Source organism: Acartia tonsa, chromosome 9 (genome assembly GCF_053477335.1).
Source record: "Acartia tonsa isolate MP-2025a chromosome 9, ASM5347733v1, whole genome shotgun sequence".
In the NCBI taxonomy this organism is placed as follows: domain Eukaryota; kingdom Metazoa; phylum Arthropoda; class Copepoda; order Calanoida; family Acartiidae; genus Acartia; species Acartia tonsa.
In genome coordinates this window covers 18,802,526-18,866,859 of record NC_137268.1, presented here as the reverse complement: position 1 = coordinate 18,866,859, position 64,334 = coordinate 18,802,526, and the positions used below count along the sequence as shown (strand labels likewise).

The window sequence follows — 64,334 nt, the reverse complement described above, 5'->3', positions numbered from 1 at the left end:
TAACGTGGACAAGATATCATATAGTTTTCTTTCTTTTCTTTTAACTATGATATTTTTTACATCTTTGCACAGTGGGTCCAACATGGACAAAATATCATATTTTTCCTGTTATCCAAACTATCACATTTTATACATTAATCACAGTGGCTCCAACTTGGTCAAAATATCTTAATTTTTCTTACCTCTTTTCCAATATATCACATATGCTACATCTTTCCACAGTGGTTCCAATGTGAACAAAATATCATATTCTTTCCTGTTATCCAAACTATCAAATTTGTTACATCTTTCCACAATGGGTCCAATATGAACAAAATATCAAAATAATCTTTCCTTTTATCCAAACTATCACAGTTTTTATATCTTTCCACATTGGGTCCAACATTATTTACTTTTCTTTTACTTTATTCTGACTATTAGTTTTAAAATCTGTTTATAGTTGGTTCATGGTGGACGAAATGTCATGTTTTCTGTGTTTTAAACTACAATATTCTTGAAATTTTTCCACAGTGGGTTCAAAAAGGAATATTTTGTACCATGTTCAACTTTTTCTTATTATCAGACTTATTTACAGTGTGTCCAAAATGAGAAAATTGGAATTTTCGTAGCGCCATAATCAGTGACTTGCACCAAAATTCACCAGGGGTGTGTAAAAACAGAAAGGGATGAAAAAGTGTTGACACACCCCTACAACATGCAACTGATCCCAACAAGAAGATTATCTATTTATACCTAATTCAGTCATTTATAGGGATGAAAATATAAATTGAAATATTTGGAAATTCTTTTTAAGACCACAACAAAAGTAATGCACATATTGTATGCCAGTGCCTACACAAAGTAGGATAATTTATGATCTTAGTTTTACAGTTATGCACGTATTGTATGACAGTGTAGCTACACAAAGTCAGGATATGTATAACATTATCCTAGCTTTATAATTATGCACATATTTTATACCAGTGTGGCTACACAAAGTGGGTATAATATCATATTATCTTTACAGTTTTGCACATATTGTTTACCAGTGTAGCTACACAAAGTGGGGATATATAAAATTATCTAAGCTTTACAGTTATGCATGTATTGTATACCAGTGTGGCTACACAAAGTGGGGATATATAGTATTATCCTAGCTTTATATTTATGCATGTATTGTATACCAGTGTGGTTACACAAAGTGGGGATATATAGTATTATCCTAGCTTTATATTTATGCAGGTATTGTATACCAGGGTGGCTACACAAAGTAAGGATACATAATATTATCCTAGCTATATATTTATGCATGTATTGTATACCAGTGTGGTTACACAAAGTGGGGATATATAGTATTATCCTAGCTTTATATTTATGCAGGTATTGTATACCAGTGTGGTTACACAAAGTGAGTATAATATCATATTATCTTTACAGTTATGCACATATTGTATACCAGTGTGGCTACACAAAATGGGGATATATAATATTATCCTAGATTTACAGGAACATATACAAAATCCAGGTTATTATCTTCACTTGCCACAATTTTTTATACTCGTTTTACAAGATTTACTTTTTATAACAATATGTGGTGTGTGAGTGGGTTACAGGGTGACTTTTTATGGTGAAAAAAATAATTCTTTGAAATGAAAAAAATTAATGATTTAAACCTGTAAGGATTTATGCTGATTTTTAGAAATCTATAATAACATCAATACTTAAAAAATAATATTATATTATTCACATTGCATACAATTTTGAATTTCAACTTAAAATATTGTTTATTTTAATATACTTTTTTAAGTTGATCTATAAAAACCAAGCATACCAAAGTAAAGCGTAATATACAAGCCATTCCAGCTAATTTCCAAACTTTAGTTGGAGTTTTTGACACATTAAATCCGCTCCGTTTGAAAATGTATTGTATAACTTTGTAAAGCTCGATTTTTTGACCAATATGTCTAAACAATACGTCCTGACAAATTCATTTGGACACCCTTTAATTTTTTTTGATATGTTACATATTACTAACTAATTTCATAATACGTTAGAAGTATTAAATCAACGTTTTACCCTTTAAAATTCTTTGAAATGAAGAATTTGGTCTAGAATGTATTACGATTACTTTGTCAGATTTGTTTGGGCCCCCTGTAAAAATGTGTAAATATATAAAGATATTGTGTTATAGTATATTCATGTTATTTTGGATATTTTAACAAATTACTTGCGCATAAAGTGTGGATTCTGGAGCATTTAGCAGGTTTTAAACATATTTTTTATCTCTTATTTTACAATATTATATATATAGCAAATTAAACTGTAAAATGATCTGAAACCCAAAGTTTTATAACCATATTCTCTTTTTAGTTGGCTTAAAAACTTTGGGTACTTTTATTTGATTTGGATTGGTTGGTTAAAAACTAGTAGTGTACTTTGAGGGGGCCAGAAACATTTTAAGGATGTGAAAATTACGACGGGTTCTGTGGTACAACTGTCGGTTGGAGGGAATATTCAATAGGTATCGTAATAATATACAAATCATAATAGAAACATAAGATTGATATTACTGCTAATATGATCAAATTAGAGTAAAGGTTTATGTTATACCCTTATTTTACTTTCAATCATACTTATTCAAAGCGAAGCTTTAATTTGATAAGGGCGAGTCTTCTCTACGTCTGTACATCCGCAACGTAAGGCTTTTGTCGTTATCTAAAAAATGATGATTTTTGTAATAGTTAGGTAAAATTTAAAAATCGTAGCAACAATTATAAAAAATGAGATAAACCTGAAAATTAATATTTTTAAAACCCTGCCTCTAGTTGGCGGAGCTGTATAGTCAAGTATTTTATGTTCAAACATTTCAACAAATATTTGGCGGGAATTGCAGGAGAGATATATTTCTAACTAGGATGACAACAACCATAAAAGCAAAGCTCTAAAATCAGACAGTACTATAAACGAATATCATAACTCTTAATATACAGAATATAGGTTTAAAAGTATCAACAAAATTTGAGTAATTTTGTTGCAGGTTACTTAGGGCTATGCCTACATTTTTAGGATTTCATTATAGAGATGCTTCACTTATTAGAGTTTATCATATTGTCACAAGAATCCTTCTTCCAAAATTCAGATGAATAGGATAATCATATCATAAAACAATTTGTTTTTAGATAGAAAATAAATCAACATGTTTAAAATGGACCTACTGACTTTTGGTAATGATTATAGAGTTCTTACGCTTTCTAAACCGAATCTTACTGTCTTGAATCTATCTATTCTTGTCCAGGGAGGAAGGGGATATTGAGCTGTTTATTTCAATAGTTCCCAAAGTCTTACAATAACATTTTCATATTGGTTGGCTCAACAACCTTGGATACCCTTATTGACTCTTGATTAGTTGGTTCTGTAATCTATAGAAGGAGTAATTTTGTGTATCATCATTGGGGATGATTCAATTTATCGACCATTGTCTTATCCCTTTAGATCCCTGATTCTTGTAAACTTTTTTCCTGGCAGTTTTGTTTGGACACCATCCCTAAAATATTCCTGCCACAATTTCAATGCAAATCTAGAAGATTCTATCTCTATCAATATCTTCTACCAGCGGCCATATTATGGGGAATAGATAGATAGATGGATTGATGGATAGATAGATTGATGGATGGATAAATAGATGGATTAATGGATGAATGGATGGATGGATGAATAGATAGATAGATAGATAGAAAGATAAATGCAAATCTAGAAGATTCTATCTCTATAATTATCTTCTTCCTGCGGCCATATGATGGGGAATAGATACAATGACCCTCGAAAAAGTATTTTTAAGCATCTGCAGCCCTTATTTCTCAATGAATTATTAAAAAATGCATATGTCCTTGTTCTCCATAGTATTCCACGTAAGTAGATATAAAAATATTTTTTTTACCTCCTTTAACACCGGAGATTTTTAGTGCTAAAGTTTTGAAAAAGTGACTGAGGAAAAAGTAACTTTTAACATGAAACGACTTTTTTAGCAAAATTAAGCTAGAAATCCTTTTAATTTTGTTACTAGCAGAAACTTTATACAAAAATGAAATAAAAAATTTAGTTTTTGAGTAAAAAGCATTTTTTTACACATATTTTTTGAGTCTTTTTAGTTTAATAATATTTTGAAAAACTTACTTATTAGGCAAAATTGTTTTAGATTAAAAAACCAAATAAATCTCTATGAATATAGCAGGAAAATTGTTTTTGTTTCACAATCCTAACTTTAATAACAAAAAAGTTATAAAGAAAATAAAAATAAAACATAATGATTTTTTAGTCTAAAAAGCTTAATTTACCCCCTATTAAATAATTGAGATGTCAGAAAAGTAGGCGGAGCAACTGTCATAATTAATCCTTTACTATAAATAAGGGTTAATAAATAACCTAAAATTTGCAAATAATCAATTCATTCAGTAGTAATTTTTGCCATTAACAAGGATGACAACATCCATAAAAGCGAAGCACTGAAACGGTAGGACAAACGGACATTAATACTTGTATAGTGTCTGAACTGAATAATCAGAATATAAAAGTATAAGATTCGAAGCAAAATTGTAAGTAAATTTGTTGAAAAACTGCTTGATACAGGATAATGTTTATGGACATACTTACATCTTTAGGGCTTGATTATAGAGTTGCTTCGCTTAAAATATTGTACTTTGTTGTCCCAGGAATCAATATACCAAATATCAGATCAAACGGATAATTAGATCATATAAAGATTCGTTGTTAAAAAAGTAGAAAAATCAACATGTTTAAAATGGACGTACGGACATTCTGGTAATTATTATAGAGTTGCTACGCTTTCTAAATCGTACCCAACTATTACAGGAATTACCATGCAAAATTTGAAATCGATAGGACAATTCTAACATGCTTAATTTAACGAATAAAAGCTATTTAAAAAAGTAAAAAAATCAACATGTTTAAAATGGACGTACGGACATTTGGGTAATGATTATAGAGTTGCTACGCTTTCTAAATCGTACCTAACTACTACAGAAATCACCATGCAAAGTTTGAAATCGATAGGACAATTCTAACATGCTTAAATTAACGAATAAAAGCTAACTATCTCGGACGGACGGACGTACGGACGGACGGACGGACGGACGGACGTACGGACGGACGGACGGACCGACCCTAATTATAGAAAAGCTTCGCTTTTAAAAATTTATATATTTTGGTGGAATAAAAAAGAAAAATTTAGTTAACTTGTTTTTCTTTGTGTCTCATTATTCAGTTGCCAGAAAAACATAATATAACAATCCAAAAAATAAGAGAAACAAAAAAAAATTCTTTTTCTCAGTCACTTTTTCAAAACTTTAGCTCTAAAAATCTCCGGTGTTAATGGAGGTAAAAAAAATATTTTTATATCTACTTACGTGGAATACTATGGAGAACAAGGACATATGCATTTTTTAATAATTCATTGAGAAATAAGGGCTGCAGATGCTTAAAAATACTTTTTCGAGGGTCATACTGTAGATAGATGGATTGATGGATAGATAGATGAATTGATGGATGGATAGATAGATAGATGGATGGATGGATGGATGGATGGATGGATGGATGGATGGATGGATGGATGGATGGATGGATGGATGGATGGATGGATGAATGGATGGATGGATGTATGTATGTATGGATGGATGGATGGATGGATGGATGGATGGATGGATGGATGGATGGATGGATGGATGGATGGATGGATGGATGGATGGATGGATGGATGGATGGATGGATGGATGGATGGATGGATGGATGGATGGATGGATGGATGGATGGATGGATGGATGGATGGATGGATGGATGGATGGATGGATGGATAGCTGGATGGAGAGATAAATATAAAGATAAATAGATAAGTGAATTAATTGATAAATTGATGATTAAATAAATTATTGAGATAGATAGATGAATAGATAGCTGGATAGATAATAGATAATATAAATATAAATATAGATAATATAAATGGATAAGTGGATAAAAGGAAATGGCTAGATAGATGGAATGAAAGCTAGATAGATGGAATGATAGCTAGATAGATGGAATGATAGCTAGATAGTTGGCTAGATAGCTGGATATATAGATGGCAAAATAGATAGATAGATGAATAGATAGCTAGAAAGATGGTAGATAGCAGGATAGATGGTAGATAACAGGATAGATAGCTAGATAAATCTAAATAATTACTTAACCGATCGGGTTCTCTAGTTTAGGTAAGCTTTATATAGACACTGTGATGGTTTTAGGCTAATTTATTTTTAAATTTTAATCTTTTGATCGTTATAAGCCATTTTTCTATCCTCTGGATGCATAGCCGCTAGTAAAAAATTTAGAAAGACATTTAGATAGACAGCTAATAAGATTTACTCATAGATTGATATAAGATAAGACTCTAGTGGGCTAGGTGTCGCTTCGGGTACTAGACCTCTCCACGCACCTTGGAACATACATACAATACTTATGATTGCGGTGTAAAGCGTCCATTCACCCATCAGACAACTAACTCTCTGAGATGCACGATCTTTGTCTGAGAAGTCCCAACTGTGCATGGTAGCGAGTTGCGCCTGTTTTGGGCCAAGGCATTCCCCCCACCCTAACTATTTACGTCGTGCATCTGACATAGTAGCAGTAGGAACCATTTTTAACGTCTTTAGTTATGACGCGGTGTCGGACCGAGATTCGAACCTATCACCTTCCCGACGACGAGCGGATGCGCTACGTGTTGAGCCACGGTCGCGGGTAAGGATTGATATACAGACAGATATATATATATATATACAGATAGATAGATAATATATTGATGAGTGGTAAAGTTTGACTAAGTAACATTAATTTAGTAAATCCTAGGACATTTGTCCAGGGTAGGCTGACAGAATATTAAACAGGGGAAATATTAAAGTGGTTATAATAATTCCAATTTATTAAAAAGTTTAAATACTATATAGTAAAGTATTTTTTGGAGGGGGGGGGGGGGGTACTCCTGTATCCTTTTTTAGGTAGACAAAAAACATGTTTTGGAGGTGAATTTTCTTAAATTCTCCAGATTTATTTATTTTTTTTGGGGCGGGGGGTGGTGTAATCACATCTTGTACACCCTTCCCTTCCCTAAAATTTCTCCCAAACGATTTATGGAAGGACAGACAGGCAAAGTGAATTAAAAAGTTTCTGCGCCACTGATAAAAAAGGTATGTAAGGTAATAAGAATAAATTAAGAAATTTTTATTTCAATAAAAATTTTTATTAAAAGCATGAGAATTGAGTGAAAAAGTGAAAATTGCATCAAGGTTTTCTAAGCAACGCTTTTCTTCATCTAGGGTCTGTATGTGCACTTGTAAATAATTATATAGCTATGTTGGAATTGTTTTAGTGATTTAAATCCTTTGTGACTATTATTGGTCTAAGATTTTTTCCTAAGATATTAGATTTCTTTGACATGAAATTGTTACATGATATAGAATTTTAAGTGTTAAAAGCTTTGCTTCACAATCAGGTTTATTACTATTTAGGGTACAACCTCCCTTTCAAGATAAATCGCCCATAGCAAAAAGTTAACCCTCCCCAACCCTCCCCTCAATTTTCTTTTTCTAAAAATGGGGGGATGTTTACATTCAAATAATACTTTTGAACATGAAAAAGTTTGTAGTAGCTGTGTAACTTGTAAAAACATACACAAATATATATGAAAAATAAGGAACAAGTAGGATTATTCTAAAAATTAATACGCCAAATACTATAAGTTTATTTAGGCTTGCCGAGTAGAGGTTATTTAGCCGTACATACGTAGATTTAAAGGAATATTATATGTAAGACTTTACAAATCTTAACTCTTAAGATAGTCTAAGAAATTTTATAACGTAATTAATTCGAAAAAAAATTCGTAATTTTAGCTGATTTTTTTTAGGCTAACTCAATAAATACTAAGGTTTTTTTGTTTTTAATAATTTATTTCCAAGAAACAAATTAAACATGATTAATATTTGATATAATTATCATAATATGATAATACAATAGCAATATAATATCTAATTAATACGAAAAATTTGTACATTATTTTTACTAAGCAATATAAATTCAACAAATTTATCAATGAAGTTACAATCAATTCCTGTGTTAGTAAGCATTTTTGACGCAAATTGTGCAATAAATAGTGTTTGAGCAAAACAATTAAAATCATCATATTTCAATAAATGTTCATCCTTGCTTATTTTTAATGCCCTATCTTTGGCTACAAGTGTTAACATGCTAATTTGAATATACTCGTCATTTTGGTATACAGGAAAATGTATATTAAACAGATAGAAGTTTTCTTTCAAAAAAATAAAATCTGGCTTGCCATCATTGTAATAATGGTCTAGAAATAGAGCAAGACAATGCATAAAATATCTAGGGAAGTAGCATTCCATAATTGAGTGATCAGTATCTGCTTTTTTATTACATTTTAAACAAAGATTATTATCCAATAGATTCATTTCATACAGTTTATTTCTACTTATAAGAGTACGATTCAATTGCTCAAACAGGAAACTTTTATAATATAATACAATAGGTAGCGACAGAATTTTATTAAAGCTGTTTTTGAAAACCTCAAAGTCGGGATTGTATTTTTTATCCATTTTTCTAGTTTTAAATGATGGGGGAACAAATTGATCTTGCAATAATTCTTTGTTTGTTTTTTTAAAATGAAAGGTATATATGCTAGGAGAATTTTCAAAAAGCTTTATGATGGGCTTCAAAACAAACTTTTGTTTTGATTCAGTTAAACAAATTAAGTTATTAAATTCAAAACCACTATACATGTTTTCTACCACTTTTTGTAGTTTTAATAAAACTGGTTTCTCAGTAAGATTTTCTTTAATGGCAGAATTTAACAATGGCCGATATAGAACTTTGTGCTGTATTTTGATGAAATCAAGAATTGATGCAATGGTGTTTAGTCCATGCTCTTTTAGTTCCATTATATCAACACTGTTAAATTTGACATTTTTTGCCCAAACAGATGAAGTAATATTTGAATGAAGAAAGGTTTCTCTATGCTTTTCTAGAAGTACTAAAAATCCTTTTGCTTTTCTAAACATTAGTCCACTTTCTAATGGATAAAAGGTTCTAAAATTTTTAATATATTTATGAAAGATTTCAGATCCAAGGTTATCAAAAATACTACTTATTGGTACATGTTTGTGAGACAAAAGTCTTGCGATATTTGAGTTTGGGAAAAGATGGGCGTGCTTTAATAAATTTAAGAAAGCATTAAACCAAATAATAAATGATTGTTGAGATGGTAACAACATATTTAGCCCACCATGAGAAAAATCCATCTCTATTCTATTTTTTGCAACCTTGTATCTATAAGAATTTTTTCCTTCTATGCTTTTAGAGGGCCAAAGAAATTTTGCTGTTACTTTCCAAATTTTTAATTTGCTTTTGATTAGGAGCATAAATTCTAAATATATGAAAAGCCATAGTGTTCATTAAGGAGAAAGTTATATTTCTACGTTTAAAAACATTATCACTGCTAAAAAATGCAAATTTTTTAGACTTTATATCAAGTTTTTCAAACAATTGTTCGTATGTAACATCTGCTGCTTGGGTCAAATTAAAAGATATATAAATGCCTAGATGCTTTACTATATCACATTTATTCCCTAGTAATGAAATGTTAGGCGGACACTCCCCATGCGTAAGAATTTTAGTTTTTTGAAAGTTTATTTTGATATTTACTGTTGATTCTAACTTTTGAAGTGAGTTGGAAATCAATTGTATATCTTGATTCGTTTTTAATTGGAAGGCACTAAAGCCATCATCAGCAAAAAATATTGGATCAAATGGTTTTCCATCCAACTTCAAAGTTAGGTTCTTAATCTTAGGACTAGTTAAACAACAATAAAATATGTGGTTGTAAATATCAAATAAGCTTCCACTTGAAGGTGCCCCTTGAGAGAAACCAATTTTATTTTTATATTTTCTAGACGAATTCCCTTTAACAACAACTTTGAAACTTCCGCCATTTGTAAGAGAAATCCAAGATTTCGCAAAATTACCCTCTGGAAAAATATGTTTAATAATAATATTGGACACACAATGTAATGCTTTGTCATATGCACGTTGTAAATCAAAAAAAATTAGTTGGCTATTATAGTTGTGTGTTTTGATATGATTTATTATGCTTACTATAGATAGACTGGCATTGGACATATGACGTTTAGGTATAAAGCCATATTGGTCAGAATGACAAATTTTAGAAAGCAAAGGAGTAACTTTTTTATTGATTGCTTTATCAAGAATTTTTAAAACATTTTCCATTTGTGCAATAGGGCGGCGATTTCCAGGTATTGATGGATCTAGTCCTGGTTTAGGAATATATGTAATATTTCTTTCCTTAACAAATGATAAACTAGAATTATCCAAATCGATATCATACATATTATTAAAAGCTTTTGTAGTGAATTTAGGTAAATTATCAAGCAAGAAAGCAAATAATTGTGTTGGTTGAGATGTAGGGCCTGGCATGCTATTTGCTTTCATGCTCTTTATAACTTTTCTGAATTCACTCACTGTTGAATATGGGTTTGTTAAATGCTTAAAAATCAGCTAGAATATTTAAAAAAAAATAATATTCCCCCCTCCCAGTGTGTGTATATAATGTTTTAATGTCTAAAATCACTGCCTTACACACTTTTCACCTAATTGCAAAATTTAGCATGTTCTACAGCATTGCCAACATTTTTTTAACTCTTAAATTTTCAAGATTATTGATTGGGGTTTATTTTAATCTGGGATGAAGGGGACATTAGGCTGTTATTTATACTTATCCTTAAAGTCTTACGATAACGTTTTCTTATTCGTTGGCTTAACAACCTTTGGGACTTTTATTAAATTTTAATTGGTTGGTTTACTTAGTTGAGTGTAAAAACATTTCATCCACTTATTGTAACCAACGAAGGGGTAATTTTGTGTATCATCATTGGAGATGTATATCAATTTATTGGTCATTGTCTTAACTCTTAAGATCCCTAGTTTAAAGATAGGACCACAAAGAAATATTTTTTTCTTACAGTTTAAAAAAATTAAGTTCGTATATTTCAAGAGGTGCAAGGATCAAATCTTAGCCTAACACCGTGTCATAAGTAAATGCGTTGAAATGGTTCCTACTGCTGCTATGTCAGGTGTGCGTCATAAATAGTTAGAGTAGGGGGAATGCCTTGGCGCAACTCATAACCATGCACAGTTGGGACTTCCAGATAAAGGTCGTACAATCAAAGAGTTAGTTGTTTGTTGGGTGTTACCTAGCCTAATAACCCCGGATGTTTCAACAGAGAAGGGAAGAATTGGCTCCCCTTAATTAACCTTGGTTGTTTGATCTCACGCTAGAGTATCATGGACAGCAACCTCGCTCGTAAGGCGTAATTAATAGGTAAATTAATGTAAAGACAAACCTTTGATTCTAGCAACCTTGAGAAGATTCATTTCTTTAGGAAACATTTTGATTTTGTGTTATTACTTTGTATGAGTATGTTTTGAAAAGCATATTTAATGGGGATGGTGTTTACGGAATTAGGCGGCTTCTTTGTGTCAAGATAGGGACACATTTAAACAAAAGCAAATAGCAATGATTTAGACAATAAATGTATAAGTATAGATTATAACCCAGACAACTACCTGGATACAGTCCTAGGGACCTTTTCCGTATGCTAGCAAATTGCAATCTGCTCTTTTGTAGTGACTTGGCTGATATTCAAAGACCTAATTGAAAGTCGGCACAGGGTTCACGTGGTGGGGACTTACAGCTATTTAACACCTTCCCCCTCTATTGTTTTACTATGATATTGAGACGTACAGACACCATATCAGGAACAGATTTAGTCATCCAGTTGATCAGGGCACGGCAGCTGCTTGTAAGCCTCAGTGAAATCGTCATGTTATAACTTCAAATTCTTCTGGATGTTTAAACTTGTTCCTAAACAGACATTCAATCTTTTTGGAGTTTTCTTTTATTTACACAAGCGGGTTTAAAATTGATGATTATGCCCGGCTGAGGCGCGGCTGCCGAGCCCTGGTTTATTTACATGTGTATTGTGTGAGCATAAAAAATTAGCAAAATAAACTTTTTTTCTCATTTAATTCAAGGACAGCCAAGAAATTATTTATAACAAACAAATTAAAGAAAGGAAGGGATATTTCACCTATAGAAAAAACTTTTCAGGCCATCACAAATAATCATTATCAAGGCTTTACTGACAATATTGATGGCGGCTTTGGCTGCTGCATAGCATGAATACAGGCGGCTGGATCTAAAATCATATTTATCAGTTGTTTTGCAATAGAAAAAGATAGAGAGGGGGGGGGGGGGTGAGTGTATTCAACCCCTCACTTGGTATAAAATATGAATAAAAAAGGTTTTTTTTCAGGGTTGATTTCTTTTGGGTTGTGGAGGAAACCTTCCCAAAATATTTACAAACATTTCCTTGACCCTTAAGAAGCTTCATTGCAGGTAAAATTTTATTCTGTTACTTTAATATAAGAATTGGCGGTTGCAGCTAAATGAATGCAGCCGCCGAGCCCCTCAATAAACTTAAAACTTATTTCTCTGTTCCACATTTTAGCTTGCATGATTTCATAGTTTTCTTTTTTATATTGTTTTTTTTTTCATACATATAACTTAATTTCATTTCAGAAACAAATTAAAATCTAATTCATTTTAGAAATGTTAAATTTTCTGCTTATGATTTTATAAAGATTGTTATAAAAGGTTTTATTAAAATATTAAACAAAAATTTAAATAGACAGTTTACAATTTGATAGAGTATCTAAATAATGTTTTTGGGCAGGTTTTAGTCTGCTATTCAGATCGTGCTAAATTCATGCTAAAAAATTAGGGAGGTTTGTCGAGTTATTCTGAAAAACTTATCTAACTTAAAAACTTTACAGGTCCACAATAAAAAGATTTCTAAAATAATAAACACAATCTTTCTAATATTTTTTGTTATATTTTTTGCTACATATGCAAAAAAATTGAACTGCAGTTATATGATGCAAGAAAAACTTGCAGTCAACAAATGAAAAATCACGAAACCTAGCACAAAAACTATATGTGTGCAAAAAAATAGAAATTTGAATGCTATTGAATGTGCGTGTTAGAGTGTGTATGTGTGTGTAAAGAATGTATGACCCGAGATCCTAGTTTACAAACATAAACAGAATGACAGCGGGAGCAAGATACCCCAACTAGCCATCACATTCCCGCCACTCCTATTGGATATTTCCCGCCGTTTTCCGCACACACCACTCCTAAGCCAATTTTAAATATCATATTTGCAAAAATACTGACTATAACAGTTTTATATTCTTATGTTTCATAAAATACAAAATTTTCTTAACAGTTTATTAATAAAATTTGTAAAAAAATTTATGTTTTTGGCGTTTTCCTGTTACAAAATTTTTTATCAATTTGAAAATTTGAGTACCCCCCCCCCCCGACAGTCTGGATAGTCTGCGGGAGGAGGAAAAGATTTGGACACAGGAAAAAGGCAAGCTTCAATTTAATTCAATAACGTGTCCGTGCTGTGTGGGGAAGCCGAGCGAAGCGAGGCTTCTCCACAGCACGGACACGTTATTGAATTAAATTGAAGCTTGCCTTTTTCCTGTGTCCACAACTTGATGTCGGGGTACTCTAATTTTCTAAATTTCAAAAACTATTTTAGGTTAGGTTAGGTTAGGTTATAGGCTAGGGAGCCGAGCGCTGCGGCCACGGATGTTCGTTGTCTGGGGTACTTTAATTTTCTAAATTTCAAAAAACTATTTTAGGTTAGGTTAGGTTAGGTTATAGGCTAGGGAGCCGAGCGCTGCGGCCACGGATGTTCGTTGTCTGGGGTACTTTAATTTTCTAAATTTCAAAAAACTATTTTAGGTTAGGTTAGGTTAGGTTATAGGCTAGGGAGCCGAGCGCTGCGGCCACGGATGTTCGTTGTCTGGGGTACTTTAATTTTCTAAATTTCAAAAAACTATTTTAGGTTAGGTTAGGTTAGGTTATAGGCTAGGGAGCCGAGCGCTGCGGCCACAGATGTTCGTTGTCGGCTATTTCTTTTAAATATTGCTACGCAACCCACAAATAAAATTGTTCTTGCTAAAAAAACGCGGACGAGAGGGAGAACATAAAGGGGACTGGGAAAAGGGGGTTGTTGGTCAGATGGGAGAGGAAAGGGGTAAACAATACAGTAAAAAAACGCGGACACGTAGCGGACGAGAGGGAGAACATAAAGGGGGCGGGGATAAGGGGGTTGTTGGTCAGATGGGAGAGGAAAGGGGTAAACAATACAGTAAAAAAACGCGGACACGTAGCGGACGAGAGGGAGAACATAAAGGGGGCGGGGATAAGGGGGTTGTATATAAATAGACTGAAAGCTTGAAGCTGTTTGCTAGTCGACTGCCTTGTAGCGAGGGACTGCGATCCTAGACTGGTTGGCATGGTTGACTATGGAGGCAAGGCAAGGCTCGTGTCTCGCCTTATATACCCTCCCTCCCTTCCTCCTGTCCAACCTAATAATAGTTTACTTAAATTATTATTTTGTTGTCGGGGGGGGGGGGGGGGGTACTCAAATTTTCGAAATCGCTAAAAATAATACTAAGAGGAATCTACCATGTTTTTTTATAATTCAATAAAAACAATTTGACATAAGCAAAGTATTTGATGAAAACTTTAATTAGCAGTTTTGAATAAGCCAAAAGAAAAACAAAGTGTGTAAAAGCAAATTTGCTATGGAAGAATATTTTTGGAATTTCTAAACTAATCTGGGAAGTAGTGTGATTGTTTCATTGGTTCACAATCGTATTTTCCTCCATTCTCATTGGTTGATTCAAACTTATACCAAGTCTTCTCATTGGTCGAGAGAATCAGAGTTTAGAGGATTTTCTAAGAATGGGAAGATGTTCGTTTTTCAAGAGATTTCTTTTGCATGTGAGAGGGGGGCTTACAAATTCGTAGTGAAAAGTGAGAAAGAAAGAAACAGGAAAAAAAGAGAGTGTGAGAGAAATAGGGAGAGTGTAGAGAACTTGGGTTTTATATTCTGTTATTTGAGCAATTTTGTCTGTTTGTTTAGCCATAGTGTCTGTTCGTGCTGTAGATATCTATATGGTAAATATACATATATAATACACATATATTCATATTGTCAGAAAGAGAGAGAGAGAGAGAGAGAGAGTAGAGGAGATGTTAATGGTTTAGAGAGGGGGGGCATATTAGGGTATTTTGACTTTTCACTTGGGTAGAACTACAATATTATATATCATATATATTATATACCTAGAGAGAAGACTATATAGTATATACCCAGAAAAGATATATCAAAACTCAGTTACAACTAAGTAGGTGTGTGTGTACATTGCTAAAGAACCAAAAAAGTTGTGCTTTACAACTTATATTTATTACCACTACTAAACACAGAAAAAGAAAAGTTTGAGGAATATTGAGAAAATTTTGCAAATGTCACTTTTGGGTGACTTTGGGGACTTTTTGGAAAGTCATTGGTAATATAAAAGTTTTGCCATAAAAGTAAACCAGGTCATTTAAACTTGTAATAACTTAAAAATAGAATTTTAATGGCCTTAAAAAATTTAAATGTCATCTTAGTAAAATTTAAATTTCTATATTATAAAATTATGTACATTTACAGAAAGAAAATTTAAATTATGAAAAAATTACTCAATATTGTTAGGGATAGAAAAAAAAATAAAAAGTGACAAATTTATTTAATCAAAAAAACAATGAAACGCTGTGCTTCATAATAAACCTGTGAATCTTTTAAGTGATTAATTGATTGTTGTTTGATTGATTGATTGATTATGACCATGGTTGACGGAGCTCCCCTATCTCAACTGCTGTACCGCCATGCTCAAAGTACACAGGAGTTTAATAATAGAATAGGTAGGCAAAACTTGCAGCGCGGCATTGAGTAATTTATGCGCTTATTATAAGTATATAATTATTATTATTTTAGGCTTTTTATTACCATGCTTATAAAAAAATATGGTTTCATTGTAAAATGTAATTAAATTCTATATATGTAAGTTATCCTTATAATAAAGTAACAGGAAGTTTGTCTGTCTATTTTGTTTGTATGTTTGTTTGTCTGTCTATTTGTCTGTCTGTTTGCTCGCTAACCGCTGAACTGACATGGTTCTGACAGAGTAGCTTCTGATAGGTTCCGCGTAGGTTTACTATTTTTGGGGAGGACACCACCACCCTTTCGAAAGAAATCGCCCCTAGAAAAAATCCAGCCCCCCCCAAAAAATTAAAAAAAATAATATAAAAAAATGTGTTATCGAATTCAATTTTCTCCTTCTCAAATGCCCCTGGAGTCCTCTAGGGACATAAGATAAGACTCTAGGGGGCTAGGTGTCGCTTCGGGTACTAGACCTCTTCTCCACGCACCTTGAAACATACTCCGCTTATGATTGCAGTGTAAAGCGTCCATTCACCCATCAGACAACCAACTCTCTGAGATGCACGACCTTTGTCTGAGAAGTCCCAACTGTGCATGGTAACGAGTTGCGCCTGTTTTGGGCCAAGGCATTCCCCCCACTCTAACTATTTACGTCGCGCATCTGACATAGTAGCAGTGGGAACCATTTTTAACGTCTTTAGTTATGACGCGGTGTCGGACCGAGATTAGAACCTATCACCTTCCTGACGACGAGCGGATGCGCTACATGTTGAGCCACGGTCGCGGGTTTCCTCTAGGGACATAGCCGCTAGTTTAAAAATAAATAAAAAAATTTTAAAAAGGATAAAAGTTGTTGGCATTACAGTTATTCTTCTAGTGCCATATCCCCCGACTTGTGTACAATCTAGAGTCAATTAATAGAACACAGTAATAGTGTCTGACTGATTATGACGTAACAAAAAAAAATTAGCCAATGAGAGGCCGTTATTGACCAATGGTAAAATTTATAGTGGCCTCTCATTGGCTAGTTTTTTTGTTACGTCATAATCAGTCAGACACTATTACTGTGTTCCAATTAATATATTAAATTTTGACAGTCATTGCAATTCTTAATTTGTTTAAAAACAAGGAAAATTAATATCTTCATTAGCGAAGCATAATAAATAAGTGAATCAAATATAAATGTATAAATTAATCTGGTGTAGATTGTGTAACTACTAGCGGCTGCGTCCCTAGTAATTAGATATATTCGAAGGGATATGAAAGGGCAGAAAAATAGAAAAAACCATACAATGACATAAAAAAATAAAACATCCTAAAACAATCCCTGGACCTTTAGGTTCAGCGGTTAGCGAGATCCTACGCTACAGACAAAAAAGCTTACTACTTTATAAAGTAGGATGACTCAATAGGTATGCCTATCTAATAACCTGTTTAATTATTATACAAAATGTAATATGTATGTAAAACTATCTATGTAATTGAACTATTGCCCTCTTCATGAAGTTAGGAAAATATAATTGAAAATAATTTTATAATATTTATTAATGCAATCTTTTGGGAAAGCTTCACATAAGTCCTCTAGGATGTTTTAAGACTTTTTTTTTGTATTTTTACATAAATAAAAAAAAGTTTTGAAATATAAAGTTTTTAAGAAAGGAAAAAGATGCATTAGCTTAAAGGATTTAAAGTACAAGGGTCCACAGAGGATAAATTCTGCCTTATGTAGCGACGAAATATGTATCAAGATTTTAAGTAAAAACCTGTTATTAATAATTTTAGGTAGAAGATTAATTTGTATTCTTTCCCTCAAAGAGCCTATCGAGCATTGAAACCCCCTCTCCCTTAATTCTAAAAAAAACGAAATAAAGGTTTTTTTTTCTTTTTTCTTTTTTATACCCATGATTTTCAAATCGGTAGATATAAATAGTATTCAGATGGCTAGTGGCATCTTCCCTAGACCCAAGAGGCATAATACGCAGGGATCTAAAAGGATAAGACAATGGTCGACTAATTGATGTACTTATCCAATGTTAATACACAAAATAACCCCTTCGTTAGATTACAATCAGTGGTTGAAACGTATGGACACTAAATTTAATAAACCAACCAAATAAATTCATTATTCAACGAATAAGAAAACGTTACTATAAAAATTTGGGTACTTGTGAAATAAATAAACAGCCCATTATCCCCTCTCTCTCTCTCTGTATAATACATACATCCAACTACTTTAGTACCTAGTAATATATAGAGCTGCCTTGCTGCCATGCTTACAATTATGATAAGAATGAAATGGTTAATCTGAGTTTATGAATAAAATTAATCTGACAAAATGACTCAAGGGTTTAATACAATTTAATTCTACGGGGCATTTTCCCATATAAACTTACTTGGCCAAATAATCCCTCTCCCAAAATTCTACACTTATAAAAAGCGAAACTTTTCTGCCGTTAAGATTGATATGCACGTCCGTACCGGATAGCTCTTATCGTTAATTAAGGAACGTTATTTTAAACCTATCATAGTGATTTCTCTAACAGTTAGATATGATCTTAGAAAGCGTAGTAACTCTGTAATTGTTACCAGAAAGTCCTTATGTCCATTTAAAACATATTGATTTCAACACAAACACAAATCAGTCCCAACCATTTTAATTTTTCGTTTGATATATGCTAGATTTTTTTTATAAGCAGTAGTTGATATATAATTACTTCAATTTTGCATCAGATTTTCATGTACTCTAATTAAGTGATACTCACATCTGTCTAAAATAACGAAACCCCCAATTAACCCCTTTTACAAGACCCTCCTCTCGAACTGGATGAACGAACTGACCAATAAATGAGGTCCATAATGCAACCTAAATTGATGACGATTATTTGAGAGGGGTTAATTCCCTATTTTAAAACTTTCATTGTGTTTTTACCCCTGTCCCTCATTAGACGTCCCTGAAACTTAAAGATGAAAATGAGCCTAATTTTATAATTTCAGGACGGCCAACACCAAGGTTACCATTTCCCTTGCCGTTACCTTCAGGTAAAATAATTTATATCTTTTTAACAAACAAGGATGGAGCTCTTTATTGTGCCTGTATATATGTCATACTGGCCTAACTCTGGCCAGTTAAAATGTATACTGGAATGCCATTGGTAATATAGTCTGTGTATTGGCCTATCATTGGTATCATAAAGAGCTTTACAAGGATGCTTGTGTCCTGTAGAAGCACTAAAACAGCACGCTGATTATATTTTGGTGATAGAAGAACAGTAAAACTTAATACATAAAAAAACTTTTTTTTTGATTTTCTGTTGAGACTGTTGAATCAATGGATTTTTAAGAGGACGCACACAAGATAATTATTTTGTTAATTTTTAGGCCTTTTTCCACGTCTACCTCTGGGCTTCCCGCCAGATCTACCTCCCGGCAATCCAGGCCGGCACCTTCCCCCCGGGTTCATCCATCCACTGGCCGCTCAGTTCCAGCAGCATGCAGCTGCGGCTGCCGCTGGCAGGCATCCGTTTCCTTTCCCCGGCGGTCTGCCGCCCCATCCGGCCTTTATGCATCATCTGAAACATGATAGAGATAATGAAGGTAAGTTTGAAATTTTTTTAGGGTTTAATGTACTTTTTAAAAGAAACTAGCGGATACGCCCCTAGAGGCCTCTAGTGGCACTTGAGGTGATGGAGACTATAGACAAAATAGCTATAAACCTTCCAAGGATCTATGAGAGGCTACACTATAAAGAAGAACAGTATCGGCTGAATGGTTAGCGAGATCCTTCGCTATAGACAAAAATTGTTTATTACAGATTATTAAAATCAAAATTCCAGATTGTAAAAATTTATGGTTGAATTACTTCATCTTCTAATGCAACATCCCCTGCCATTTCTTTAATACATATTGTTGAATATATAGTTTGATTAAACACAATTTAAAAATAAACATTTGACATAAATTATAACAGTAAACAGTAAATAAATCTACAACTTTTCATTCCCCAATATACTTGCTTCTTAAAAAAAGAAAATTTTCAAACAAAAGAATTTTATTTATTTTTTGTATATTGTCTATTATTTCTTTTATTAGGGTAACCTCTAAATCTATGTTAAAGTAATTTTTACCCATTATTTTTATTTTTTCACACATTATACTATAGGATGATTACATTTAAGTTTCAAGTTAATTGCCCCCTAAAACTGTAAGCTGACACTAAATTTTCTATTGACACCTTAATTTTAGAGCTGCGGTCAATTTTTTACATTGATTTAAATTCTCAGTTTCACTTTTACTGCGCCATTTATTGCCAAACCGCTTTAGCTTAAAGGGACTCTACGCTCTTTGTAAATTTACAAAGTGTCTCAAAAATCAGCCATGTGACGTCATAAAAATGAGGGATTAGCCATCTCTTTTTAGGGGTTTACTTTCCCACTTCTCTCTCATTTTTATGACGTCAAATGGCTGATTTTTGAGACACTTTGTAAAGTTACCGCTCTTTTTACTTTTTTCCAAAAAAAACATTAAGACATGCTATCTTAGGATGTATCCTTATACTAAAGTAACAGGGTGTTTGTGTGTCTCGCTAACCACTGAACCGATCGGGTTCTCCTTAACAGGGTAGCTTCTCTTAGGTCCCGGGAAGGTTTATAACTATTTTCTTTGGGGGTGGGACACCCCCAACCCTCCCCAAAAATGAAAAATCCCCCCCCCCCTAAAAAAATTAATTTTTTGACTAAAATTAAAAATTAGGGGGGGGGGGGGCAGGCACCCCCTCAACCCCCCCCAAAAAAATCTTTTAAAATCTAAAATAAGAAATTAGGTTATCAAATTCCACTCTCCTCTCCTCAAGTGCCCCTAGAGGCCTCTAGGGGCGTACCCGCTAGTTATACAGTGTGTTTTTTTTATGAGCACTTTTTTTAAAAGCAATTTTACCCCACTTATAGTTATCAGAATTTAATGATTAATGGCTTATTTTCTTCGTTTTTTTAAGGGAAATTATGAAACAACAAAAAAAATTACAGTTTTTGTTGAAAAAGTACAGTAAAGTTGAAAATTAAAAACTTAGGTGTCAACATCTAAAAATGGTTTTAGCGCATTTTTCTTATGCTCAAATAATCAACCTTTTGCAAGAATGGCTGCTAAACACTTCAAAGTTGAGATATAGAGCTAAAAATGTATACAGATACTATCAGGGACATGTACTAGAACATATCAAAGTTTGAAGGTCATATCTCAACCAGGGAGGGAGTACTGGCCCCCCAAAGTCGACTACAGAAAATCCATTTTTTAAAGAAAAATGCGCTAGAACCATTTTTATATGTTGACACCTAAGTTTTTAATTTTCAACTTTACTGTACTTTTTCAACAAAAACTGTAATTTTTTTTGTTGTTTCATAATTTCCCTTAAAAAACGAAGAAAATAGGCCATTAATCATTAAATTCTGATAACTATAAGTGGGGTAAAATTGCTTTCAAAAAAGTGCTCATAAAAAAAAACACACTGTATATTAAAGAATGTGCATGGTAATATTTGTTCCTGTATTATATGGAAAGGCATTCCCCCTGTAATCATTTCAATCAATATTAACCACTGGCGCCTGACATAACAGCAATAGGAACCATTTAGCAATAGTTATAACAAGGTTTTATTACATTCCTTATGCAATAGTTAACATTCAATAAAATTTATTTCAAAACTTAAAACTATTTTAAATTTACTTCGCCCCTAGCTTGTTGGGGAGATTTTGGGAGGCCAGGAAATCAGCCTTAAACCACCATTAGACATTGAAAAAGCTTTCCAGAAGAGAGCAACCTATTCTTTCCTGTTTTTTTTCTGATTTCTTAAGCTTTAATGAAAACACCATAATCCCTTAATTAGGGATAGCAAAAGAAATTTGCAGACAATATCTGTCAGTTATGTTTTATTTTAATAAGGGCTCTTTGGGTATAACACAGTATACAAAAATTAATGTTCACCCCAATTATTTAGAACAAAACTACCCCTTCTTTAGATGGTTGAAAAAACCGCTGTTTTAAATCATTTTATTAGGACAATGTCCACGCCACCTTGGTTTTCATTAATCTATTGTAAGCTTGTTGTTGGTGTGCTTCTTTGAGATTGTATTTATACCAGCGGTTACGCCCCTAGAGACCACTAATGGCACTTGAAGTGAGGGTGGAATTCGACCCATCCGATTTTCATTTCTGTTTTAAAAAGTAAAATTTAAATAAACTTTTTTGGGGGGATTGATATTTTTTTTCATTGAAGGGATAAGTTTTTTCTTGAGAAAGTGGTGGTACCATCACCGAAAATTGTAATAAACCTTACCAGTACCTATGAGAAGCTACATTGTAAAGGATAAGCATATCGGTTCAGCGGTTAGCGAGATTCTTTGGTAGAGACAGATACAGCATGACCCTCAAAAAAGTATTTTTAAGCATCTGCAGCCCTTATTTCTCAATGAATTATAAAAAAATGCTTATGTCCTTGTTCTCCATAGTATTCCACATAAGTAGATATAAAAATATTTTTTTTACCTCCATTAACACCGGAGATTTTTAGATTTTTAGATTTTAATTAATAGCAAATTCTTTTTTTCTGGACTCTATATGTCTAAATAAAGGAGCTTTAATTAAGATTTTATTATTGAATTAAAGCTCCTTGCTTTTTAAATTTAAATTTAAGAGAGCCTTTTAAAATAAATCTAATATATTAAAATAGTTAAAGTAATTGTAACATGCCACAAAACAAAAGGATGGTACCAGAACGTTTTTAATCCAGTTAAAAAAGGCTGTCTCAGATAAAAATTTTGCTGTAACTTGATGTCAAGAAATAACTTTAAAACCCAGTAGATGTAAACCAATGATGATAATTTTAAAACTATTGTTACAATTACCCCACTTGAAGAAAAAAATTATCATATAGACAGTTTTCTGTGGATATTAAAATAAGGAATTAAAGGTTAAAACCAGTTTTTTAGTCCCGAGGGCCGAAGGCTCGGTCTTACAAAACTGGTAATAATTTTATGATATTATTTTAATATACGAGGCAAATTGTCTGAAATACTAATACATGATTTTTCAGTTTGGATATGAACCGGTTATAATCCAGCGTATATTAATCGGTTCCAGGCCATACTGGAAAACTAATCATTAATCAATTTTGATAGATTAAAATATACCCTTCTAAAACATAAGTAATCTTAGAAGATAGGGATACCAATTTTTTATTTTACTTTAACACACAAAAAAATCTTCCAACATTTTGTGAAAAGTGTAGCAACTTTTTTTAAAACAATAAATAAATAAAGTGTAATAATGAACAAGGAAATACATGTTAATAACTACATTTTAAATAGAATTAGAACAATAAACTGTTATACAGAAATAATATAATGTATTAATATCTAAAGGCATGTTAAAAATATGTATTGGTAACAAAAATTTAACCAAGAAAAGGCAAATTTTATTCTTATAGCTTAAGTGAGTTTATAACACTCTAAATGTCAGATGTATGTACACAAACATACACTAGTGGTAAAGAGTAGCTGCGCTACTAATAAATGTATCGACCTTGGCGTGAGAATTAATAGCATGAAACCTGATACAAATTAAAACGAATTAATTTTTAGTTATCTCAGCCAACTTTAGTTTCACTAGATTTAATTTTTGTATGGAAAAGAGTTTTTTTTTATGATTTTAATGTAAATGATTGGACTTCTTTTTTGGGGGTATTGGATTTTAAACCATCATAAAGAGGTGTTTTTTGAAGACTTTTAGATCTAGGGGACTTGGATACTGGTAAACGAAACCCACGGCCGTGGTTTAACAAGTAGCGCATCTGCTCATTGTCGGAGAGTTGATGGGTTCGAATCTTGACGCAAAACAGGCGCAACTTATTACCATGATTCCAGACAAAAGTCTTTCAATCAAAGAGTTGTTCGTTTGTTGGGTGTTACTTAACCTAATACACCTGAGGTAGATTCTTTAAAAAATTTGCCCCACTAATTGGGGCAAAATTGTTTTCGTGAAAAATCCCCCAAAATCACATTGAAAATCTACAAAAATTAAACAAAATCATAGAAGGGTTATTAACATAAGATTTTATTTAATTAATTTTTGTAAATTTTTTATGTGATTTTGGAGGATTTTTCACGAAAACAATTTTGCCCCACTATGCGATTAGTGGGGAAATTTTTTTTTAAGAATCCACCTCTGGTGTTTGGACAGAAAAGGACAGTTTACCTCTCCTTTGTTTTTCATGGTTGTTGGACCTGACGTTAAAGCATAGAGAAAAAAATAAAAGAAAGGAATCGAAGCAACTAGAAGACGGAAATAGGCAGTGGGCCCAGGGGCCTAATTAGCGCTGTTGCCGCGCTAAATTTTATTGCTATTCCACCACTTTTCAAATGGAAGGATTACAAAATTAATATGTAAAGTTTTAATAATTAGAATATAATATTTAAATTAAAAACGAAAAGAAAATTTTGTTATAAAATATAAAAAAATACTAAAATAACAACATCTTAAAATTTTTTTTTTACTTTTTACTTTTAGATATTGTCGTTTTAATGTTTTACTTAAAAATGACAAAGAATTTATTTTTATTTAAAAAAATTTGTGCATGAAAGATAAATCCTTTCATTTCTAAAAAGGGGGAAATTTTTTTCATAATAAACATTCAGCTGATTCTGACCGCCCACGGCTGTTTGCTAAATATTGCTTTTCTTTTTATTCACATTATTATTTATGATTGACTGACAAAAAGCCCTGGGCGGCTTTTGATTTTCGTCTGCTAGTTTTTTCTTTAAAAATTTAGGGATGGGGAAGTAGTATTTTACCATGAAAAGGGGGTGAGTATTCATCCTCTTATCCTTTTTCCTTATGCGTTAAAGTGTCATGGACAACAACCTCGCCTCATACCAACTTACCTTTAGTCACATCCCAAAATTATTTTTACGCCCACTTTCCCAAAGGAACCTTGAGAGATAAGACAATAGTAGTAAATTAATGTACATTCCCTATGATGATAAACAAAGTTACCCCTTCTGTAGATTAAAATTATTGATTAAAAAGTTTGGACACTGCTTGATTGAGCAAACTAATGAAGTTATAATAAAAGTACCCAAAGTTTTAAGTCAGCGAAGGAGAGAGCGTGATTATAAAATTTTGGATACCAAAGACTTTCCACCGACGAAACATCCCTATTTTACCAATTTCAAGATGAATTAAATTGCTGGATCACGACCGCTTGTTTAATGCTATAAAATCTTTTTATAAATCATATTTCTGTAAGAAATGTAAGTAGTCTTTAAAGATCTGTTAAGCCACTAAGAATTATTACCAATATGTTAGAACCTATAAATTATCTTTACATTTGGGCCAAACAGATATGGAAAGCCTATAGAATAATTCTACCTAAAATAGTTGGGCCGCTGATAAAACCTTTCTTTACTTGAGAGGAAATTTGTAACTTCTTTTCTATCTTCAACAAATTATTTTAAGCCCATAAAAGCAGTTTTCGCTATCAATAATTGTTATTTGTACTGTATGCCGTCATTTTTTATAGGCACAATGAAGAGCTTTAGAATAACGTTTTATCTGCCAGACTGAAGAAAGGTGTAACATCTCTAGTTGAAGTTGTAGTCAGGGAGTGAGGGGACATTTGGCCATACACTGGTACCCAAAGTTTTAAAAAAATATTTTCTCGTATTCATTCGAATCCAGAGGATAGGAACCGGTTCTCATCCATACGAAAAAACTATGTCTAGCATCGTATTTTATCCAGCTTTCTACGAATATAAAAATGTACAATCATAAGATTAAAACCAGTTTTTTAGCCAGTGCTTTCGGCACTTTGGGGCTAAAAAAAACTAGTTTTAATCTTATGATTGTACATTCTATATCCGCGGAAAACCGTTTATAATACGATGCGAGAAATAACTATTCTTATTCGTTGGCTTAACGACTTTTACAACAGCTAATTGTTATCTATAAAAGTTGCAATTTTGTGTAATCATAATTGAGGATTCACATCAATTTCTCGGCCATTGTCTTATCCCTTTATATCTCTGAGTTGTAGTACACAGGCTTTGGGGATTTGTGTGCTTGTCTATATAGAGATTACAACCATTGAAACAGAATATAAATGTTAGAGAGATCATATACCAGAACTTCATTTTATTTTTGGAAGGTGCCTGTTTGGGATATTTCTCATCCCCTTGAAAATAGAAGAACATTTATTTGGCGCATTGTATAACAGGCATTGAGATTAAACATTATAAGATTATATGATTTTCATTTTAATATAAGTAGAAAATTGTCTGTAACACAATGATATACATGCTTTGTCTGTGTGACTGAAAATCAGTTCTAATCCAGCGGATATTAATCGGTTTCGAAGCCATACTGCAAAATATAATCTTTTTATAAAGATAAGTTTTTAAAATATTGTCAAATACCGAACTAGGTGATTAAACTTTAAGACTATTAAGTTGTACAATACATATTTTTCTATCAAATATAAAGAAAATTTGTATTACAAAAATTGAGACTCATTTAAACATTATAAACATAAATACACTATAAGGATTTTTCTATAGTTATTTGTTTAGAAAATGTTATTATTTACTGTATAACAGTATACTGCTCCTTTATAATCCATTTATTAGGCTACTTAAATTTTTGAAAATCATATTATATAAAGTAGTAACCCGCGACCGTGGCTCAACATGTAGCGCATCCGCTCATCGTCGGGAAGGTGATAGGTTCGAATCTCGGGCCGACACCGCGTCATAACTAAAGACGTTAAAAATGGTTCCTACTGCTGCTATGTCAGATGCGCGACATAAATAGTTAGAGTAGGGGGAATGCCTTGGCCCAAAACAGGCGCAACTCGTTACCATGCACAGTTGGGACTTCTCAGATAAAGGTCGTGCATCACAGAGAGTTGGTTGTCTGTTGGATGTTACTTAACCTAATATCCTTGGGTGTTTGGACAGAGAAGGGTGCGTTACAGTCATCCTTAGTTCTCCTGGATTGCTGGACCAGGATCTAGACAGTACATCAAGTCTAAATGGTCCTGGACTGTAATCCCGCCCGTATGAGGTAAATAGGTAAATATAAAGTAGTAAGTTTTTTTTTGTCTGTAGTGAAGGATCTCGCTAACCTCTGAACCTGTATGGTTCTCCTTCACAGTGAAGATTCTTATATGTCCAAGTAAGGTTTGTATCTACTTTGGGGGAGGGTATCTCCATCCTCCCAAGAGAAATCACTTATAGAAAACAATTAACCCCTTCAAAAAAATTTTCTTTTTCTTTTAAAAGTAATATTAAAATTTACCTTAACTGCCCCTAGAGCCTTCCAGGGGGTGTAGCCGTTAGAATGAAAATATATTACTAAAATTTCCCTGTAGCAAAGGGCTTGCAGTGGTATATGGTATTTGTAACTCTCCATATGTATGTGCAATACATTACACTCAATAAATCATACCACCAACAACCTTTAACCCTCCCCCCCCCCAGAAAAAAATAGACGGGGTATACCCTTCCATTCCCCCTTGCAGCATCTTTATGTTATACATTTTCTCTTGATCAATTTATTTTCCCCAATATGAGTAGGGAATCTATACTATACTACTAGCGGCTGCGCCCCTAGCTTCTAGGGCTCTATATATTAACCACGTGCCGGCTATACAAATGTAAACTGTATTACTATTTACTGTTTTTTTAAAAGTTTTATGTAAATCAGTAAGTTGAAGAAAAATTAGAAACACCATAATTTTTGTTGGATTATTGACAATTTTCAGTTTTTATTTAAGATGTTGCCTATAGTTATATTATGTTAAATTGATATATTTGAAAACTAAATTGTTATTAGAGCCTTTTCGGCTATATATTAAATTAATGAAAAGCACATTTTTTCACTCCTTTTTAGATTACAATTTTTATGTTTGTGTTGTGTGAGTGTGTGTGTGTGTGTGTGTGTGTTTATGCTATGATTTACTGATGGTATGTGGTATTATAGACAAGCTTCGAATGGTATTTATCGCTGTTTTTGCACAACTGTAAAAAAAACATTTGAAAATTTTTTTTGAATAGAGTTCTTATAAAAATTCATACATATATAATTTTGACGTGTAATCTTATTGAGAGGACCAATACAACGCCAAAGCATTGCCAACCATTAGATAAAGAGACAGACAAATGCAAAAAAAAACTTTGCTGAATAAAACAATAAATTTTGACGTAATCAAACAAACACTAAATTCTGCCAATATATACTAATTGTAAACTCTTTTTCCAAACTTTTGTTTCATTATAGTTCTTATTAAGTAGGTTATCTATATATATACCCAGGGATCTAAAGGGATAAGACAATGGCCGATAAATTGATGTAAATCCCCAATGATGATACACCTTTGTCTTTGCTGCGCTAATTTTGGACACAAATATCCTTGTTTTAACTGGTAACATATGGAGTAAAGATTAACTGATAGATTTTGGTATTTACAATTACTACAATAGTTATTAGTAGTTTAACCTTTAAACAATAATACTATTAATATACAGTTGAGCATATAAACAAGATATGTTCTCTTGAAAAAATAATTACTTGATATGCCATTGAAACAACACCCCCTTTAATTTTTTTGAAATTATTGTAAACAAAGTACTTATTTGAGATAACCAATCAAAAGCCAACGAAAATGATAACGTTATTGTAAAGCTTTGAGTAAAAGTGTAATTTACAGTCCAATGTACCCTCCCTACTTCTATAATACAAAGTAGCTTGATGTCTGTCTGTCCGTCCGTCTGTCGCTTAAGATCTAGGTAACCACTGAACCGATCGGATTGTACTCTTCAGGGAAAATACTTACAGGTCCTGTGGTTGTTTTAGGCTATTTTCTTGGGGGGCGGGATACCCCCAACCCCCTAAATTTAGTGTCAAAATTAGCTAATTAGAAAAGAGAATTTAGCACCCTGTCTTAAATACTTGAATGAAGTGACGAACGCGACGTATTTACAATTTTAGATATATTTTCATACTCTACTAGTTGAAACAAATTTTTTTATGTAAAGAAAATTGTTTCATCCACCCACCTTCCATATAGCATATGTTTAATCATGAGTAAATGTAGAAAATAATTGCTACAAAATCAGTGTTATATTGTTTTTGGCATATATGTATTCCCGAAATCTGCGAATGAAACATAAATTTCCCCATGCAGAGGTAAAATAATATTGAGAAACATACGGCTAAAAAAATGCGCGTAATTTTATATTTAAGTATGTTAACGTGCGTTGCGATTCCTCTGCCTTATTGAGTCTTGGCTATTCGATTTTTTGTTTTTAATTTTGTTTTACCGTGTTACCGTCACTGTTCGTCCAGCCGTTTGTCCGTAATAAGCAGCTCGATAGGCGCGCATTGATTGCTTTTGAGCCGTCATACTATATTTTGAAATGTATTGTACAAATGTAAAGATAAAAACAGTTTTGTTAGGCCCGATATGCCGTAGGAACGGGCTAACAAAACTAATTTTGATATTATGATTGTAGATTCTTAAATTCGTAGAAAAATTTATATATTACGATACAATATTTAATTTTTCGGTATGGCTTAGAACCGGTTCCAATCCAGCGGATACTAATCGGTTTCGAAGCCATACTGGAAATATTTTTGTATCCATGTGTATAATAATTACTTATATTCTTCCGATATATTGTTAACACAATTAGAGGCTGTGAATAAAGCCTTCCAGACCACAGTGGAATTTTAAAAAGTAACGGATTTTGTCGTATTTTTACAGTAGCCTTTGATAGATTATTTTATACGACGAAACCCGCTACTTCGTTTTCTTTCCATGATCCCATTAGTTTGTTTATACGGATTATTTAAAAGCATTTTAAAAATGAAAAAAATACCATATTGGTTTCGCCCAACGAAATTAATCCGAAATAAATCAAGAAACCTATGCGTATTTTTCGGCTGTCGTTTGGGGACCTTTCCATCTGCCCCCCCAAATATCATTTTAGATTTATTTCGCTTGTTGGTTATACCTCATTCCTGGTGTTATCATCCTCCCAAAACAAAATATTAGTTAGAAAGATTGCCTCAAACTTTTTCTTCACCCCCCCCCCCCAAATTCTTTTTCTCTATTAAATATTTCTCTATTCTTGCAGAGGCAAGAATAGAGAAATAAATGTCCGTAATAAGCCAAATTGTACCACTGTGTTTAAGACTTAAACATGTGTATATTAAGAATATCATTAAGTACTTGGCGCAAGTTAACCAAAACCCATAATTACCATGCATATAACAAGAACAGTTATCATACATTCCTGCAAAATAACTAAATTAACAAAGAAATAAGTTTAAGGTAAATTGAAATTCTTCAAACATTATATTCTCATACCACATAAATATAAAATAATGATATTAGAAAAATATGTGTTAGAAATGTGGTGTTTTTTCAGAGATGGAGTAGACATTAGGCTGTTTATTACACAAGTCCCAAAAGTTATATAATAACCGTTTCTTATTCGTTGGCTTAACAACTTAACAACTTCTAGTAAATTTTGTTTGGTTTGTTTATTAAGTTGATCGTTCAAACATTTAAACCACTAGTTGTTAACTATAGAAGGGGTAATTTGGTGCGTCTTCATTAGGGATGTAAATCAATTATCGGCCATTGTCTTATCCCTTAAGATCCCTGTGTGTTATTTAAAATGGTTGAGAATTTTTCAAATTTACAGTATTATAAAAACACCATTGTTAAGGAAGGGGGAAGTTAAGTTGTTAGGTGTTACAGATTTATCTAAAGAGTTAAAAGGGCACTCTTTTACTAATTTTTCTACGTTTGTTTTTAGTGTATATGTGTCTATTTTTTAATTCAAGCACCGCTTTTTTTAGTGTTTATTATTTGTTTGTTATTGAACTCTTTATTTATGACTTAAAGAAGGCCTCAAAATTATGCTACAAAATATATAAGAGTTAAAAAACAGTGCAAGTTCAGCATGACTGCTAATATGTTATTAATTACTTTAAAATATCACATAGATAATGGAATCTAAACTTTTTTAATGCCTAACCCCTGCGGGATGCTTATTTGTATAATTATGTATATTCATATCTTAACCTATACAGAAATACCTAATTAACTAAATACTTTAGACACTCCTGCATTTGTCCACTCTGACGTTTGTCACTCCTGCGTTTGTTCTGGAACCCCTGGATAGCTACACTACTAAAAATCCAAATAACAGATTACCCCCCTAAAGTGGAAATAAGAGGAAGGATGGGAGTTCCTCATTAAGTTAATTTATTCCCAATCATTTGTCTTGTCATTGATATTCCAAATGCCTAATACATCTCAGAGATCTAGGGTAGGGACAATGTATCTACATTTTTTTTGCTGTCTTGGACTTTGGGTATCAGAACTGATGCAACTTTTCTTATTTTGGCTAATTTTAATGCTTTGGGGGATAGCGCATATAATGCCGCTGAAAGTTTTCTCAAAACAGATGAATCTTAAAGAGTTAATTTATTACCAATCATCTGTCTTGTCATTGATATTCCAAATGCCTAATACATCTCAGAAATCTATCTAAAATTATTTTTTTGCTGTCTTGGACTTTGAGTATCAGAAATAATGCAACTTTTCTTATTTTGGCTAATTTTAAGACTTTTGGGGATAGCGCATATAATGCCGCTGAAAGTTTTCTTAAAGCAAACAAATCTTACAGAGTTAATTTATTCACAATCATCTGTCTTGTCATTGATATTCCAAATGCTTAATACATCTTTACCAAAAGAAACATGGACAGACAATCACAAATTTTATTCAGGTATCTTAAGGGATAAGACAATGGTCTTTAATTAATGTACATCAAACAATTATATTGAATTACTCCTTCTGTAGATTAAAAGTTTTGATTAAAAAAGTTAGAATCAATATTAACCAAGAAAGGGAAGGGAGTGTAATAATAACGTCCCGCGACAAACGCAGGAGTCCCAAACGTTGGAGTGGATACTTAACCTAACCTAACCTATGTTTAACCATTTTTTTAGGTTTTTTAAATGCCTAACCCCTGTGGGGGGCTTATTTGTATATTCATATCTTAACCTAACCTAACCTGTATAGAAATTCCTAATTAAATAAATATTTCAACACTCCTGCGTTTGTCCACTCCGACGTTTGGGACTCCTGCGTCTGTCCTGGAACCATAAAAACAACACTTGAATAAAAAGTTTTATAACCACTTCCAAAATACGTTAGGAATATAATTAAATTGTTTTTGGTTATTTTCAGACTAGCAGTGTCCAAATGTGATAACCATTTAGTGTTTACATAAACAGAAGGGGTAATATTGTTTATCATTATTGGGGTTGGGGTGCAATATAATTTAAGTCCATTTCCCCACCATCCCTGAATTTTCTAAAGTTAATGGCTGTTAGAATTTAAGTTGCAGTCATTCTATGGGGTGGTATATGCGATTATACTTTTAAAGCATATTACATATCAATTTTTGAGGGTTGAACTATTTTTTTCTCTCGCTAAACTGAATGTCCTTGTTTGTTAAGTAGCATGAACTAAATTATAGTTTCAAAGCAACATATTTTCTGATTTAAATATCTGAATACTTATCCATATTCATACACCATTCATTTCCCTTTAGAACACACAATTAAACATTACATTAGAATAGATATTTCTAGAATAATCATAAATATTATGATAATAAAAACCGAAGAGAAAATAACCATATATAAACATAGAGTAACAATGTATTAAAAGTTAAAAACAAAAATTATGTATAAATCAATCAAAAAACTACTTTAATACAGGATGTCACAAGAATCAAGCAAATAATATTTTTACATAAAAAACATTTGAAAGTTATGATTGTTATGTTTAATATTGACATGTGCACTTTCTGGTATTGATTTTAGAGTTGCTACAATATCTAAATTACATACGAATTAAAGCTATAATGCTAAGTTTGAAATCGATAGGACAATTCTAACATGCTTAATTAACGATAAGAGCTATACTTTTCATACCGACCGAACAAAAATGAAGAAAAGCTTTGTTTTTAATAATAATAGGTCTAATATAACCCTAATAGTATGAAAGAAAATGATGTAAAGTGAAGAATTATATATTATACTCTTCTAATTGCCAAAGAGAGAGGGGACAATAGCTATTTATTGCACTAGCCCCCAAAGTTTTAAAATAAAGTTTTCTTATTTGTTGGCTTAACACCTTTAAGGGATCTTGGACAAAGTAGCTTCGGACAAAGTAGCTTCGGACAAAGTAGCTTCAGGACAAAGTAGCTTCAGGACATTTACTTAAGAAAAGTAGCTTCTAATAGTAATAAAGGTTATGGCCGCAGCGCTCGGCCCCCTGGCCTGCCTAGCCGCGGGCGCTCGGCCCCCTTGCCTATAACCTAACCTAACCTAACCTATGTAAGAATGTTTAATGTACATTAACTTCTAATTTTATTGAAAGACAAAACTTTAACAATTTTAACAAAAAGTGGATCGTGGATTTTACTAAAAAGGGTTCGGCGATTTTTTTTATAATTTTTAATTCGTTTTAACATTTTTTTTAAATTTTTACAATTTCTGTCCGCCTTTCTGTCTGTCTGTCTGTCATTTTGTCTGTCTATTTGTCTGTCTTTATGTCTGTCTTTATGCCTTTTTCTATGTCTCTCTTTCTGTGTAGACATTTCTTAAGTAAAACGTCCTAAAATTTTTCAAAAGTTATTAAATAAAAAAATCTTCCAAATTTAAGGATAAAATCCACCACTGCTGTTAAAAAAGTTGAAGAATAAAATCCAATATGGCGATAAAACACACAGGGACGAAATTCAAAACCGAAATTTCTTTCTTGAATAACTTTGTCTACAGGGTGAAATTTAAAAATCCGTCCGACAGTTGTCCCAAAGCCTGTGTTGGCTACCCAACGCCCAACGGCATGGTTTCGAACCCGATACAACCTTGCATTAAAAATATCGACCCTTACCTCACACTTAATAAATGTGATATCACTTGAAAAGTTTTTAGGGGGTTTTACTTAAAAGATGTCGCATTAGGAGGTTTGTCGTTTAGGAGTTTTTTTCTATTTTTCTAAGGAAGCTACTTTTCTTAAGTAAATGTCCGGAAGCTACTTTGTCCGGAAGCTACTTTGTCCTGAAGCTACTTTGTCCGAAGCTACTTTGTCCGAAGCTACTTTGTCCGAAGCTACTTTGTCCGAAGCTACTTTGTCCGAAGCTACTTTGTCCAAGATCCCCTTTAAGGACTTTATTGAATTGTAATTGGTTGATTCATTAAGTTGAGTGTTCAAACGTTTCAACCACTAATTGTAATCTACAGAATGGCCAATTTTATGTATCACTATTGGTGATGTACATCAAAATATCGGCCATTGTCTTATCTCTTTTACCCCTGATTAGTGTGAGAGGAATAATATATAACTGTATAACTAATTGCCAGATTAATAAAGGATGGGATATGCTATATTGGTTTTGCTTAAATGGGTGGCAACAAATATTAATCATCTAAGGAAATAAGATGATTGATGTCGACATTTTTTAATGTTAAATAAAACTAAAAGTGTTCATTGGGGCTTTTTTGGTTTAAGTATGAGTTTTCCTTGCTGACTTTTGATACCAATAAAAGGAGGGAGGGAACATTAGGCAGTTTATTATAATAGTCCCCAAAGTTTTATAACAACATTTTATTTTTCATTGGCTCGGCAACTTTGGTGAATTTGAATTTTGATTTTATTGGTTGTTTTATTAAGTTTAAAACCACTAATTGTGATCTACAGAAGGGGTAATTTTGTGCATAATCATTTGGGATGTACATCAAATAGTTAGCCATTGATCCTGATACTAATGTCACTAAGATTAAACTATTATGTTAATATGATAATTTTACAGAAAAGTTTTGAGTGTCTTAGTTATAGAGTATAGCTAAGCTACTAAAAATTAACGTCATTAGGGCAAGAGTTTTTATTTTATTCCTGGTCATGGGGTTGAATCAATAGAAATAGCCCTATAAAGATTTTACCTTCCCTTACTCTCTTTTTAAAAGCGAAGCTTTTCTATAATTAGAGTCGGTCCGTACGTCCGTCCGTCCGAGATAGATAGCTTTTATTCGTTAATTTAGGCATGTTAGAATTGTCCTATCGATTTCAAACTTTGCATGATGATTCCTGTAGTAGTTAGGTACGATTTAGAAAGCGTAGCAACTCTATAATCATTACCAGAATGTCCGTACGTCCATTTTAAACGTGTTGATTTTTCTAATTTTTAACAGCAAATTTTTATGTGATCTAATTATCCGTTTGATCTGATTTTTGGTATATTGATTCCTGGGACAACAAAGAACAATATTTTAAGCGAAGCAACTCTATAATCAAATCCTAAAAATGTAAGTATGTCCATAAACTCAATAAACATTATCCTGTATCAAGAAGTTTTTCAACAAATTTACTTACAATTTTGCTTCGACTCTTATACTTTTATATTCTGATAATTCAGTTTAGACACTATACAAGTGTTAATGTCCGTTTGTCCTACCGTTTCATTGCTTCGCTTTTATGGATGTTGTCATCCTTGTTTTTCTTCGTTTCAAAACAAAATCTGAAGCTAAGACCCCAGAGGCTATGAGCGAAGCCTCTTGTATAACTTAAAATATATTTATGAACAGCTAAGCTGCTAATAATATAAAAAAAACACCATAAAAGATGCACTATATTTGTTAACATCTGGGAAGGAGAGGCCATTTTTTGTGGTCAATTATAAAATTACTAAAGGCTCAACTAGTTATTGTTAAAGTTATAGGACTTTTCTGATAATGTTTTTACACCACTTGTAATGAAATTTACAACAGCTTCTTCTTTTACAGTCAAGCCCTTTACTATAGATCTTTCTAGACATACATACAGAGATAAAAAAATCCTTCGCGCTAGTGCACAAGCGTGCAAAAGGAGGGTGTTGAAACCCCTTTTAAAATAGAAATTTAGGAGGCCTCCCTTCCTCTTTTTACTCCCTTCAAGACTTTTCACCCCCCGATGAATTACTGTGCACCCCACTGCTTTAGCGTATTTTTTTGTTACACCCTGTATATAAAGTTATGGTACTCAGGGATCTAAAGGGATAAGACAATGGCCAATAAACTAATGTACATCCCCAATGAAATTATACAAAATAACCCTTTCTGTAGATTACAATTAGTAATTTAAATGTTTGTACACTAACATTTGGAAGAAAATAAGAAACTATCATTTTAAAACTTTGGGGACTAGTGTAATAAACAGCCCAACGTCCCCTCCTCCCTCCCTGTATAGAACTACTTTGTGTCCCAAAAGAGGGGGCAATTTCCATTAACTGTAATCCAAAATATTGTATATATTATTGTTATATACCATAAACCTTACTTTTAGCACATTGCACTGCAGAGAGTAAGTGGGTTCAAAGAATGGACAAATGCAGTATGGCTTCGAAACCGATTAATATCCGCTGGATTGAAACCGGTTCGGATCCATGCTGAAAAATCATGTATCGCATTGTAATACATACCATTTTCTATGAATATTAAGATAAAAATGATAAAATTAAAACCTACGGGCTAAAAAAAATATTTTTAATCTTAGATTTTTTCATTAATATCCTCGGAACACTATCTATATTACAATGTGATAAATAATTATTACAGGGTTTCATTGTATTTGAACCCTTCAAGCTACTGGACAAATGTAGCCAAAAGTTTAATTTAAGATTAACCCTCAACTGTTTTATAAGTATCTATTGATCATTCCATTTGCAGTTAAGTCTTAGACATATTTTTTGTCATTTTTACTAATTAATTTTGGTTTTAGTTTACTTTTCTGGATGTTGTCATCCTTGTTACATTTATATTATTGCTTTCTTTTGTCCATTCTTAAAAGTTATTAAAGTTCTCTGTGTTTTATTATGATACAAACATATTTTTCCCTTCTTCAAAACATTTTTTTCATAATTTCTTTTTCATTATAGAACTTTTAAAAAGTAGAAAATATAAGAACAATTGTCAGTTTCGAGAGTGCCAACACATTTACATAATATTAGTAAGGAATTCATTTGATAATTATGAAGATGTAAATGATCATAATTTGTTCAGTCTTTTGTTGACATAATAATAAAATATAGATTATCAGATAATATGAACCTTCTTTTGTTTAAAGAATTTAAGATTATTCTATATCCATTTACTAGCGGATGCTCCCCTAGCACCTAGGGTCTTTATATTCGAAGGGCAGAAAAACAGCCTAAAAACTATACCCAGACTTTTTATAAAAAAAATAACTTCAAACCATCCCGGGCCCCATAAATAGCTTTACTTAAAATGAGGACCATATCGGTTTAACGGTTAGCGAGATCCTTTGCTACAAACTAACATAGCCTATTACATTATTTAATAGGATTAATACATTACTAGGATTTAATAGGATAATGCATCAGATTTTCAGTGATGCTCGCAGGGGGATAAGATAACAATACCCCCTTTCTACCTTCTTTACCCCATCTTCTCTTTTTCTACTGGATGAACGAACTGAACAACATATGCACACGTATGTCCTATAACAGTCACACTCTAATGACAGAATCTTACCAAAAAAATGTGAAAAATGTAGTTTAAACCTGGGACCAAAAATGAGACAATTACACTTAGATTTAGTTTGATCCAATTTACAAGAAAATACAGGCAAATATACACACAATAATATCGCATAGTATTATAGACAGCTTTCCGCGGTTTTAAAAATTAATATTATGATTATTATTTTATATTAGTGGAAAATTGTCTGTAATACGATGCTATAAATGATTTCTAAGTATGGCTGAGAACTGGTTCTAATCCAGCGGATATTACTGGGTTTTGAAGCCATACTGGAAATAATATTAAAAGTTGATGTATAGCATCCCTGGATATGAATCCTCCTCCCTCATTGACTATGTCTTGACTTGTTTTACTCATGTAGATTAACCGTATTTCATTTTTTTAAGAAAAAATAGAGGTTACGCCAATAGCATCTAGAAGCTCTGTGTTTCTAACCTTATTCTGAGGTGGATTCATAAAAAATATTAGGCTCGCTACTCGCAAGTGAGGCAAAATTATTTTTTTTGCAAAATCTTCCAAAATCGCATAAAAAATCTATAAAAATAAAAAAAAAACATAAAAGGGTTATTAACATAAACTTTTTTTTTATCTTTTGTAGATTTCTAATGTAATTTTCGAGTATTTTTCTGCCATTGGATCATTCCCTAACTCTTCGAATACATAGAACCGAGATACTGGGGGCGAAGCCGCTAGTCCAATTTTTTAGAAGCTACTTTCTAGAGGGGCATTATTAAAGTAAAAGTTGTTATTAATAAGAGAGTATCTTCGCTTCTTACAATTTTTATATAGTCCACACGTAGTTGTAAATAGGTATATCTAATGTGAAAATTGTAATATAAAGAGAGAAAATCGACAATTAATATAGCAATCATAACGAATTGAACGGAAAAACTAGTAATTTTTATATGCTTGTTAGGGTTAGCCAGATGAAAGTATTTCCTTTATCTTCAAATTGTAATATAAGATTTTGATCTTTTATCTCAGGGATAAAAGAATGGCCGATAAAATGATGTACATCCCCTATGATGATACACAAAATACCCCTTCTTTAGATTACAATTAGTGGTTGATACATTTGGACATTCAACTGTATGAAGTAACCAATCAAAATTTAAGAAAAGTTCCCTAGGTTATTAAGCCAACGAATAAGAAAACGTTACTATTAGACTTTTGGGGCATGTGTATTAAACAGCCCAGAGATGCCCTGAATTTTATGTAACTTGATTGCATTTACCAAATATTCCCTAAGAATAACTCTATTAGTAATTTATTTTTGTTTTAAATTACCCAATTTAAAAAGCATAGTTTCTAGTTTTAGAACGGATCTAAAGACCTAAGATATGTTGTTTCCACAAGTTTTTCTGTTTTGTTTTTATGGGATACTCTTTTTTTGGTGGGACTAGAACTAGTAGGTATATAATTTACATCCGTTCTAGGTACATGAAGGTTTATTAAATTATTAATTTAAAATCTGATTTTAAATTAATCTATTCGAAAGTTTATTGCTGTCGTGGTATAGTTTAACATAAATTTTCCTGTTATAAGAAGTGAGAAACATTTTCAACTGCCTAACCGGAGATAACTATGAGAATTGCTATTTGATTATTTATTTTCTCTTAAGAAAGTTATGAACAACAAATGATGCATTTATTGGTGCCTAATAAAAATGACGTCATACAATACAAATGACAAATAATAGGCCAGTATAAATTTTGCTATTTGTCAATATAGAAGTATACTTGTCTTTCATTGGTCATTTGTAATGTATGATGTCATTTTTTATTGGGCACTATTTGCTGCTTACTCACGAATGATATTTTCATAGAAATTCTTCTAGTTCATTTACACTAATCGTGAAAAATCATTAAAATTGCATGCTTAGTCAGAAAAAGCAAATTACCAACCCGATTTGCTTAGTATCCTTAGATAAAAGTAACTGGATAACTGTCTCTGTCTGTCTGTAGGTTTATAACTATTTTGGGGGAGGGTTCTTCTAACCTATCAAAAGAAATCGCCCCCGGAAAAAATAATACCTTTCAAAATATTTCTATTTACTTTTTCTTTAAAATCTAAAATGGTTGAGGTTGTCACCCTCCCACCTCCCTTAATTGTCTCTTGAGGCTTCTAGGGGCGGAGCCACCTGTAATATAATAAATTGACATTAAATCATAGAAATATTGAACATTGGTGTTATAAAATTTCAAATAAAATTTGTTTAAATCTCTCTGCAGTAAATTTAAAGAGATTCTCATTGAGTTTAAATTATTCTACTTTTTAAAAAAGAAATAAAATAAGTGAAGCATCTGTACAATTGCTTATGTCTAGTCATTTTTAGGAAACGTAGTGAAAAACGCAAATTCTAAGATTCATATTTTTTCCTCTTATCTCATGTGGACTACAACGAGACCCGCATGTTTAAACCCCGTAAGTATAGGAACCTGCACCCGCTCAGAGTATGTTTTAAGAAAAATTTCAAATAGGGGGGAGGGGTGCTAGAGACCATAAAAAAGTTTTAAGTTAAAGCACCAAAATTCTTGTACTATGATTTTTAAGTTGCTATTAAGATAGATATCTTAAATTTATTGTAAAATTAAGTGATCGCTGAACCATTCAAATACTCTACAACTTATTAAAAGTTCTATATGTAAATAAAAATTAAAAGGGAGGGCTGTGTAATATAAAAAGTTTTAGTCTATTGCAAAGTATTTTTTATATAGGAAAAAAACTAGAGTATACTTTTAAGTAAGCATATAAAAATTCTGAAAGGCAAGGCTCTGATCATTTTTAAACTATACCATTAACTATTTCCGCACTATATTCACTCAGGGATCCAAAGGGATAAGACAATGGCCGATAAACCGATGTACATCCCCAATGGGGATAAACAAATTTACCCCTACTGTAGGTTACAATTAGTGGTTGAAACGTTTTAAAAAGCATTGAACCAACCAATCAAATTTCGATAAAAGTCCCCGAAGTTGTAAAGCCAACGAATAAGAAAACGTTATCATAAAAAACTTTGAAGACTAGTGTAATAAACAATTTAATGTCTCCTCCCTGCCTGATATTTTCTTTATGTAGAGAACAGTGATATGGTACAAGAAAAAAAAGTTTTCTCTAAGTTTTCCACCAATAAAAGTATCATCAAATAGACAAAAATGTATTTTTAAATATTTATGTTATCCTTTTTTACTATCTTATTGTAAAACAAAATTGGCATTAAATTAGGGGGGGGGGGTGAGAAGTTTTTCGTTTGTGCATTACTTTAGCTGAGGTTAAGATAGGTTATTTTGGGTACTGGGCAGCCCCGCAAAGTTAGTGCAATACAGTGAAATTTTTACGAAAAGAAATAGGACGAGGGGAGTCCTATTTTTTGAGCTAACTGAATAAAGAATGTTGAAGGAAAATTAGATTTCTTTTGGCACATTGGACTATTAATTACACTAGTCCCAAAAGTTTCATAATAATATTTTTTTCTTATTCGTTGGCTTAACAACTTTGTGGACTTTTAGTGAATTGTAATTGGTTGATAAAGTTGATTTTGAAACGTTTCAACCACTAATTTTCTACAGAAGGGGTAATTATGTGTATCATCATTGGAGCTGTACACCAATATATCTGCCATTGTCTTATCCCTTTAGATTCCTGCACCGTCCCTCTCTCAATTCCAATTGTATATATAATTCAGAGACGGGGCAATGAATTTTCATTTAATATATCTCAAGATATATTGTATAAAGCCACAGTGGAAAAAAATTCTATGGAAAACAATTTCGTAAAAAAAGAAGTAATATAGTAATATAGTAATTTGTATTTTTATTTGGAGTTTTTAAACTTCTATTATTATAAAAAAATATAAATTTTTTTTCATATGTTTCCGAAAGCTAATATACTAAACTTTTTAAAAGTAACCTATTTATTTTTTTAATAAGTTAAAAAAACCTCCACGAAAATTCTACAGTGTTTTATATGAATGTAGCTTTGAGGGTTGAGAGATATTTATATACAGGGGGCGCCATCTAAAATTGTCCCTTAAAAGATTCTGAAAAATAATATTTTCTTTTTGTATTCATGATTTTTGAACATTGAAACATTTTGGGGTTTGGGGTCAAATAAACCATTAAAATGTCAAAAACATTATCCTCCTTGATTAAATAGCCCTTGGCTTTAGCCGGGGTAACCTAATCATTCGGAAAATACTGTAACAAATGAAATGTACTATTCAAAGAAGCTTTCTGGATGTCTTGGGGTGGTTTTAGATTATTTTCCTGACCACCTCTACCTTCCCCTAAAAATTAGGGGCAAATTAACTAGTTTAATATATTTTAGAATAATGACATTAAAGGTACAGCACCCTGTATACTAGATAGATAGAGAGAGATATGGCCCTTTTATCATAGCACCCTGTATAATAGATAGATAGAGAGAGATATGGCCCTTTTATCATAGCACCCTGTATAATAGATAGATAGAGATATGGCCCTTTTATAATAGCACCCTGTATAATAGATAGATAGAGAGAGATATGGCCCTTTTATCATAGCACCCTGTATAATAGATAGATAGAGAGAGATATGGCCCTTTTATCATAGCACCCTGTATAATAGATAGATAGAGAGATATGGCCCTTTTATCATAATTCACAGAGAGGTCATTTCATTTACATATCTCATACACAAATGGAACATTTTCATAGTTAATATTAAAGATAGTGGAGCTTCTCTGCAATAGTTGTTGTACGTCTGTTTTTATTTATCATCCTTTCCTCATATAAAAGTGACAGGATAACTGTCCGTTTGTATATTTTGTAACAAAGGATCGTGCTAACCGATGGACCGAAATAAATCTTTTTTTTTCAGTAAGGCTTCTCACATTTTCAGTTCATGGTTGGTTTATATGGATGTTTCTAGGGATGTATGGATAACAATAAAAATTTTGGTGCTTTCCCATAAATTGACTGTTTAGCACTGAATCCCCCCCCCCCCCCACCAATCCTTGTCCTAGCGTTTGAAATATTTTGAAAATAATTTGAGGAGAGGGGAAAGTTTTTCTTAAAAGTAGATTAAAGTAATTGTTTTTGTTTTTATATAATTTATAATTTTATCAATTGGTATAAAAAATGTCAAAATGGTATCGGTATCTTGATCGGAAGTCGATTATTATTTGATTTTTAAAGTTTGTATTTTGTAATGGATATTGACATCCTTGTATTATTCATTATAATATCTAGAGTCTCATATGGAATAAATCTTTTTTTATATCATTTCAAGAAAACATAAGTTTCACATTTTTGTCATATTTTATTATCATTCTTTCTCTTACATAATGTATTACATTTTATGTTACTAGCGGATTCGCCCCTAGCCTCTAGGGGCTTTATTTCTGAAGATTCAGGGGAGAATTTTAAAAATTTTGTTTACATATTTTTAGATATTTTTTGTATTTTATAACATTTTATTACTCTTTATATCATTTTATAACTCTTTATAACATTTTATAACTCTTTATAACCTATTATATTGATTTATATTATTTAAAACCTTTGAAATTTTTCCTTTTTTTTTATTGTTTTTTAAAATTTTTTGGCCATTAGTCTTTTTGGGGCTTCGCCCCCACAGGAGAAGGAAGTTTTCACAATCTTTTTGAATTTGATAAAACAAAGTTTAAAAGAAAAAAAGAAATTTAATAGAAGAAAAATAATTGAAAATATAAAGAAAATATAAAAAAGTATAAAAAAGTATAAAAAAATATAAAAAAATATAAAAATTAATAAAAATATATAAAAACATAAAAAAACATAAAATTAGAAAAAAATATGAAAATTTTTTTTTTGGGGGGGGGAAATTTTCATTTTTGGGGGGTTGGGGGTGTCCCATCCCCCAAGAAAATAGCTTAAAACCACCACAGGACCAATAGGTATATACCCTGAAGAGTAGAATCCAATCGGTTCAGTGGTTACCGAGATCTTAAGCTTCAGACGGACGGACAGACAGACAGACGGACGGACAGACATCAAGCTACTTTGTATTATAGATATATGAACTGAACATGTAGATATGTAACAAAGACCATGCTGTCCATTAAATAGCGCAGCGACTTCAAAATATCTTTAATTTAAAAAGTCAGACAAATATTAAAGATATTTGAAGTATAATGACGTTTTCTAAATAGATTTTAATATTAGATAGTATTTCCATTTTTTAAAATTGCCCGCTAGAATTTTATTTATTTACAAAATTAACGGATTTTCATCTTGTTAGGTTTTAAATTTTATTTTTAATCATTGCTATTGATATTAGATGTTGTAAAAATCTTTTATCAAAGCTCAAAAATAAGAGCATAAAAAGAATCATATATAAAAAGAGGACTCTGAGACACAATTTCTTAAACATGTATGGAAGGTTGATTCTTGAATCTTAATTGGGGCGAAGCCACAAGAGTTTTTATATAGTTCTATGAACGCTTATAGATGTTGGATTACAAAAAGGGTTTCTTCTATACTTAGGCTTGTTTTTAATAAGTTTCTATTGATATATAACATTTTAGATGGATTGTACTTGTAAGGAATGCTGTATTGGTCCTAGAGTTGTATTAACCTTTTATATTAGATTCATTGTTAGGAAAATTATTCGTTTGGTAGTTATTGTCTCAAAACCAAGAAGCATAGTGTCCATTGAAGGAGAATAAAATTGATTAATAGTTTGATAGTAAGATTTTATTGTTCTTAACACAATAAAATGGATAACTACTAACCAAAATATCCTCGATTGGTATTAATATTCCCCACTCTCGTGTTTGGATAGGGATTTGGTAACAGAAGTAAATTTATTTAAGAATTAGAGTAAAACACTAGGAAGGGTTAAATAACTGTAGCTCCTCATCGCAACCACCTTGTGCAACCTTTCTATTGGGTCATTGAACTAATGGTATCACTTATATTAACACAGCTAAGTAGCAGAAAATAATTTAGAAGCAGACGAAGAAGGTCTTAGAAAAAGGAAGAGAGGAAGTTGTCTGTATATACTACATCTATACTATGGATCTGTTAATTAAGAAACTATTCACTGACTTAAACAAAGCAGCAAATAGTGCCTAATAAAAATGACGTATTGCAATAAAATGACCAATGATAGGCCAGTATACTTTGTAATTAAACAATAGTAAAATATATGCTGGCCTATCATTGGTCATTTGTATTGTAGGACAACATTTTTACTAGGCATTATGCTGGTTCAATTAAATCAGTAAAAAGTTTTTTATTAAAATTTAGACACAGTATCTTTTCACAATCTAATCAAGACTTTATATTATCCGCGAAAGTTTTCAGCTCACAAATGACAGAAATATGTAGTATATAATTTAGTGAGAGAGAGGGAACAATGGGCTATTTATTACACTAGTCCACAAAGGTTTATAGTAAAGTTTTCTTATTCGTTGGCTTAACTACTTTGGGGCCTAGTGAAGTTTGATGATTGGCTAATTAATTTAAGTGATCAAAAGTTTCAACCACTAATTTTAATTACAGAAGGGGCTGTACAATGTACATCAATTTATCGGCCATTGTCTTATCCCTTGATATAAACTACCCCTCATGATTTCAAATAAAAATTTTGTGTTCAGATACTGAAAGCGAGGACGAACGAAGACGACGTTCGCGGACAAATTTTTCTCAGTGGCAACTAGAAGAATTGGAGCGAGTATTTCAGTCCTGTCACTATCCGGATGTTTTTATGCGGGAGGCCATTGCTCTTAAATTGGACCTAAAGGTATGTTATAATATTTACTATCCTTTGTTTTGAAACTTTGATTTAAATTTTTAAATTGATCAAGTGAAGATATATCTATTTTTAGTAGCGAAGCTACTCTATAATTCGAAATGTCCGTCCGTCTGTCCGTCTGTCCGTCCGTCCGTGTGAGACAGAATAGGGGAAACGTGATTTTCTCGGCTCCTATTAAAGATAGACAGCTGATATTTTTTGACAACATTCCCATTATTAAGGAGCACAATTAACTATAAAACATCAAGGGCGGTCGGACCGCTTTTTAGCAGGTTTTAGGCTATTTTTGTATTTTTCACATTTTTCTCCATATCTTCAGTGTTTATGGTCCGATTTTCAAAATTTTTTCAGTTATTGATATCAAAATTAAATTTCCTGTCGTTTACAGAAAACAGCCATGACGGCCACACTGCCATTTTGCAGGTTTTAGGCTATTTTTGTATTTTTCACATTTTCACCATATCTTCAGTGTTTATGGTCCAATTTTCAAAAAATTTTCAGTTATAGACATAAGAATTAAATTTCCCGTCGTTTTAAGAAAACAACTATGACGGCCAGACTGCCTTTTTGCAGGTTTTAGGCTATTTTTGTATTTTTCACATTATTCTCCATATCTTCAGTGTTTATGGTCCGATTTTCAATATTTTTTCAGTTATAGATATCAAAATTAAATTTCACGTTGTTTAAAGAAAACAACCATGGCGGTCAGACTGCCTTTTATCAGGTTTTTGGCTTTTTTTATATGTTTTACATATTTCCCCATATATTTGGCGTTTTTGGTCCCATTTTCAAACTTTTTTGGGATATTAGTATCAAAATAATTTTTCCCATTGTTATGAGAATCTTTTATGTAATCTACTTTGACTGTCGTCATCATTAAAAATAAAACAAGGTTTCGTGTTTATTTTCTCCAATAAATCTATTTTGATTTAAATAAATACACTTTAAATCTACTTTTACGTATTTCCATCCACGATTTTTTGTGCTTCGCTACTTATGGATGTTGTCATCCTTGTTTTTTATCTATTTAAAGGAAAATTTGACTTTTAATATTCTGGTCCCTAAACTTTCAAAAAACATGCTAAACAACTTTGGGCATTTTTTAATAATCTTAATTTGGTTGTAAACTATTAGTGTCGAAATTTTCCATTTATTTAGAATAAATAAGGGGAAATTTTGTTTTTCGTAATTGAAGGTGTAAATAAGTTTTTCATCCATTGTTCAATCCCTGAATACAACAGACTTGAGCGGAAAATGAATTTCGATTGTGTGTCAAAAAACCAAGAACGACAACTTTAGTAAATGCGCGAAGCAATGCCATAGAAATATATAGCTATTGTTGAGCATTGACAATATTAATTAGAATAACAATTGTGTTCCAATGATGATAAATTCATCTCCCCCCAACTCTAAGTGTTTAATTCTACCTGTAAAGGATAGAATTTCCGATTGGTTCGACCATGATTGTTAATGATAGTATGCCATTTAACATAAGTAGTATTACCTGACAGGGAGGGAGGAGACATTGGAGTGTTTATTACACTAGTCACTAGAGTGTTATAATAAAGTTTTGTTTTTCGATGGCCTAACAACCTTTCAGACTTTTATTGAATTTTGATTAGTTGGTTCATTTAGTTGAGTGTCCAAAAATTTCAACCACTAATTATAATCTACAGAAGATGTAATTATGTGTATCATCATTGGGATTCTACATTATTTTATCGGCCACTATCTTATCCCCTGATTAACTAATGTATCATAATCATGCTCTAAAAAACCTAATACGTTATATTTACATCCACCATCCAAGATATAGTTTGCAGAATATTAAAGGAAGAAAAAATATTTAGAGAAGTCACGCATCTAATAAAACACCTTGAAATTTAGAAAAGTGTTAGAGAATCATAATTTACTTTTTACTTTTCCTTTTCACAACTTTCCTCTGTTTGTCTGTTCATCTGGCTTTGTCCGTCAGTCTGTCTGTCTGTCTGACAATTGACATCTTTTTAGGATATTTCACTGTATGCAATTCCCCTTTGGGATTAAATAAGATCTGGTTTAAACCTCTTTTTTTGTGAAAGAATTTCTCATTTGTTTTAAACTTTTTTATTTGTCAGTAAAAATTATGATTAAATAATGTTTACATTCTGGCGAAATATCTAATTGAGTTTTACAGGTTTGTCCAAATTTTGAGGGAGGTTCAATTGTTTTTGCTGAGAAATTTTATTTGTTTGTTTGATCTTTGTCTGAAGTTTATTTCCTTGAATTTGGGGTGTTCATCTTGGAAGGATTGATTTATAAGTGAAAATATCTTAAAACCTTCCACTTATTTAATAGACCCAAAGAATCAAACATATAAACATCTTGGTACTAGGGTGTGGGGCAACGATTTGCTATTTTAATAAATTTACAATCCTTCTTTCCTCCTAAAGAATAAGCTTACAAAGTCAGAATTTGACACATTAAGTTTAAATTAGAAAATTATTTATTTTATGTTGTCCCTTCCACCATTCAAAATAGATATTTATCTTTTTTATATAAACTCCCCTTCCTAGTTTTGAGTTTTGTTAAATCATTTTGTCTTAGAATGAGGTTGTCAAAATATAGGCAGTAACAAACATTAGAATACTACTTCTGCCTTTGGAAACTAGTTAAACTTTTGTGTTGTTAATTATAATTTTAAAAACTTCGTAAATAAATAAAATAAATAAGACAAAAAACTTCATAAGCAATTCAATCTTTATTTTTATTTCGGAATAGTTTTACATGATTAAAGCAATTACAAGTACTATATATATGTTTTATGTTTATATATTTTTTTCCTAAAAGCCAAAGGCACTCTTTTTAGGCTTCTAAAATTATAAAGTAGATAAAATTACCATTGAGCAGTTTAATATGTCATTTCAAATGTATAAGATTTGATGTAGTAGGATTGAAAATAAACAAGATTGGTAGCATCCAAAAAATAGGTAAAAGGCAGAAAATTAAATATATCTTATTGAAATATTTTGAACTCCGGGGAGGGTGTTGGTACCCTCCCCAAAAATAGTTGTAAACCAGGTCCTATGAGAAGCTACCCTGTGAAGGGAAACCATAAAGGTTTAGCGAGATCTTTCAGTACAGACAAACAGACATCCTGTTACTTTATAATAAGGATACCCAGACATTTTAAGAACCTATCACATATAGCTATATTTGAGTCGAATTGAGAAATCTTCACAAATAATTTAGTAGTCTATCTCACATAGCAGCTGGATAAATTCCATTTTCCCGCCATCCCTAACTACAGTCAGATTGACAAAATGAGTTTTAGAGTAGCCTCGCTATTAAAAACACATTTCAAATCTTGGCCAAAATCATTTACATTTTTTGCCCCCATCAATTTAAACGTTTTGAATGATCTTCTCTCTCATATCAAATCTCTCTCTCTCTCTGACTCTCTCTCTCTCTCTCTTTCTTCCTTTCTTTCTTTCCCTTTATATCTTTTTTTTATCTATTTCTATTTTTCTCTCCTTATCTCTCTGTAATTTTAATCTACCACTCTCTCTCTCAAAGAAATATTTTGGTATTAGAATTAAGAAATGAAATGGAATTAAAAGTGTTTAAATGTAACAACAAAATAGAATCCATCTATTATTAGAATGTTGCCTTTGCAATTTTATCTATATTAATTTGTCACTTAAGATTTTATAAACAGCTAAATTGATTTGGTTCTCCTTTTTGGATTATTTACTTGGTTATATTATTTTGTCTTCATAGCTGTTATTTAAATAAAAGAAATTAGCTCATATATAAAAACACCTCAAAAAAAAAGAAAGAAAAATTTTGGAAAGAAATGAATTGAGCAATCATGAAATTTGTTATTATCACTTTTACCCGTGAAATGGTTTTTGGATACCTTCTCTTTCAAGCTTGGCGCATTTTTTCTGCCCAAAATTAATTAACAGTACATTTCCAGTATGGCTTCGAAACAGATAATCATCATCTGGATTAGAACCGGTTCTCATCCGTATTGAAAAATCAGGCATAGCATTGTATTACAGACAATTTTTCATGACTATTAAAATAAAAATCATAAAAGTGATACCAGTTTTGTTAGACCCGAAGGTTTTAATCGTATAATTTTTCATTTTGATATCCGCGGAAAGCTGTCTCTAATACGATGCGATAATAGTTATAGCCCGTGCCTTCGGCACCTCGGGGCTATAAAACTAGTTTTAATCTTATAATTGTACATTTCTACAGTCTTAGAAAGCTGGATATAATACGATGCTAAACATAGTTTTTTCGTATGGATGAGAACCAGTTCCTATCCACCGGATTCGAATGAATACGAGAAATATCTAATACAGTATTTTTACTTTTTTTGCCATAATTATCTATTCTTGTAAAGATTAATATTTAAGGATTTAAAACATGGAAATTTTGTCATAAAAAAGCACAGCAATTAAAAGTAGTAAACTATAAATGAGTAATTCTAGAGAAAATATATAAAAGAAAAAAAAATTTAATGGGTTCAAATTTTGCTTTTGAATGTGTGTGTTAAGGAGAACTGTGGTCTGTTGAATTAGGGTTGAATAAACAAACCACTGTCCCCTCTCTCTCTTATATATTAGATGCGCACAGAGAAACAGAAACAGAAACAGAAAAAGCGTTTGAGAGTTGACCAGACGTACAGACATAAACAAAATACAGAGTAGCTACTCTACTGAAATGAGAAAGCGCTAAAATTGCATTAAAATAGCAAACATGCTATACAAAAAATAAAAAAGGTGTATAATCCTTTTAATCGTTATTAGATAAAACATAACCCATTTTTCATGTATATTAATTATATTGTGTAGCCCTACGGGATACGCAACTGCTTTACCTATAATTACCTAAACAAAACCACCAAAACAAAGATATTTTGTCAGACCTCCACATGATTTTAAAATAAAATGAATCCTGGGGTGATTGGGTACTCAACTGTTTATTTAAAGAATAAAAAATGTAAACATGTAAAATTATTAAATACATAATTTAATCTTTTTCCTTTCCCACACCTTTCAGTAACAAACATTTTTTTCAGGGTAAACTTTTAAAATTACCAAAAATTTTAAAATTAGCTTAGCAAAAACGAAACGAAAAATTAAATTCGTTTAAACTGTTTAGATACTTTTTATAAATAACAATTGGTTGTTTCAAACTAGCAGTGTCAACCAATGATTTGATTTACAGATGGGGTAAATTAGTTTATCATCATTGAGAATGTACATCAATTTATCTTCCATTTTTTTACTCGTTAAGATTAACTAACACCAAAAATTTATAACTACTTAATAAAAATTACGTAATAAATAATGACTATATATTACGATCATTTAATTGCACTGTCCTTTTCTGTAAGTCCTGACAATTATAACTTGCACCTGTTATAAGCCATTGTATTTCCACCTTTTCTTTCTATCAATAGTCATAAGTTATCTCCAACAATAAGTGATTTAATTATTTTTTCATTCAAATTGCTTATTAAATTTTTTTTATGTGTTGGAACACTTAAAAGGCATGCATTTACATTGTAAGATGCATGAATAACACACACACAAACACACACGATCACACACAACACACATGCAAAAAACATACAAACAATTTTATTTGAAAAATGCAAATTATTTCTCTCACCTTTTCCACCTTTCATTTGGAATTTTAATTCATTTGATAATAAATGTGGTTGTATAGATGTATAATTCAGACAACTACCTCCCCCAAATAGCAAGGACCCTTTAGCAGCAGACGAAAATTAATTTCATTATACTTTATTTTCACAAGCTTTTGTGTGTGATTTTATTGTTTTGGATTGTTTTGCTTAAAAATAAAATTTTAAATTTTACTTTACCAGCTACCAGCTGATTTTCACAGACCCAATACAAAATCGTGATAGGGTCCTTGCCTTGTATATATGGAAAGTTACATATAGCCCTTGCCCCCTCTATTCTTTTTACTAATCATTAAATGAAAGAAAAAAAAGAACGAATTGTATCTTTATATATTAGCTGTTAAAAAATAGAAATGTTTTTTTTTTATACAATTGTTGTTTTTTTTCTATGATTTTTTTACTTAAAATACATCTAAATTTGTAATGGTTAAAAACAATCCACACTTCGTCTACATTGTCTACCATTTTCTCTAAAATCATTTAAAATGTTTCATTTTTGCAAAAAAAATGTTAGAAAACACAAAGTAATGCCGCCTCAGAGAGAAATTTGTTTTAAGCATTTTCCATTTTGGATGAGTTAGTCCTTTTTTGCAACCCCCACGCCCCTCATATTTTTTAATGTATATATCAGCTTTGCTTAATAATAAAATTGTGCTGTTTATATATCAACGTATATATATTCATTTAAATAACTAGCTAAATTTAAAAACCTGTTCAAAATTATTTTGACTACATATATGTTATTAAATTAATTGAATTGTAATTTTTTTTCTCGTATTCATTCGAATCCGGTGGATAGGAACCGGTTCTCATCCATACGAAAAAACTATGTCTAGCATCGTATTATATCCTTCGGCACCACGGGGCTAAAAAAACTAGTTTTAATCTTATAATTGTACATTCTATATCCGCGGAAAGCCGTTTATAATACGATACGAGAAATAACTATTCTCGTATTCATTCGAATCCGGTGGATAGGAACCGGTTCTCATCCATACGAAAAAACTATGTCTAGCATCGTATTATATCCAGTTTTCTACGAATATAGAAATGTACAATCATAAGATTAAAACTAGTTTTTTTAGCCGTTGCCTTCGGCAACTCGGGGCTAAAAAAAAACTAGTTTTAATCTTATAATTGTACATTCTATATCCGCGGAAAGCCGTTTATAATACCATGCGAGAAATAACTATTCTCTCAATAGTATCAATTAAAATTTAAGGGATATTGTTAAAATTTGTTTTCTTATTTTAACTATTTTCTATTTTCTTCTCAAATGAAAATAAGTGCAATTTTTACAATTTAGAAATTCATCTCAACACTTTTTTCATTCTCCATTTGATGAAAGCCATATTAAAAGACCTAACTACTTATTTTTAAAAACCTTTTTTTTTCGTGAAAAGATCAAATTAAAAAGTTATTAACCCTCTGATTCTCAGTAGTAGCAAAGCTACTTTATAATCTTTACATTTAGTTAGTCATTATGTTTGCTTCTTAATCAAAATATTCTTATAATACCAGAGATCTTAAAGGATATGGCAATGGACAATAAATTGAAGTACACCCTCAATTATGATAATCAAAAGACCTTGAAGTTATTTAGTCAACAAATCAGAGAACGTGCTTAAAATTTACAGCTTATTTTTTCTTCTTTTAAATTCTAACTCAGAATGCAAGTTCCATGACTGCTTATGTATTTTTGACTATGTTATTGTCTTTGGTTATGACGTATTTAGACTCAAACTCAATAAAATAAATTTGCTCTGCTACTTTTGAAAAAGTACTTCCTTGTTTTAGTTTAAATTGGTCCGCACATCAATTTCCTGAAGATTTGCCACGCAAAAATATTTTAACTTGGCTTGATTGAAACACTGCATCCACAGTTAAGGGAATTGACATGGCTTTTGCATAAAGTGTCATGAGTCCACTGGATGAGCACACTTTTTTTTCTCTCCCACAACCCTCCCAAGAGATATCACCTCTAGAAAAAATCCCCTTCACCCTAAAACAAATTTGATAAAAACTAAAATTGAAAATGGGGGAAGGGGTTGAACAATTTTGGTTTGCAAATTCAACTTAATCCTTCTCAAAAGCTTCTGGAAACCTCTAGGGGCAAAGCCAATAGTAATGATATTAAAAACTAGTGACAAGAAGCCAGCAATCTGATGTGTGTTTTTGAAAATATTTATAAAACTTAAGAATACCAAATATTTTAGTAAAATATATGTACCGTACTTATCAGACTCTGATCTAGCACCCCATTTAAAAACTTCTGCTATATAAGATGTTGTTAAAATTAAGGGTTAAGGAAATACAATGACACACAGGCACGGGCATAATTTAATATTTTTGTCAGTCAGGACTTAAGACTAAGAGAATTGCCCAAAAGTTTAAAAATGTAACTAGAATTTTGAATTAGGTTTTAGAAATAAGGATAAAAAGGACTGTTTAAAATGTGTGGTTTACCAAAAGACAGATTGAAATTGGTAAATTAAGAAAATCATTCAGCTCCTGCTCAGTTCCAAGAAAAGGTTATTAAGGCATCCAACTGATTGTGTGTGTGTCAGTGGGGGACAAGCCCAATATTTGCATGCTCAAGATATAAAGGCATACGAGGCATTCTACGCACAGGCTAATCAAGGTTTTAAAGTTGTCTTCTATATTGATTGTAACATCTTATTAGTATGCATAAATTACTCAAATTTTGTACTAATATTGGAAGTTTCATGACTATAAGAATCGGCCTAGGTGGGACAGCTAGCAGGCTGCGCGCCAAAATACATACCAATTACTTTCAATATGATTTTGAGTGAATTTTAAATGAAAATATAATAGGATTTTGCATTCATAGCTACTGCATGGCTTGGCGTGGTGTGTGGCATCAACTTTTTTTTTAGCTACTGCTCATAGATTGATATAGGCTGGGCTGATGTTATATTTATGTCTTGTTTTTGTAAACAAGGATAACAACATCCATTGAAATGGCCCTATACATCACAATTGCAAGATAAATTGTTGCATCCAAAAAGATAGAGTTGATCCATCTAGTACACTTAGTACCTTACAAAGTATTACATCTACTAGTACTACACATAATCTTTGTTTGAAAGTCCTAACTGTTCCTGGTGCTATTTCAGTTGCACCTGTTTATGGGTGAAGGCAATTCTGGAATTAGGTTTCAATCTCAACGTCTCTAGTATACATTTTGTTATAGATGTGAAAAATACCCTTCTAGTTTATATATTTGAAAATTGAATCTATTGACTAACAAGTTTGTTTTAAGGAATCTCGCATATCAGTGTGGTTCCAGAACAGGCGTGCCAAGTACCGCAAGAAGGAGAACACCAAGAAGGGTCCGGGGAGACCTGCCCACAATGCCCACCCCCAGACTTGCTCGGGGGAACCACTCACCCCGGATGAACTCATTAGAAAAGAACAGGTACTTGCGTCCAAAAAAGTTTGTGTTATGGGAACATCAACAAGATATTAACAAGATATTAAACCCTTGTGACGAAATCATATCGATAATGACTCTTTTAATTTTGTTGATTTCCAATCGGTCCAGCAGTTACCAAGATCTTAAGCTTTAGACAAACGGACAGACATATTTCTTCTTTGTATCATAAAATAGTTTTTAGAAGAAAAGCTACTCTTTAGCTAATGTAAAGTTCTGAACATTCTTGTCTATATAATTTTTTGAATTTTAAAATAATGGTGGTTTTAAATTGATTTTTTGCAATTGATTCCTAGGACAAATTAGTACAATATTGACAGGAAAGCATTTCTTCAAAAACTTTTTCAAAAAGAATGTCTTAATAATATACTGTTCTTTTAAAGCGCTGCCATGCTTTAGTTATGAATAACTGTTTGTGCGTCTGTTTCATCAGCTGATGCCTTTTAATTTAGGAGAGGCAGGAGAAGAAAATCCGCAAGCAGTTGGACAAGCAACAGAAGAAGTTGGCACTGAAGGGAATCCATGTTGATATGGATACTCTCAAGAAAGAATATCTGGTTCAGAGAGGAATTATTACTGAACAGGTACAAATAAATCTATAAATATATGTAGATATATAACCATAAAATTAATTTGATCCCCCTGTTGTGGAACTTTTTCGTCTGCTAGCAAATTGCTTTCTGCTCATTTGTAGAAACTTGGCTGTGTTAATATTCCCGACACTATTGGTTGATTATCAAAGAGCCTATTGAAAATTGGAACATTTAATCCCTTCCCCTCTAGTATTTTATTCTAATCAAGTATATTATCTATTTAATATCTATTAATGATAAACACGGATGGCAACTTCGACAAGTAGTGAAGCTTATAATTCCAAAAATATTTCTACTTTACTTGCCAAGGAAAGTTTCTAATTAAGTTTGCTTACAGAGCATTACAGATAGACCGCCGGACCAATAAAATTACATAATAGGTGCTCTATGTTCAACAAAATCTTTTTAAAAGTAGTTACTTATCTCTAATGACAGCCAAGAAAATCACATTTTCCATATACAAATACTGAATGTGCATGTTTAAAGATAATATTCACACTATATTTCAGTCGTCTATTTTGTGTAGCAGCAGAGTTATCGCATAGCCTTACTGACAGACAGACTGACAGACGGACAGACACAGGGAATTATATAGAGAAGCTCTGCTGCTGAGAATGATTCTCAATTTCAATGAACCAAAAGACATGTTAAGGATAAGGAAGACACAAATGTTAATTTCTTATCGTGCAATCAACAAATCCCAAAAGTCTTTCTTTATTTGTTCAACTGTTTCCAAGATCATAAGTAACACTTTTATAATTCAGGATATAGATGTAGTGGGTGATGGAAGTAGTCTGATGGCTCATAGGAAGAAGCTAAGTGCCTTTACCATTGAAAGCATACTTTCTGGCATGGCTGAAATAAAGGTAAACAATCAGCAACAAACATTAAGCTATACAAATTGGAAAGAATTTTAATGAATATAATAAATTTGAAATCTGCATAAAATTTTAAGGATTTTTTATAAAATTCGTTTTTTATATAATTCATTATTTAAAAGCGCAAATCCAATTTAAGTTAATAAATTTTGACCAATAGGATAGGTGGATTGGAAACTACCTGCGCTCTAATTGGTTGAATGGTGTACGTCACTTAAGCTTCTCCAATCAGAGCGCAGATAGTTTTCAATCCACCAATCACAGATGTCAAAATTATTTAACTTAATTTGTATTTGCGCTTAAAGATAAAGAATTATACAAAAAACGAATTTTATAAAAATTCCTTAAAATTTTATGCAGATTTCAAATCTATTATATTCATTAAAATTCTTTCCAACTTTTATAGCTTAACTAACATTTAATATATTATCAATAAGTAGAAATGCAATATCCTATTGTATAAAGTAGTAAGGGTTTTGTTTAACTAATAAACTATTCGGGTTCTGTATTTTAGGTAAGCTTCACATAGGTCCTGTGATGGATTTACGCTATTTCATTTCACTTTAATTCTTTTAAGCTATTTTTCTAGCCCCTCTCTACTTCTTCGATTACAGAGCCCCTATAAGGTAGGGCCGAAGCCGCTATTATTTATTTTATTAAAAAAATAAAATAATGTAATTGAATAATATAGAATATCCTAAAACATATTTGATAAATGTAATGTCCAAATGACAATTTATGTGTAATGCAATCAATTACAAAAATATTTGAAAAAATACCTTTATTCTAGGAAGAGGATTCCATGTCAGAGAGCAATCACAACGCATCATTTGACGAGGGTGACAACACAACCCAAGGGGGAGTATCACCCTCCACCTCCAGGGCCTCATCCCCAGCCTCTACCCCCAACCCATACTACAACCACCTCCCCTACTCCCCAATATTTGGTGCTAACAACAATATGTCTCACAACTCACTGGTGGGGGCCCCTCAAATCAAGGAAGAGCCGCATGATAGTATTGCTGAAAACGACACTGGTCCTCCTAACTATCCAACACCGTTGATGCCTGACTTTAGATTTTCACAAAATTTTCTTTCACACTTCTTTGACCGAAGAAAGTTTTTTAACCAAAATAATATCAACCATCAGGAGGAGGAAGGACAAATGAAACACATTGAAAAACCGGTTCCTACATTGTCTCAGGCAGCTAGTCTTGATATAATAAGGGATAGATTAGAAGCTGCAATGGTGGCAAGAACCATGGCAAGTCAGGTGACAGAGTCAAACGCCTTTTTCAAGTCAGAAAAAGAAGAGGAACTGGAAAATGCTCCTTCTGATAATACAGTTGAATCTTTAGAGAAAAATGTTACTGAAAACAAGTCAGAAGTAGAAGAAGCCTTTGTAGAGAAAGATGATTTGGATTGTAGTCAATAAGATTTTAGATAGTTTTGTTTGTTATTTAGTATGACAGCTACTCTTTAATTGATATCTATTTTGTCTGTAAGTCTTTTGTTAGGTTTTATAAACAATAATAAACGTCATTTGTCAGTAAAATATGTTAAAATCATAAATGAAAAGCTTAATATTGCTACGCTCCTCATGGACAAATTTACCCTTGTATTTTGAATCTCATATTAGTTATCCTTTCATTTTATTTGTAAAACTTTTAATAGTAAAAAAGCTTTTTTTCTGTATGATAAACTTAACTTTAAAAAATCATGATAAAATTACACCAAAATTTACATAATAAATTTTTTTAAAACATAAAATCAATTGAATCTCATTTTTGTAATTAAATCTAACAATAGATAGTTCTCTAAAACTCTCAAAAGATATCAATGGATATAAATAAACCTATAAGTGCCATTAAAAGTAAATAATAATATGTAATATAATATTAGATTTTAAATTTGATTTTTTTATAGTGTGCTAGTGAATTTTAGATAAAATTTAATAATTTTTTTATCTTAAGTCGGTTATGCGAAGGAAAATTTGATGCCTACAAGATTAAAGGACGGCCGTTGACGGTTAAGTGGTTGACCATACAGTCTAAGGTCGAATATCGCCAGAGAACCATTATGCATAACCTAGACGACAAATTAGTCTGTTCAGTTAGCTGTTTTAATTCCTTCCTTCGCATTTCAAACTTAATTTTTCTTACATGTAACTGAAGCTTTAGTTTATGAAATAATATTTAGTAAATAACTAGTACTTAGCTTTATATTATAATTAGTTTAAAGAGGTAAACCAACTCCCACCCAAAAAAAGTAAATTTTTCAATTATAAAAACTAAACATTTTTTTTAGGGGTTGAGAAGAAAGGTACCTCTTCTGCTAATATGCCTATGTAAATCAGCTTTAATTAAATTATAAATTGTAAACCAGACCGTTTAAAGGATAAAAATAAAGATGACATTATTTATAAGTAGCGAAGCAAGAAAAATTTAAAATAATTATCAAAAGGTTGAACAGATATACGACCTACATTAGAAGAAATTTACACAACCAATTTCAATAGTATATTTTATACAGTAGCCAATAAAACTACATTTCCTATCCTATTATATAAAGTAGTAAGCTTTTTTGTCTGTACCGAAGGATCTCGCTAAACGCTAAACTGATCGGGTTCTCCTTAGCAGGGTAGCTTCTCATAGGTCCAAGGAAGGTTTATAACCATTTTCTTGGGGGATGGGACACCCCCAACCCCCCAAAAAAATGAAAAATCCCCCCCCCCAAATTTTTTTTACTTTTTCTTTTAAAATCTAAAATAAGAAATTGAATTAATAAATTCGACTCTCTCCTCCTCAAGTGCCCCTAGAGGCCTCTAGGGGCGTAGCCGCTAATATAAAATAAAGTATAACGTAATACTTAAATAGCCAAGAACTACGTTTTGTTCTCACGCTGCACTGTATCGAATGACTGACGGACAGTCACCTTACAGAGTAATTTCGTTACTATAATTTACAAGTAGTACAACATAGATAACAAAAATTGTGCTAAAAAACTAAGAATTTAATGTAGCGGGACAAAGTGTCTCAAAAATCAGCCATGTGACGCCATAAAAATGAGGAAGATGAGAGGAGAAGTGGGAAAGACAAATCCTAAAAAAGAGATGGATAATTAGTCAATTTTATCATGTCACATGGGTGATTTTTGAGACACTTTGTCCCGCTACAATTTATTTTAACTTTGAATTAAATCAATGTAGATCTAGAAGGGAAATAATTATAGCATAAAAATCTTGCAAGTTAAAAATAATATCCTTTAAATATTCTAATTTTTAAATTGTAATGTAAAATAAATCAGGGAGAGAAGGGACAATGCCGGCGTTAATAAGTTTATAATCCTCTTACCAAAGGCAGAAATTAACTTATGTGAGAGGAATAATTACCATTCATTGTCCCATCCCTCACTCCCTGAAAAAAAAAATATAATATTGTCCTAAAACAGGGTTAAATATACGTCATGTAAATCATATTGTTTTTTTTATTGAGTTGCGAAGCTACTCTACTAGTTATGGTTGTTGGTCGGTCTGTCTAAAATGCTTAATCATAGCAGGGAAAAGATTTTAATAGCCTCAAGGGTTTTAAGCGATAAGACAATTGACGATAAATGGAGGTACTTCCCCAAAGATGATACACAACATTGCCCCTTCTGTAGATTACAATTAGTGGTTGAAACGTTTGGGCACTAAACTTAATTAACCAACCAATAAAAAATCAATGGAGTCTCTAAGGTTGTTAACCACACAAATAAGAAAACTTTAATTTTAAAACTTTGGGGACTTGTGCAGGGGCATCCAAGCTTTTTATTTTGGGGGGGGGGGGTAAAATAGCGCGCGAAGCGCGCTGCAAATTTTTTTTACCCCCCCCAAAATTTTTACCCCGGGGGTAAAATTTGCTTGGGGGGGGGGGGGGTAATTACCCCCCCTGAAATCTGTTGGCAGGGGTAAATTTAGTTTACCCCCCCCAAAATTTACCCCCGGGGTAAAATTTTTTGGGGGGGTAATTTAAATTTGATTAAATATATAGTATTAAAAATGCGCGCGAAGCGCGCAAAAATTTTTTTTATTAGAGATTTTTTATTTTGGGGGGGGGGTATTTAACCCCCCAAAATTGTTTGGGAGGGGTAAATAACCCCTCCTAAATGGTTGGGGGTGCCTACGGCACCCCCAGGGTATGGGTAAATTTTAAATGGGGGGGGGGGGTAAAATGAAAAAATTTTTTTGGGGGGTAATCGCCTCATTACCCCCCCCCTTGGACGCCTATGGACTTGTGTAATAAACATACCAATGTCCCCTCCCTACAATCCAATGGAAAATATAGGAAAGGATTTTTTATAACAAATTTTTAATGATTTGTTAACCAGATTTGAAAATACCGTTTATAGATAATAATCTATTTAAATAAGATATAAAATCGACGCCTTCTATGTTATTGCTGTGTTTAATATAGAACGCATGCTATACCAAGCACACACACAAAAACATGGTTGACAAAATGATGAATCAAAAATGTATAAATTATAATGAAATAATAGACTATAGTCAAAATGAAGCTTTGTATGTATATTGTTCGAGTCTACAAACATAAGCAGTAAATAAACTGATTTATTCTTTTTTATCCTATTTGTAATTTCTTTTTTTTTGGGAAAGGTAAGACACCTGCCATTTCTAAAAACATTAGACTTCTAAAATAATATACATGTGGCAGCTTTAGATTGTAAAATAACCTATTTTTAAAATCATAGTTATGGCAACCATATTTTATGAATTGTGGTCTATGGCAACCATATATTATAATATAACAGTTATGGCAACCAAGGTTATTAACATAATAGTTAAGGTAACTATGGTTTACAACATAACAGTTAAGGCAACCATAGTTTGAAGATAAAAGTTAAGGCGACAATGTTTTTATAAAATAACAGTTGTGGCAACCATGGTTTATAAAATAACAGTAATGGCAACCATGGTTTATTAATGATAGTTGTGGCAACCATGGTTTATTAATAATAGTTATGGCAACAATGGATTAATAATAATAGTTATGGCAACTATGGTTTATTAATAATAGTTATGTCAACCATGGTTTATTATTAAAAGTTATGGCAACCATGGTTTATTAATGACAATTATGGCAACCATGTTTTGTAAAATACAGTTAAGGCAACCATAGTTTATAACAAAACAGTTATGGTAACCACATCATGGTTTATAAAATAAAAGTTAAGGCAACCATGGTTTATAAAATAACAGTTATGGCAACCATGGTTATCAAATAATAGTTAAGGCAACCATAGTTTATGAAATAACAGTTATGACAACCATGGTTTATAAATAATAGTTAAGGCAACCATAGTTTATGAAATGACAGTTATGGCAACCATGGTTTATAAATAATAGTGAAGGCGACCATGGTTTATATAAGATAACAGTTATGATAACCATGGTCTATCAAATAACAGGTATGGCAACCATGGTTTATAAAATATCAGTTATGGCAACCATCTATAATACAAAGTAGAACGATGTCTGTCTGTTTGTTTGTTTGTCTGTCTGTCTGTTTGTTTGTTTGTAGCGAAGGATCTCGCTAACCACTGAACCGATCGGGTTCTCCTTAACAGGGTAGATTCTCATATGTCCCTGGAAGGTTTATAACTATTTTGGGGGAGGGTACCACCACCCTCCCTAGAGAAATAAAATTTTTTTTAAATTTCTCAATTTTAGAAAGAGAGTTCAACGAAAAACAAACATCAAACGTAAACTTTTTTTACTTTTTCTTTTAAAATCTAAAATAAGAAATTGAATTATTAAATTCGACTCTCTCCTCCTCAAGCGCCCCTAGAGGCCTCTAGGGGCGTAGCCGCTAGTATTTTATAATATAAGTTATGGCAACCAAGGTTATTAAGATAAGAGTTAAGGTAACTATGGTTTACAAAATAACAGTTAAGGCAATCATGGTTTATTAATAATAGTTAAGGCAACCATGGTTTACAAAATAACAGATATGGCAACCGCGGTTTATGAAATAACAGACAAATTACAGGACTCCGTGATGCAAAAATTAGCCTTTTTAGGCTTTACTCAAAATATTTAGAATTGCTTTATCAGACATATGATTTCTAGAGCTCTAATATACAGGTTTTTTCCCCCCAATTTTAAATTACTATAGGACGATATAACAGCAAAGGAAATATTTTGTACCAAATCCGGATTGAAGAATATTATCACGTGTTCAACAGCCCAATAGATAACCAACCTTTTTTTTATGAAATATTTACTTATTCATGAAAAATATATAGTATTTGATTCAGTTTATGGGCCAAGGCTCTCTACTCTAACTAATGTAAGAAAAATTACCTGATTAAAAAAATTATAATAAAACAAAATTTGGGGAGATTTTTTTATCTTTTTTTTTAGGGTGGGGGGCTGTCACAACCCCCAAGAAAATAGCCTAAAACCACCACAGGAGCAGTAGGTATATTCCCTGAAGAGTAGAATCCAATCGGTTTAGTGGTTACCGAGATCTTAAGCTTCAGACGGACGGACAGACAGACATCATTCTACTTTGCATAATAGATATGAAGCGCCTGATTTAATAACATAAATAACTATGTTTAGACAATCTAAATATCTCTAAAACAACTTTTGGTACACGCTACTATAATAGGAAAAACAATATATATAGGTGGTCAAAAAAGGGGTTGTGTCTTTAAAAAGGGGTAAAAAATTTGGTAGTTTGGCTAATTTATTTTGCATTCATAATTTTCAGAAGAAATTGAATGAAGGGTGCATGGCATTCGGATTGGTTGTTACAATGGCTTCCTATCCGATTATTATCCGCTGGATTAGAACCGGTTTTGGTGGTTAGGGGTATAAACGCTTCAATTAAGGCTAATCCCCTAGAGGCTAGAGACAAAGCCTTTAGAATAAGTAGGCATCTTAAGGGAAAAGTCAATGGACGTTAAATAGATGTACAGTTCCAATGATGATAAACAAAATTACCTCTTTTGTAGATTGTGATTGAAAGGATTCAACAGCTACATAGTTTGAACATAACAATCAAGATTTTGAAGGGTTACCCAAGGTTTTTGAGTTACCTAAAACTTTGAGTACCAGCATAATTTACAGTCCAATTTCCCGTCCCTCCCTAAAAATAAGTAATTTAAATTATATTAAATTTACATTAAAAGCCATGTAATTAATTTTACTAAGTTCAATCAAATCAACGGGAAAAAAAAAGTTATATGTGGAAAATTTAAAAATTTTTATGATAATATTATATTATATATTTATAAGTTTACATAGTAAATTATAACTTTTCTGATTTAGTTTTAACTTATATAGTTGAATAGCAAAGCTACTCTGTAGTTCTCGATGGTTCTCCGTTTCTTATATTTATAAGTGCGAGCAATATATTCATTATCTTGATAAAATGAATTATTTTCTACATATAATTTAATATTGGCTTGAAATAAATAAAAAATCTTAGTTAAACTTATGTTCTGTCATAAAAACACAGAACTATGTAATGACTTAAAGTTTATTAGTGTAATAAAGGAATATTTAAAAAATGTTAGTCATTACTATAAAGTGACATATCACCTACAATTAAGAATGGCGGGAAGTCGATAGAATGTCAGCTTTGACCATTTTATTTAACTCGTATTTTTTTTATATACTAGCATTTTGGGCGCTACATTCGATGGGATATGGAAGGGCAGAAAAAACAGCCTAAGACCCTAACCAGACTTATAAAAATAAGATGGTCTAAAACCATATCAGGGCCTATAAGAATCATGGTTAAGTTTGATTCAGTAAGTACTTTTTAGGAAATTCGCGACGATATGAATCATTAAAGTTGAATCAGGACTCATTGCTTCTAGATTTGATAATACAATAGTAAAAGCCTAAGGAAAAATTGTTTTTCTGAGGGTGCCAAATACCAAACACTGACCAATTTGTATTTTGATTGTTATAGCTGAGCCCCTACTCAACATGATTGTCCTTGTTCAACGGTAAATCTACCATTTGTGATGTGAAAAGTATGAATTTTAATTTGATTTAAAAATGCATGTTCTACAATGTGACTTTGTCTGGGATATAGGTATGTCACAATGGAAGATAATTATGACGGTCATTTAAATATCAATTAGCTCAAGCTTGTATATATTATAACTAAAGAGGGAGGGGACATTAGGTTATTTATTACACTTGTCCTCAAAGTTTTATAATAACTTTTTAATTTTTGTTGGCCCAACAACTTTGGGGACTTTTCTTGAATTTTGCTTGCTTGGT

The 64,334-nt window shown here is 31.9% G+C and overlaps 1 protein-coding gene across 1 annotated transcript; it reads left to right on the top strand.

Moving 5' to 3' along the window:
• Nucleotides 1-15,738: 15,738 nt before the first annotated feature.
• LOC145327752 (uncharacterized) lies at nucleotides 15,739-58,430 on the top strand. The gene is made up of 8 exons (XM_080171307.1): nucleotides 15,739-15,943; nucleotides 18,957-19,001; nucleotides 19,341-19,556; nucleotides 45,252-45,397; nucleotides 54,394-54,549; nucleotides 55,017-55,148; nucleotides 55,922-56,023; nucleotides 56,826-58,430. The coding sequence occupies exons 1-8, from the start codon at nucleotides 15,862-15,864 to the stop codon at nucleotides 57,468-57,470; spliced, it is 1,524 nt and encodes a 507-aa protein (XP_080027433.1). The 5' UTR covers nucleotides 15,739-15,861; the 3' UTR covers nucleotides 57,471-58,430.
• Nucleotides 58,431-64,334: the final 5,904 nt, after the last annotated feature.

What these genes read in the sequence shown, in the direction of transcription:
- LOC145327752 (XM_080171307.1), top strand. Translation starts at nt 15,862, where the DNA reads ATGACCATGGTTGACGGAGCTCCCCTATCTCAACTGCTGTACCGCCAT. An exon ending in CTCTTAAATTGGACCTAAAG is followed by an intron (nt 45,398 to 54,393) that starts GTATGTTATAAT and finishes GTTTGTTTTAAG; the next exon opens with GAATCTCGCATATCAGTGTG. An exon ending in AACTCATTAGAAAAGAACAG is followed by an intron (nt 54,550 to 55,016) that starts GTACTTGCGTCC and finishes CTTTTAATTTAG; the next exon opens with GAGAGGCAGGAGAAGAAAAT.